The sequence below is a fragment of the Diceros bicornis genome, chromosome X (assembly GCF_020826845.1).
Source record: "Diceros bicornis minor isolate mBicDic1 chromosome X, mDicBic1.mat.cur, whole genome shotgun sequence".
NCBI lineage: Eukaryota > Metazoa > Chordata > Mammalia > Perissodactyla > Rhinocerotidae > Diceros > Diceros bicornis.
The window spans coordinates 13,387,934-13,460,022 of record NC_080781.1 but is presented as its reverse complement, the minus strand read 5'-3'; the positions used below and the strand labels follow the sequence as shown (position 1 = coordinate 13,460,022).

General features: G+C 39.2%; 1 long non-coding RNA gene across 1 annotated transcript; it reads right to left on the bottom strand.

Annotated features, from left to right (window-relative positions):
* Nucleotides 1-35,110: 35,110 nt before the first annotated feature.
* Nucleotides 35,111-47,255, bottom strand: LOC131400437 (uncharacterized). Its single transcript, XR_009217359.1, has 2 exons — nucleotides 47,191-47,255; nucleotides 35,111-35,699 (listed from the first exon to the last, which is right to left on the bottom strand). It is a non-coding gene; the product is annotated as an uncharacterized LOC131400437 (long non-coding RNA).
* Nucleotides 47,256-72,089: the final 24,834 nt, after the last annotated feature.

The window sequence follows — 72,089 nt, the reverse complement described above, 5'->3', positions numbered from 1 at the left end:
TAGCTCACAACCTAGTGTCCAGGAATAGAGGCCTGTTTTATCGGAACACAGCCATGCCCAATCATTTCCACATCATCTAAGGCTGGTTTTTTCCTACAAGGGTGGAGTTGAGTGGTTGTGACAGAGACTATGTGGCCCGCAAAACCCAAAGTAGCTACTATTTGGCCCTTTAAAAAATTTTACTGACCCCAGCTCTAAGTGATTCAATTTAACAAATGCTTATATATGCTTGTATAGTACATGCAAATACAAACACAAAATAGTTAAAAAGAAAACCCAAACCGTAAGCTTCACTCTTGAGAATGCACAGGAGGGATGGTGTTCTCTTTTAGTTTGAGAATCCTTCCCCTCAAGAGAGAAAAGATGGAAGGCAAGGTTGCTTCGTTATTAATTTATTTATTCTCTGGGGAAGGTACTCCTGGGACTGCAGGATGCAAAGACGAATAAAGCGTGATCCTTCTTTTTGGGGGCTCACAGTCTAGCAAGGGAGTCAGGTATGTTAAAAATTACGATACCAAATGATGAGAAGGAATGTAAGAAATGTAAGAAAGAGGTGGAAAAAGTAAATGTAAGATGAAATGTAAGAAAGAGAAGGAAAAAGTGCCATGGGAGCAACAGCAGCAGCAGTGTGAATCTGCCCAAGTCCTTTTTTTTTTTAAAATCATGCACTACAACTGAGAGAGTGTATTTACAAAAGGGAGTCATGTTGAAATGAAAATTGCCGAGACAGGTTTTATTCTTTCTGAGCAAACGAGGATGGTGAAAGAACATTTGTTTAATTCAAAACCTAAACAAAATGCTTAGGCCCAAGACTATCACTGTATCCTGTCTTTTTGTTTCCCAGGACTCTAACTTTATGCAGCTAGATTTTTTTTGAGTTTTGACCTATTCAAACTTTTACAGTGGATCATTTGACACTTCACGAAAATAAAATCTGCATTTTATTGTTGTAGGCGTTTTTCACAGAAGCAAAATTTACTTTCCTCTTTTGGTTTACCATAGGTTTAGCACATAATAGAAGCATATATGTCTGTAAGTGTGTTTGAAAATAAAGAAAGTTTTCCTCCACGTGAATGGAGGGAGATGAAAACCCACCAGCTTCACTTCCAGCATGCTGAGTTTTCATTTTCATTTTAGATTAGTTTACACTACTTGTTTTGGACACTGTTATAACTGAGGTTTCTTTAGTATTGCTCAGGTATGGAACAAAACGTGAAGATGTATGACAGAATGGTTGATATATAAGGTAGAAAGTTCAGGTTCACATTGCGTTTCCTTGATGGCTTCCTTTTGCTCCTGCAGACCAACTCTCCACTCTTCCTATTGTTGTTTATGGACCAAAAGGCTGACCTGCATGGATTCCATGAATGTTCTTCCTACCCTCTGGCTTCCGGTTGGGTTCAGCCAAAGGGAAGCCCTGGCAGATTGCAGAAAGGGGAGAAAGTGAAGTCCAGGGTATTTCTTTCCCCAGCTTCTTCCTGTAGGGTCCTCACAAGCTGCATCCCTCCACTGAAGGAAGGTTACGCAGCCCATTTCACTCAACTCGCTGTGTCTGCTGATTCCAGTAACTGCCTTCCCCTTGGCTCTTCTCTGCCCTGTTGTTACTAGCCTTGGGATACTTTGCCATTCCTGGTGATTTCCCTATTGCCTTTCACTATATTCATATAAGGTTGTTTTGCACATCAAAAATCTTAAATGCACAGAGAAACACTATTAAAAGAACACTATGGTGGATCTTTTTATAGAGGAAAGAATTCTTCTGTAAATCTAAATGGGTATCCTTTAATTAATTTAAAAAATCTAGATGTTTATACATTAGGTTTATCTGGAATGTTGTGCTTTTTTTCATGCAGTTTCAAGTTCAGGATTTTCAGATACCATTCAGAATACATCTCATTCCTCTTCCTCATGACAATCCGCAAATATTTGAAGATATTTACTATTTTTGTCCCCCTAAAGTTCCTCTTAATGGTGGTGAGCCCCTCCCTTCCCACTCAAGTCCAACAAATAGTCCGTATAGGACATAATTTTAAATTTGTTCACTGTTCTGATTTATCTCCTCTGAATATGCTTTGCCGGAGGTATTCAGATTGCCTGACTTGGATGCAGTCTACCGGAGAATTATAGGCAAAAAAAAAATTTAACTAAATTCTCTAGCACCCGTGGAACACTAAGGTATAATCAAATTCCTGTAAGGTACTTGAGGGGTCCTGTTGAAGAAGCATGAGTCTGCACTGTGAACTAAAGGCTGCGGGCCATGGCCTGACTAGGGCAGAAAGACTTCAGTCCGACCATCACTGCCCTCATTCTACATGGCACATTTGTAGAACTGCATTCATTTCCCCACCGTCACATTCCCCGCCCCAAAGTTATAGCACACTGCTGAATTATATTTATCTTCCAGGCAACCAAAAACCTTCATCTTTTTCAAACATGGGGCTGTTAAGCTAGATTTCCCCTATTTTGTATTTGTGTAGCCATTAGGCTTTTCTTTTGACAAAGGGCACTGTGTGACATTTACTCCTGCTTCACTGCTTATTGGCTGGGCAATTGCACCTTGAACCTTATGTTAGGATGAAGACTAAGAAACCATAACAAAGAAACCCTTCATATAGTGCCTTGTATATCATGTAACAGCTGTGATGTGAGCAATCCAGGTCATCAGAGGAGCTTTGCTCCATATGGTCATCCAGGGACTCAGGCCCATTCCATCTTGTAGCTCAGCTCTTCTAGAGCATTGTCTTCATCTGCATCCTTGATGCTGGGCCACTGTCAAGTCTATTCCTGTTCCAGCCAGTAGGAAAAGGAAGGAGAGTATATAAGAGGCATCTCAACATTTTAAGACAGACCTGAAAGTAGCACTCCTCATGTATGCCAAGATTTAATGAGTGAAAAACTCAGTCACATGATCACACCTAACTGCAAGGGAGGCTGGGAAATATAGTCTAGTTAAGCATTTGTGTGCCCAGCCATAACTCCATTTCTATGTAAGAAGGAGAGGACGGATTTTGGTGACCAACTATCAGTTTCTGCTACTAACCTCATTTTCTTAGACGCTTTCTAGCATTCATTCATTTGTCCATTCATAAAACTTTCCCTGAGAACTTAGTGTCGGGCACTAAGATACATGCTGGAGGAAAGCAAAAGTTAAAGAGACAGGGACCATACAACGAAACAAGTGAAAATCTAGTCTGTTGAAGCTTCTTTAGATCTGGATTATGCCACCTAATGTATTACTTAACATACCCAGCTTCCTGTCATTCTCGTGTTTGGTCAGTATACCATCACCATATTCTCTTCCAAATCCATGATCAATATGTTAAATGGTCAGAGGTGAGAATAGAGCCTTTTGGCAGCTACTGGGAACTTCCCTCTGGGTTGACTTGACACAGTAATGAGATTCTACGAGGTAAGGATATTCAACCACTAAAAATCCATCCAACTCTTATTCAGCCTATCCCCAAGGATATCTTGATAGCCTTTGTAAATGACTTTGCTAGTCTTCATATCCTCTCTGGCTACCACATTCCCTGATCTACCATTCAGACGTCCCCATCAGAAATGAGCTTCAAATGGCAAGACGTTACCGGTCCTGAGAGAATCTTTCCCCCTAGTGAACACCACATCCATCTTTCAGCCTTCATAAATTGTCCTTTCAATAAACTGCTCTAGAATCTTGTTCTACAAATTTCTCATTAGTCTATAGATATGGAATTCTTTACCCTTTTAAAAATTAAGAACACATGGTCTGTTCCTGCTTTTAGTATCTCTCATATATTTCATGATTCTTCAAAGTTATTAGATATAATCTCATGTTCAAGTTTTTCCAGAATCCTGGAATGTAACTGGTTCAAGCCAAAAACTTAAAATAAAAGGAAAGACTTGTTACCCTCTTATAGTCTTCTCACTCATCTTTGTCTCCAATTCACTCTTAACACTGTTTGATTTATATTCTTCAGTCCAAAGGTCATTCTTCTTAATAGAGAAGAATAAGAAAATGGCTTTGGGCTGAGTAGGGTTGCTTTCTCTAACATCTATTAACATTACATTATCTGCCCCAAGTAACATCTTTTTTCCTTCTTAATTTGTCTTTTTCTACTAGCCATTTAAAAAATGGGAGCTCCTGTCTTCTCTGTCTTGTTCACTATATTTGACACTGCCTCCCTTAAGCCGTGGTATCTGCTGATCCTCTCCAGTTTAGCTACTTTTCCAAATCAAAGATACTCAAACAATCTCTTACTCTTTGTTCCTCATATCCCCACTTAATAACTTATCCTCTTTTTCTCCCATCTTGGAGTGATTCAATCTCCTGAGTTCATATTTTTTGCCAGTGTCCCCTGTCACCTTGCTCTCTTCCCTGACCAGATTTCTGAAAATCAGAGTTAAACTATGCATGGTGTGTGCGTGCGTGTGTGTGTGGGTGTGGGTGTGATAGAATCTGTATGACGAACCCCTTGCCCATACTAGTTTAGTTATTTCCCCTTTGAACTGGAATATCCATGAGGGCAAGATGTTGTCTTGTTCACCACTGTATCCCCAGCCTCTAGCACAGTGCTTGATTTTAACATGTTCCATAAATGGTTACGGAATAAATGACCTCTTCCTCATGCAAACGCCTTGTGAGCAGCATTTCCTTGATGCAAGCCCTCAGATGACTCGTGGTCAAACTAAGTAACAAATAAGCAACGTGTTTCTGTGACTTAATAAAAAGATAGTGCCCACAGAAGATAGACTCTTTTTCTCTAATAGAAAGAATAGCAAAATAGTAGACAAAAAAGTAAGACAAGGTATGTTAGTCTTCAGTAACCCCCCAGCATTTCAGCCAATAGCACCCCTTTTCACCTAGTGATCTCGTGGATTTTTCCTTCTCTTAAATAAAACAGACATTGCGGTAAAATATTCATCAGTTGCTTGATATTTGTTAGTCCCAGTGCTAAGACTCTCACTTGCATCTCTTGGTGTATTCATGACAACATCTCCATGAAGTAGGTATGATTATTCCTATTTTCCAGATGAGAAAGTGAGGCACAGGAGGTTAGTGTCAGCTTCTGATTCATAGCAGGTGCTCAATAAGTAACAGCTACTCTTATTGTTGGTTTTTGTTTTTTTTTCTTGTGGAAGTGCCCCAAGGGAGGTATGGAGGTATGGAGAAAGTTCTTTTGTAGTTCAGAGAATATGGTGATGAACTGCCATGTGCAGTCATTGTGCTGGAGATTGCTGGGGGGGGGGGTATGAAAAAATGAGCAAGACAGTCTTCATTCTCAGAGAATTAGTCATTGTGCGTGTGTCTGTCTGTTTGCAGAAGTAAGGCAAAATGCGCTAAAAATTATCATAGGGGCACAAAGGAAGCACAGAGGAGGGAAGATTACCACCAACAGCATGGAGGTAGCATTTGAAATGAACTTGCAAAGAGAAACTCCCTAACTCTCCTAACTCTCCTTGACAAATGACAAACTGGGAAAAGCTTTTGTAACTTATGTCACAAAATAAAGGTTAATATTCTTCCTAAAATCTATATGCAGGCAAAAGCAGAGAGGTGGGAGGGTGCAGGGCACTACCGGGCAATGGTGGACTGTCTGGTGGCTGTGCTTTCTTGTTCCTTCCTTGATTTAGACCTAGTTTTAAGCTCTGGCCCCTACCAGCTTTTGGCCTGTTAAGATATTCCCCTTCCTGCCTCAAAACATATCATCTAGGGCCTTTGTCATTTATTCTCAAGTGGCTCTCATTTTGACCCATTTACCCTAATCCAAACTCTCAGTTCTGTAATTTTCTGTTAAATCCTGCCTGTGGGCATTTGGACTTTCTGTTTGTTCTTGGCAATTCTTTTTTTTTTTTCACATTATAAAAAATTATTTATTTATTTATTTATTTATTTATTTATTTATTTATTTTCAGTTTTCGCTACTTCCTTTTTTTATTGCGGTAACATTGGTTTATAACATTGTATAAATTTCAGGTGTATCGTTATACTTCTATTTCTGCATAGATTACATCATGTTCACCACCCCAATGTTAATTACAATCCAACACCACACATGTGCCTAATCATTCCTTTTGCCCTCCTCCCTCCCCCCTTCCCCACTGGTAACCACCAATCCAATCTCTGTCTTTATGTGTTTGTTTGTTGTTGTTTTTATCTTCTACTTGTGAGTGAGATCATACGATATTTGACCTTCTCCCTCTGAGTTATTTCACTTAGCATAATACCCTCAATGTCCATCCATGTTGTCACAAATGGCTGGATTTCATTGTTTCTTATGGTTGAGTAGTATTCCATTGTGTATATATACCACATCTTCTTTATCCATTCGTCCCTTGATGGGCACTTAGGTTGCTTCCAAGTCTTGGTTATTGTGAATAACACTGCAATGAACACAGGGGTGCTTGTATCTTTATGCATTGGTGTTTTCATGTTCTTAGGATAAATACCCAGCCGTGGAATAGCTGGATTGTGTGGTAGTTCTATCCTTAATTTTTTGAGGAATCTCCATACTGTTTTCTCCAGTGACTGCACCAATTTGCACTCCCACCAGCAGTGTATGTGAGTTCCCTTCTCTCCACATGCTCTCCAACACTTGTTGTTTCCTGTCTTGTTAATTATAACCATTCTGATGGGCGTGAGGTGATACCTCATTGTAGTTTTGATTTGCATTTCCCTGATAGTTAATGATGTTGAACATCTTTTCATGTGCTTGTTGACTGTCTGCATATCTTTTTTGGAGAAATGTCTGTTCGGGTCTTTTGCCCATTTTTTAATTGGTTTGTTAGTTTTTTTGTTGTTGAGATGTATGAGTTCTTTATATATTTTGGAAATTAACCCCTTATCGGATACATGGTTTGCAAATATCTTCTCCCAATTGTTAGGTTGTCTTTCAGCTTTGTTGATGGTTTCCTTTGCTGTGCAGAAGATTTTTAGTTTGATGTAGTCCCATTTGTTTATTTTTTCTATTGTTTCTCTTGCCCAGTCAGACATGATACTTGAAAATATGTTGCTAAGACCAATGTTGAAGAGCGTACTGCCTATGTTTTCATGGTTTCATGGTTTCAGGTCTTGCATTCAAGTCTTCAATCCATTTGGAGTTAATTTTTGTGTATGGTAGAAGATAATGATCTACTTTCATTTTTTTGCATGTGGCTGTCCGGTTTTCCCAACACCATTTGTTGAAGAGACTTTCCTTTCTCCATTGTATGTTCTTGGCTCCTTTGTTGAAAATTAGCTGTCCATAGATGTGTGGGTTTATTTCTGGGCTTTCAATTCCATTCCATTGATCTGTGTGTCTGTTCTTGTGCCAGTACCATGCTGTTTTGGTTACTATAGCTTTATAGTATATTTTGAAATCAGGGAGTGTGATACCTCCAGCTTTGTTCTTTTTTCTCAGTATTCTTTTGGCTATTCGGGGTCTTTTGTTGTTCCATATAACTTTTAGGATTCTTTGTTCTACTTCTGTGAAAACTGTTGTTGGAACTTTGGTAGGTATTGCGTTGAATCTACAGATTACTTTAGGAAGTATGGACATTTTAACTATGTTAATTCTTCCAATCCAAGAGCACAGAATATCTTTCCATTTCTTTGTGTCTTCTTCGATTTCTTTCAGCAATATTTTACAGTTTTCAGTGTACAGATCTTTCACCTCTTTGATTAAGTTTATTCCTAGGTATTTTATTCTTTTTGTTGCAATTGTAAATGGGATTGCATTCTTAATTTCTCCTTCTGCTGCTTCGTTCTTAGTGTATAGAAACGCAACTGATTTTTGTATGTTGATTTTGTATCCTGCAACTTTACTGTATTCATTTACTAACAACATGGTGTCTGCTGGTTCCCTGGATCTTGGCTCATCCCTCTGGCCTCCATCACCAACTCCTGCCTTGAGTCAGCAGAAACCTCTACTCTAATTCCTGTTCTTGGTTACCTAACCACTTCTCTCCTCCCTTGTCCCCCTTCTCATGGGAGAGAGGAGACACATACAGTCTATTTTGATGGACACAGGGGAGCAAAATAGAATAGATCAATTTAACCTCTCTTTCAGATTTGACATGTTTTGAAGACAGTTCTTCCACTGCCCCTTATTTTCCAAGACAAAAATCTTCAGTCATTAGTTTCCCCATGACATGATTTGCAGCTACATTATCATCAGCTTCATTGTCTTCTGGATGACTCTAGTTTTTTTCCACCTCCCACTCCCACTTGAAGCTTACAAATGAGATGGAGAGTTAAAATCCCCAAGTATGAGACACTTAAGAAACTCTACAAGAAAACCCCCACAAATTAATGAAGTTTTGAGAAGGCCAAAATCAATGTTTCAAATAGGGCAGAGAATATACCCTATCTATCTTTGGATGCCTATTTATTGTCATGGTGACTTGAAATTTTGGGGATCATATTAAAGAAGTTGTATTTCTTAGTTAGGAAACCCCTGAGTCATTACAAAAGGATTATGAGAGGTGTCATCAATATTTAATGAGCTCAACATATCGGTTTAATGAAACTCTTTGGTTACTTCTTTTGGATTTCAGATCTCTCTGTCTCTCTCTTTCCTGCTTTAGTCATTGCAAATTGTTTTTTGAAGAAACTAATTTCTAGACTCCCAATAGTATTTCAAAAGAGTATGGAATTTTTTGTCCTGCACTCTCCACCATTTTTACTTAGGAGGAAATGTTGCTGCTCCTTCCATATCCCCTTGACATTTAGAATAAAGCTTATCCTTGGTCCAGTTGTGGAGCAAGCAGGAAGAGCCACAGAGTTAATGTTCCTAGAGCAGCCTTCAACCAACCACACACTTCCTTACATTTTAGTTGGGGCAACTCTGAGGCATAGTCTGCACTATTTTACAGAATTCAAGGGGATTAGCTCTAGTTGCCCACAGTGGTACTGGCTTATACCACACTTTATTGGTGTCGTTCCTTTCTCTTTCTCTTTTATCCATTCCAGTACTGGTATTTCCTGGGATCATCTCCCAAATAAACTCTTTACACTTGAATCCTTGACTAGGGATCTACTGCTGGGGGACAACCCAAACCAAGACAATATTTTATATAGATTTCCCCTATCTCACAAAGATAGGATGTTATGTGTGGGTTTAGCTCATGTTTTACATATACCTAAAATGGTAGTGGCAAGGTTATCTACATTAAACTTCCTTTGTTTTATTAATTTTTAAAAAATAGAAATGAAAAATATTATCCCAAAGTTATAATTATCAAAATATTTAGTTGATATAACAGTAAATTTCCCCATACTATGGCTTTAGGGCACACTCAAAATTAAACATGTTGCTTTCCCTTCAAGGGACTTTCAGGCCAACAAGGTTAGGCCATCTCACAGGAATAAAAGCATTGCCCTTGGCATTTGGTGTGATAACACAGCAATTTTATGACCAATACAAATATCTGGGGAATGTTTTCCCACTCTAATTCATGCTGCACCATTTTGAGAGCTTCCCCTCTGGCAGCACAATAGAGATGTCCCATCCCCTTTAACTATAATCTCAATTTAAAAATCAATGCATTTTTTATTGAAGTAAAGATCAGTTGAATAAATTGAAATAAAGATCAGTGTAAGAGAACAACTAGTCCATTTTATGATGATTTTCCACGTTTAAAGGTGAAGGTTAGATTAAGCAATCAGAATAGTCAAAATTCTAGAAGATGGTAATGGAAATTTGGCTTTAGACCATTTAAACTGAGCACATAGCGCATTTTGCTTTGAGCAGAAAGCACACAAACAAGGCTTATGACTTGTAAATGAACAAACAACTTTCATTGTAGGCGTGGGCCAGGAAGTAACTGTTTGGCAGTAAGTTTTTGAGAAACCAACTCAGGGACTGACAGCTGTATTATTCAGTATGAAAAGAATCTTCACAGAGAGCAAACACTCATCTATTTTCCTGCATTTGAAAATTTTCTTTCGTTAGAGAAAGAGCTCATTTACATTTCCCTAGAGAAAAGCCTGCTATGCAAACTTCAAGAGTCAGGATTGCATTTCAAAATTCTTAAAAACATGCCCAAATGATGAAGAAGATTAATCATCCTCATTCAATGAACATCAAGACAAAGGCGAGGCCAAGAAGAAACCAGAGGGGGCGTCACAGGAAAATCGAAGGCAAATTGAGGCTCACCATCACATGCCCTCCCCATCTAAGTGTTGCCTTTCCCTACCACCTCTTGCCCCCTAGACATCCCCTAAAACTTTCCAGCCCAAATACAGATCCATATGGAGTAGGAATAACACCAAAAACCCAAAACCTCACTCTTGGAAATCCAGGACTTTCGGTGCCCTGTGTATATCATGAAAAAGGTAGTTATCAAGCCTCCTATATAAGGGTTGTGCCTGAGAGAACTGAGTCTCCTGGGGTCTCTAGGGGGAAAGAGTGGAGCTAATGTATATGGCAAACAAATACTCATGAGGAGTATCTTGGACAGGTTGACGAGCAAAGCTAATTGCAGGTAACTAATGGGAGTGGGAAGACGCTCAGGACTGCCAAGTCCCTGAACACATGGATTAACACTAAAACAGAAAACCTAAGAAAAGTATGGGCGTCCATGGTCAAAAACTCTCAAGACTGATGCCAACGCCACACACCAAAAATTCCTCCAAATGGATCAAAGATCTAAATTAAAAAAAAAGAGAAACAATAGAAGAAAACATGGATGAATTCCTTTATAACCTGGGAGTGGTGAAAGCTTTTTAAATGAGTTCCAGAAGCCCCAAAAGAAGAGAGTAGTTTACATATTAGACTACATTAAAAAAACACTTTTGCCTGGCTAAAAATATAATAAGGAAAGGCATAAGACAAATGACAAACTGGGAAAAGTTTTGTACCTTATGTCACAAAATAAAAGTTAATATCCTTCCTAAAATCTATATGAAAGAGACAAAGAGCAAAATAGAAAAATGGGCAATATAGTAAAAGAAAGATCAATAGGGCTTTAAATATCTAAAAAGATGACCAAGCTCACCAATAATAGCAGAAATGCAAATTAAAATACATCGAGTGACCATTTCTCACCTATACATTTCAAATGGGCAAATATTTCAAAATTTGACAGCATACTCTATTGGCAAGGCTGAGAGAAAACCAGTACTCATAAAACATTGCTGGTGGGAAGGCAAACTATAACATGTATGGAAGGGAGTTTTGTAATGTCTAATGAAATTAGAGACGCATTTATTCTTTGACTTAGGAATTCCTAGGCATCTATCTAAAAGATGTTCCTGCACTTTTATGAAATGACAGATGCACAAGGTTATTGATTACAGTATTACTTGGAATAGCAGAAGATTGGAAACAACCCAAACATGCATGGTATAGGACTAGTTAAAATAAAGTATCAGATGTTCATACCGTGGAGTTATATGCAGCCATAAAAATAGACTGAGAAAGACACTGATATAGTGTGGTCTCTGGGCTATTTTGTTCAGTGACAAAGTGCAAGAAGCAGAACCATGTATACAGAAAGTTGTATTTTGTGCAGTGAAGGGGCAGGGGAGGAGAATACATCTACATATTTGCTTCTATTTGCAGGAAGAAACGCTGGAAGGACAAATAAACATCTTATTAAAATGGTTGCCTCTAGGGAGTGGGAGGTGGAAGGGAAGAGATAAGTTAACTTATCTGAGTTAACCTTTTCACATCTTTTATACTTTGAAACATGTCAATGTTTTACATATTCAAAAAATAAAATTAATTCAGAATGTCAACAAATGCCTAACTTGAAAATAAAAGGAAATAAATGCTCTAACTCAATACCAAATTGATAACATAGCTATGGAGAGAGAAAATATATGTCAAGAGACTTTAGAACACAGAACTTGGACTGTGCATCCTTAGTGTATGTTCCCTGTAATGTTGGAGAAGGCAAGGAGAGCACCGAGAAAGCGAACTGTCATTGTCAGGATAAGAATATTTTAAGAGAGACAGGGTCCTGCTAACATGTGTGAGGCCTGAAGCAAGAGTACAATGGATGCCTACATACCACAAGTCTAAAATGTTTAAAAGTTGCAAGTCAAGCTAACAAACCGTTAAATAAAACATGTTCTCTCCCACTACCTTGTCAGACATGCCTTCTTTGTGACTGGAAGGCCAGTTTGAATGGAAGATTTTTGGACTCCTTGGGCCCCACACCACATCACGGAGGCATAGAGGCTCGCCCCTTTTCCCTTCCTACTTTAGGATCCTTCCCACACCAGGAGAGGACTCCCATGCACACATGTGGATGTGCTAGTCCACATATTAAAGCTCCACCTACCCTTTCCCAACACAGAGCAATTCTTTGGCCACCCCTGGAGTCTAGCATAGTGTACACTGGCTGGGGAGTCTTAGGGAAAATGTTTGCTCTGGCCCTGGGAGCAGGCTTGAGGCCTTTTTGGTAGAAAATTCCCAGATCAGGGGTCTCCAAAATGTGGTCTAGAAGGAGGAGTCACAGGCCCTGAGTGAACACAACCCCTTGACCTCTCTGAGTCCCTTTCCCCAGATCTAAGTCAGTATTGAGGAAGAATACAGCAAGATGATTTACTATAGCATGAATTTTTACTCATTTTCCTCACATTACCATTTGCTTTATTTCGAATAAGCCCTAGTATTTCCTTGCCTCAGGGATTTTTTTGCAGGCCAGAAAATTTCAATTTGCTCATGTAAGGTAAGGTTATGGGGCAGGGGAGAAGCAAGTGTTTTTGAGGACAGCAAGAGGGAGAGAGGGAGAGATTTGTTGTGCACTGGAGAACAGTCGGAAGTATTGCATCCTGGAGGACAGGGGTCTCTTAGGAAAAAGAGGCGATAGATGTGTGCTGAGATCACCATCTTAAACCCTCTGGTCATCATTCTCAAGGCTGCTTGGAAGGCTGATGGAATATGGTTTTGGATTTGGACCATTTGATAATGGAACCCATACTAATAGGCAGCAGCTTGGAGACTTGGTTCTAAGGAGGAAAAATGTACAACTGTCTGTGATAAGAAGGTTTATGCTTTCAATGTGCCAAATTTTTGGTTATTTTAATTAGTACTACTTATCTAATCAGATCATCAGCTTACCTTATCGGCATTGTGTGAAATGCCATACATACATGCAGGTAAATACAAGAGAAGATTCTCTTTTTTTCACGGAAAGTCTCCTTGATGTAGATGGTCTTACCTACTAAACAAATGACTCTTATTTTCCTTGGTGTTATCCAGTTCTTCCCAGGTTTTACTTGATGGGTAATGTCTAGTAAAGTATGCGTATAAGCGTATGTCTGGTTACATAATAACTAAGAGTGGTGCTATTTGAAGTGTGGTCTCAAAGCAATCCATGGGCTGATGCTGGTCCACAAACTTAACACTTTCAGCAAGTAAGTAGAGAAATTGGGAGCAAGAGCCTTAGAAGCACTAAAAAAGCTACAACATGGATGAACCTTGAAAACACACTAAATGAAATAAACCAGACACAAAAGGATAAATATTGTATAATTTCACTTATATGAGGTACCTAGAAGAGGCAAATTCATAGAGACAGAAAGTAGAATGGTGGTTACCATGGACTGAGGAGAGGGAGGAGTGAGGAGTTAGTGTTCAGCGAGTACAGAGTTTCTGTTTGGGAAGATGAAAAAGTTCTGGAAATGGATAGTGATGATGGTTGCACAATATTGTGAATGTATTTAATGACAATGAATTGTATACTTAAAAATTGTTAAATTTACCAATTGTTAAAATTTGTAAATTTTATGTTATATATATTTTACCACAATAAAAACATTTCAAAAAGGCAATTGACAGAATAATTTTATGTTTATTGAATCTAATAAAAAAATCAAGTCTTTTATCTTGCGTGTCTTTAGGTTTTTTCCCTATTTCATTATTCTAGTGATTCATTTCTATCGGATTTGTATACAAGTACTGGTCCACAACAGCTTAAACTTAAAAATAAAACCAAATAAACGAAAGGAATCTGGCCCTTCAGCACAGATACTTTGAGATGCACTGTGCTATGGACTGAATTGTGTCCCTGCTCCCCCCAAGTCATATGTTGAAGCCCTAACCCCGAGTGTGGCTATGTTTGGTTAAGGAAGTCATTAAGGTTAAACGAGGTCAGAAGAGTGGTCCCCTAATCCAATACGATCAGTGTCCTTATTAGAGGAAACACCAGAGACCTGGCTCTCTCTCTCTGCCATGTGAAGACACAGTGAGAAAGGTAGCTATCTACAGGCCAGGAAGGGAGCTCTTACCAGGAACCAAATTGACTGGCACCTTGATCTTGCTCTTCCCAGCCTCTAGAACTGTGAAAAAAGAAATTTCTGTTGTTTAAGCCACCCAGTTTGTGGTATTTTGTTATGTCAGTGCAAACTGACTAATACATACTGGCTTAGACGATTAATGTGAAGTCACTGCTGCTGGCCTGTGTTCTGCCTTCAGCTCAAGGAAGCCATGTTGGAGACTGTGTGGGGGAGAATAAAAGAGTAGCTCAGATTGGTAAGATTGAAAAAAAGAAGTGCCTCTGAATTGTTTTGATGACATCCTGAGTCTTAACTTTAGCTTTCAAGGGGAAAAATATACTAGGATAAATTGAGAATATTCACAATGTTTTAAATAGGGAGAAGTGTGCTGTTGAATAATAATGTCAATGCTAACTAGAAGATGTTAACAAATCCTAGTCTTTTAGAATGCTTGTGACCCTCATTTGAACCAGTGTTCATAGAGGTTGAAACAGTGAGCTTTTATTTAGGCTGAATGGAAAGCAAAATTATTATTGAAAAATTGGCTGCAATTCTAGGATAAGACATATGCTATTATCTATCACAATGAGAGAAGAGAAGAACCACTTCTATTTTGATCGAAAGACTCAGGGCACTAAGAAGCAATTTAATCTAACTCCATACTTTGTGCATTTGATATAAAATTGGATGTAAAACTTCCTTCTTTTGGCGTCATTTTATAGTGACACACTCAAACTCTAGAGAAGTGAGACTCTGATGGCCCAGGGAAATAAAAATGTGTAGTCCTTTGTCTGTGAGGGTGCCATCAGGGTATGCTTCCTGAATTGGTCCAAGGTTTGGGGTTCTGTTGATCAGTTTCTCCTTCTAGCCCGATCCTCTCTGTGGCCTGTTACAAGCATTCACAAGATACTCTCTAGGATCAAAGGTGCAGACAGGAGATAGAGCATTCATTTCACTATTGAATAGCATTCCATTGTATGTGTTTATATATTATGATTTATGTAGCCAATCTACTATTGATGGATATCTGGATTGATTCCTTTATTTATTGTTAATACAAACGTGATTATATTTATATGATCTCAAATGTTTCCTAGTACACGTGTAGAAGAGTTTTCCAGGATATATTTCCAGAAATAAAATTAATTGGTAGTGGTACGTTATCTGCACGTATCTTTTTAGTAGATAATGCCAAAATATCTTCTGAAGTGAGTGGCTGAGTGACCATTAATTCTTATTATTGATCTATAAATTATTTTAGATTTTCTTGTGAATAACAACAGTTTTTCTCAATCCCTAGATCTTTTAATTGTTTGCCTTACCTTCCTGCACTGGCTAAGGATCTCTAGTACAGTGTTGAAAACGTGGTAATGACAGAGTCTCTTGTGTTGTTCCTGATATAAAGGAAATACTTGCAACATTTTGCCATAACTGTGCTGTTTGTTGTAGGTTTATTTTTAATAGAGATCTATTATCAGGACAAAGAAGTTTCTTTCCATTCTTAGTTTGCTAAAAATTGATTTTATTTTTTATAAACCATAGCATTATTATTTTTGTATATATGATACATATTTAATGTCAACAATTTAAACCATATAGAGTAATATAAACAATAATTTAGAAAATCACTTCATTTCCCATCAACAAGATAACTCTGCTAACTTTTTTTCATATTTTACTTTTCACTATGAAAAATCTTAAGCATACAGGGAGAATAGTGTATTCTTATATACCAATCATTTGCTTTGATTGGCATTTTGACACATTAGTTTCATCCGTTTTTAATTCTGAAGTATTTTAAAATAAATTTAAGATATTATGGCATTTCACACTTTTTAAATATTTATTTTGTTATCCAGCTCTTAAAAATAATGATATTTCTTATAAGACCACAATATCATGATCACTTTTAGCAAAACTAACAAAATTTCCTTAATATAATCCGAGAATTCTCAACAGGTGAACATTTTTTCTTGGAGGCGTATGTGAAAAAATCTTACTCTTCTTATATTTGAAGTACAGATGTACATACAGTACATAAACAGATACAGGATATCTGTGGTATTAAAATTTCTTTGGGGGGCACTTAGGAAAACAATGTCTAAAAAAGTTCCTTGGGGGGGGGTGATAATGAAAAAATGGTTGAGAAACACTGATAATATCTAATACATAGTCCCTATCCAAAATTTCCCAATTTCCCCCAAAAGATTCTTTTAGCTGATATTTATGTATGCTGGATACAAGTCCTTAGTAAAACATGTATTGCAAATCGATTTGACAACCCCCCATTGTTGGAGTCCCAGAAGGAGAAGAGAGAGAGAAAGGGGCAGAAAGTTTACTTAAATAGATAATGGCTGAAAACTTCCCAAATCTGGGAAGAGATATAGACATCCAGGTACATGAAGCTCATAGGTCCCCAATCAGATTCAATCTAAGGACAACTTCACTGAGACACATTACAATGAAACTGTCAAAAATCAAAGACAGACCTTCTCCCTCTGACTTTCCTTCATTAAGTAGTAGATAATAACAACAATAAACAAACACATAGAGACAGAGATTGGATTGGTGGTTACCAGAGGGGAAGGGGGGAGGGGGGAGGGCGAAAGGGATAATTCGGCACATGTGTGTGGTGATGGGTTGTAATTAGTATTTGGGTGGTGAACATGATGTAATCTATGCAGAAATAGAAGTATAATGATGTACACCTGAAAACTATACAATGTTATAAACCAATGTTACTGCAATAAACAAAAAATTAAAAAAAAAAATCAAAGACAGAGAGAATTTTGAAAGCAGCAAGAGAAAAGAAGCTCATTAAATACAAGGGAACTCCCATAAGAGCATCAGTGGATTTCTCAGTAGAAGCCTTGCAGGCCAGGAGAGAGTAGGATGATATATTCAAGATGTTGAAAGAAAAAAACTGCCAACAAAGAATACTTTACCTGGCAAAGCTGTCTTTCAGAAGTGAATGAGAGATAAAGACTTTCCCAGAAAAACAAAAGCTGAGGGAGTTCATCACTGGAAATCTGCCTTACAGTCTGCTAAAGGGAGTCCTTCAAGTTGAAATGATCAAAGCTAAGTTGTTATCAGCTTAAAACAGACTATTATAACTATAAGATGTTTCAAGTAAGCCTCATGGTAACCACAAAACAAAAACATATAGTACATATGCAAAAGATAAAGAGAAAGGAATCAAAGCATACCACTATGGAAAATCATCAATTCCCAAAGAAGATAGCAAGATAGAAAGAAAGGAACAAAGGAACTACAAAATAGTCAGAAAACAATTAACAAGATGGCAATAATAAGTCCTTATCTACCAATAATTATTTTAAATGTAAATGGATTAAATTCTCTAATCAAAAGACAGAGTGGCTGAATGGATAAAAAAAGCAAGACCCAACTATACACTGCCTACAAAAAACTCACTTCAGCTATAAGGATACACATAGGCTGAAAGTGAAGGAGTAGAACAAGATATTCCATAGAAATGGTAATCAAAAGAGAGCAGGGGTAGCTATACTTATATCAGACAAAATAGACTTTAAGTCAAAAAAATTGTAACAAGAGACAAAGAAGGTCATATGTAATGACAAAGCGGTCAATTAATCAAGATGATATAACAATTATAAATATATATGCACCCAACATTGTAGCACCTAAATATATAAAGCAAATACTAACAGACCTGAAGGGAGAAATAGACAGTAATACAATAATAGTAGGGGGCATCAATACTTCACTTTCAACAAAGGATAGACAATCCAGACAGAAAATCAATAAGGAAACACTGGACTTGAACTATACTTTAGAATTATGTGAGGTGATAGATATGTTACTTAGCTTGACTGTGATAATCATTTCACAATTTTTATTTGTCAATATTACTTCAATAAAACTGGAAGAAAAAAAAGAAAAGAAATTGTTCAAGTAGAAAAGATTCAACCCATCCTTTATAATATGATGAGTTTCAATCTGGAGTTATTTTCTCATAAATAAGAACAAGGCTTTTGTTTAACAGAGATGAAAGGTGATATGTGATCTATTGCACTAAAAGTTGTGAAATTATAGGGAAAGACTAAAATGAGTAAGGGATAAGATATATTTGAGACTGTCTATGTGCCTGCAATTGTGCTAGGTGTTGGGAATACAATGGTGAACAAGCAGACATGGCCTTCTATCCTCACAGAGCTTACAGCTCACAGGGAAGATGGACAATGAACAAGTGTGAGGAATGCTAAAAGGGAAAGCAAGGGTGCTTTGTGGAATAACTGACAGGAAGTCATAGGTTCCATAGTCTCCTCTAGCTTTGGGCAGGCCAATTGACACCTAGAGCTCTCGCATTAGTAAATGCCTAGGTTTGAATCATAGTAACCAACTCACTGGGCTATCTGAGGCAAGTCACTTAAGTTCTCCCAGCCTCAGCTTTCTCTTCTATAATATAATATAAGGGAAAGTGCTTTCTGATCTATAAAGCATGCATGCTAATGTAAGACCACATTATTTCTTCTGTCAGAGTTATAACATTGAGTAGGTTGTGGACCACCAAGTTGAAAACCAAGGGATGTATAATTCTCCCAATCTGAAGCTACTACATGAGAGCTATCTGTTATGGAGTAGGAAGAAATTCTGAGCCTTTGGGTGTATGGATGTAGCCTGAAGTTTCTTTTTTTTTTTTTTTTTGATGAGGTAGATCAGCCCTGAGCTAACATCTGTTGCCAATCCTCCTCTTTTTGCTGAGGAAGATTGGCCCTGAGCTAACACCCGTGCCCATCTTCCTCTACTTTATATGTGGGATGCCTGCCACAGCATGGCTTGACAAGTGGTGCATAGGTCTGCGCCGGGGATCCAAACCTGCTAACTCTGGGCCGCCGAAGCAGAGCTTGCAAACTTAACCACTACGTCACCAGGCTGGCCCCTAGCCTGAAGTTTCTTAACCTTGGCTTTGCAATAGGATCACCAGGGGAGGCTTTTAAAAAAGTTCTGATGCCCAAGTACATCTCATTCTAATTAAATCAGAATCTATGAGCCTGGGCCCCAAGCAATATTTTTCAAAATTTCTCTAAGTAAATCTAATGTGCAGCCAGAGTTGAAAAATCTGTGCCATGATTAATAAACTCCTTCATCTGTGACCCAGGGGTCTCACGTCTTCTGCCACCGTCCATGAAACTGTGACTGGCTAACTTGTCAGTTTGCAGGCAGGGTGAAATCTCAGATCCTTCACAGCTCTTGACAAGATGCTAAGGGGCAAGGGGCTTTCATTTATTCCTAATGTTTCCTTGCAGTACCTAGAACTCCATTAGAATTATAGGCCTGCCTCAGAGATATTGCGGGTTCAGTTCCGGACCAGAGCAGTAAAGTGAATAATGCAATAAAGTGAATGACACGAATTTTTGGTTTCCCAATGCATATAAAAGTTATGTTTACACTATACTGCAGTCTACGAAGTGTGCAATAGCATTATATCTAAAAAGCAACGTACATACTTTAATTAAAAAATACTTTATTGCTAAAAAATGCTAACTATCTTCTGAGCCTTCAGTGAATCGTAATCTTTTTGCTGATGGAGGGTCTTATAAAAAAACGCAGTATCTGGGGGCCGGCCCGGTGGTGCAGCAGTTAAGTGTGCACGCTCTGCTGCAGTGGCCCGGGGTTCGCAGGTTCAGATCCCGGGTGCACACCAATGCACCACTTGTCAAGCCATGCTGTGGTGGCGTCCCATATAAAGTAGAGGAAGATGGGCACGCATGTTAGCCCAGGGCCCATCTTCCTCGGCAAAAAAAAAAAAAGAAGAGGATTGGCGTCGGATGTTAGCTCAGGGCTAGTCTTCCTCACAAAAAAACAAAAAACAAAAAACAAAACCACACAGTATCTGCAAAGCCCAACAAAATGAGATATGCCTGTATAGTCAGGCCTCTCTCTCTCTTTATTGGATACACCCCAAGGGAGATGGAGAAGATTATCTGACTGGCCTGCTCATGGTCCAGCTCCATCCCTGTTTCTCTCTTGGTCGCTTGTTTTGCACAAAGGGTGGAAGTTTTCCTCTCTTTCACAGTGTCTTGTTTTCCCCATCATGCCTTCATTTTGGAGTCTGCTTCCCAGGAAACTCAACCTTTGACAGTTATCAAGTGTCTTGGGCTTGAGGCTGCCAGACATCAAGATGACCCAATGTACATGAAATTTCATTTCTTTTAAAAGCTACCATAATGGTCATAGACTTACCTCACAGGGTTAGATCTAAATCAGAATGAATCTAACCATCCACGGATGTGTTGGGAGATAATTCTCCATGGGTCTCTCACATTTGCACATGTCTTGTGGGCAGAGACACTGACAGGCTTTACTCCAGACTACCTTTTCAAGGATAGTTTTATAGTTGACAGCCTTGGAAGACAGAAATAGTATCCCCCTCCAGAGAAGATGGCAAGTTTGTTTCCCATCTAGTATAATAAAGATAATGTCTCTCTCTGGGGCAAAGGTCAGGCAAGTCTGCTTGCAGCCCATTATAAAAAATGGAAGTTCCCAGACTTGGAATTTCTCAGCTGTAACATGGTATCCACTTAGGCTGTTCCATGTTCCCCCCGTGGGACTTGGGTGGCAAGGGGAACCAGCATAAACATGAAGCCCTTTCTTCTTGCTGTGCTGTGAGTAATAAAAAAAGAACAATTAGAAGCCAAAAATATTACATTTATTGCTGATAGAGGCCAGCTTGGAACAGATAGTTTGATGTAAGAGCCAAATGGTCCTGCTCAAAGAACTCGAGAAGTAGACAGATTTCTCCACCTATTGAAGGCATGATTAATAATGTCCTTCATCTGAATGCACGGCAGATGACAGGGCACAGGGTATTGTTCTGCTCAGAGGCCCCTGCCTTGCCGTTTAGAGCCTGGGTGGGTGGTAGGACTGTGCCTAACATCAGAGGGGCTCATTTACCTCATAGATTTTAGATTCTGTGCCTAATTTAATCTAGAACAGGAACCGAACCACTGGCTAAAACCAAAGGCAACCATTGCTCAGGCTAGAATTGGGTCACTCAGCTTTTCTTCTGATATTTTCTGCCTCTTAAAGTGAAAAAATATCTGGGGATAGTGGTTGTGGGGGTTGATCTCTGGCAATCCACACAATTAACATTTTTATCTCGTTTAGCCTCACCATTCTTCCCATGGATTTCTTGTGCTGTTTTTTGCGTGTCTGGGTGGTTGATGTGCAATAAATATATATTAGGTGTATGAATTATAATGAGTCTCTCATTTTATCTTCATGCAGGAAATCTTTGCTCTCGCTCTACTGTCAGCATCTTGTATGTCTATGTAGTAAGTAGACAGCAGTTCAGCAAAGAGAGTTTCCAGTGATGCTAAATAATGCCTGGGGATTATTTTCTGGATTAATATTATTAGGCATTTAACAAATAGCTGTGCATCAGCTGCTTTCATGTTGTATCTCAAGTCTTTACAACAGCTCTGCACAGTAAATAATACTGCTGCCGTTTTCCAAATGAAGTTGTTACCTGTTATGGTGCTTGAGTAGGGATAGCATATTCTAGTTGAAAACTGAGGTGTATATAAAATACAACTTTATTTTTTTACTGACAGCTTTACTTCTATTATGAGCTTCATATCTATTTGGTGGTGGAAAATGTAATCTCAGTTGCTTTGGAGGTCCTCTCTTTTCTCAACAAGGTTGTGTCTTATTTTAGTGGGCAGGGGGACTACATGGTGGTCAAGACACTGATGGGGAAGACAATATGATCCTTCATGTTACCGTCTATTCCTGCTGGCACCCGCCAAGATATTCTTGTGTCTCCTTGGTCTTCAGTCATTGGTCTATGTAGGCTGCTGTGTGCAGGATGCCCCATCCCTACTTCATAGACTTTTCAGGGGCCTTAGCTCTCAATATCATGCTTCAACTGCTCTCGGTTGCAAAGAAAATGTTCTATTGTTCTTGTAGCTTCTGCCCAGATAGTCTTTTTTTTTTTGCTGAGGAAGATTCGCCCTGAGCTAACATCTGTTGCCAATCTTCCTCTTTTTGCTTGAGGAATATTCACCCTGAGCTAATATCTCTTAATCTTCCTATATTTTGTATGTGGGTCACTACCACAGCATGGCCGCCGGCGAGTGGGGTAGGTCAGCGCCTGAGAACCGAACAGGCCATGGGGCTGGCTCCTCAGATAGCCTTTTTTACTCCGGAGTCTTGCCGCTTTACAAGGTTCTGACTGGGAGAGTAGGCCAAGGTCACCTTTGCTCTCAGATTCCCTAGATCTATCTTGCGGTTTCTGTCCTCCCCTTTGCTGCAATCGCCCCTCCAGGAGGGGCAGACACAGGACTTACAGACTCTCCTCTTTCAGAGGACACATCCATCCCCAATACACATGCTGTATTTGCCTCCCTACTGATTCTTTCTTTATTCAAGTCCCAAGGAATCTTTTATTAAAAAAAATTTTTTTTATGGAGGTGTAACTTACATACATTAAAATGCACAGATCATAAGTATACAGTTCAATAAGATTTGGCCAACACTTACAGTTGTGTAGCTCACACTCATATTAAGATAAAGAACCTCTCCATCTCCTCCAGAAAGTTCTTTCATGCCCCTTTTCACTCAACTCCCATCCCCAACCACTTTTCTGATTTTTATCAGTATACATTAGTTTTAGCCTGATTTGGAACTTCACACTAATGGAATCATGTAGTATATACTCTTGTGTCTGGTCTTTTTTCACTCAACATCAGATCTTTGAGATTCCAGGAGTATTTTTAATTTCACTCTTAAATCATCATGCTATATCTATTCCTTGAGCTCTTCAAAGCCTAGGACTCTGTAGCCACAAAGCTGGAACTTTTGAAATTCAAAAGTTTTTTCTAGGGACCCCTCATACACTGCTGGTGGGAACATAAACTGGTGCAACCATGATGGAAAGCAGTATGGAGATTTATAAAAAAAATAACAATAGAAATACAATATGATCCAGCTATTCCACTTCTGGGTATTTATCCAAAGAACATGAGAACACTAATTCAAAAAGATACATGCACCCCTATGTTCATTGCAGCATTATTCACAATAGCCAAGACTTGGAAGCAGCCCAAGTACCCATCAAAAGATGAATGGATAAAGAAGATGTGGCACATATATACAATGGAATACTACTCAGCCATAAAAAAGGCAAAATCATGCCATTTGTGACAACATGGATGGACCTTGAGGGTATTATGCTAAGCGAAATAAGTTAGACAGAGAAAGGCAAATACTGTACGATTTCACTCATATGTGGAAGATACACAAACACATATATAAGGAGAACAGATCTGTGATTAACAGAGGGGAAGGGAGTGGGGTGGGCGAAAGGGGTAAAGGGGCACATATGTATGGTGATGGATGGAAACTAGACTTTTGGTGGTGAACATGATGCAGTCTACACAGAAGCTGAAATATGATAATGTACACCTGAAATTACACAATGTTATAAACCAATATGACCGCAATAAAATAACTTTTTAAAAAAGTTTTTTCTATGTTCTTTTATACCATCTCTTCCCTTTAACCAAAACTCATCTATTTAAGTAGGGAAAGGTCAAGAGATACCAGGAAATGTGGAGGGAATTTGCCAATAGCTCTAAGAACTATCCTGTCGCAGAGTCAAGAGCAGAGTCAGAATTTTAATCCAGGCCTCTCTGACCCTGGGACATCTACTCTTAATAACCACCTCCCAAGTTTTCCTGGAAGATTTAAAGAGTTTGCTGATGAGAAGAAGGAGGAAAATGGAGAGTTATTTTGAAATACGAGTTGTTGTTCACTAGAGACAAGTGACAAAAAGCATTCCAGAGGAAAGCCTTAGGTAGATAAGCTAGCATTGGTGCAACTCGATGAGCATTAAACAACAAAAAATTTAAGAATCAGTAGTGAAGGTTCTCACTGGTGAGATTAAGCCTTCTGAAATGTAACCTTGATTAAAAATAAACAGCTGAGGGGCCGGCCCCGTGGATTAGCGGTTGAGTGCCCGCGCTCTGCTACTGGCGGCCCAGGTTCGAATCCCGGGCTCGCACCGACGCACCGCTTCTCCGGCCATGCTGAGGCCACGTCCCACATACAGCAACTAGAAGGATGTGCAACTGTTATAGTACACACAACTATCTACTGGGGCTTTGGGGAGAAAAAGGGAAAAAAAAGGAAGTGGATTGGCAATAGATGTTAGCTCAGGGCCGGTCTTCCTCAGCAAAAAGAGGAGGATTGGCATGGATGTTAGCTCAGGGCTGATCTCCCTGAGCTAACAACAACAACAACAACAACAACAAAAAAAAAAAAACAAAAAAAGCCAGCTGAATTTAGAAGAAGCATGGCAGAACAAAATAAGTGCCTTTCCCTGTTAAGTGCATTTTCCCTCATGGTTTGCAGGATTAGCTGAGTTGGGCTCTACCACTAACTAGCTGTGTAGCTCTGGGCAAATCTCATCACTTTTCTGAGCCTAAGTTCCTGCAGTGCTAAAAGGAGAGGATTACAGTAAATGGTCAGTACGCTTCCTTCTAACTCAAAATCACAATAAGTTAATGTTTGCAGTGCCTTGTAAATGAGCAAATCAGTGTTCATATAACCCAAAGATCCTTGCCAAAGATGCAGGATGTGCTAGCTGGGTGAACCACATGGAGGGTTACAGTTGTGTTTTCTGTTCCCACAAGGAATGGCATATTCATTCTTTGGATCCACCATATAAGCATGAAATGAAAAGAGATGAAAATAGCTTCAACATGTATTTGCAACCACAGGCCCTCTAGGACCAGTTCAACTGACCCCATCTTATCAAAAGAGTAATTAAGAGTGGTTTTTCAGGAACTGAGAAACAGCTCCTTGTCCAGTTCAGGCTGGTTGAGACCACCAACCCATCAACTGGACCTGCGCAAATGCCCGATAAATGACCCTTTTGACGTCAAAGGGCTGAAAACTCCACCCTCAGATCATGTTAACACCACCATTTTGTGAACGTGTGTCCTATGAAAAGCCATGAGGCTTGACTACGCTTGGGTAGATCATCAATTACCTCACTTCTCTATACCTCCAATCATCTGTCTCCACACTTCAGACTGTCCTGCCCTTTATCCCGTAAATCTTGCTGCAAGCCTTGGACTGGGGAGACAGATCTGAGAGCATATCTCTCCTGCCTCCTTGCAGATCCATCTTGCAAATAAAGCTACTTTTGTTTTCCCAAAGGCTGATGCCATAGTAGTTGTCTCTTTACGCTCATCAGGTGGCAAACCCTTGCTCGGTAACATTTTTATGTTTTTATTAAGTAGTACTAGCTATAGAGTGAAAGAAGTGGAGCTATGGTCCTCTTGTCTGGAAGGACAATCACGTGATTTTTAAAATAAATTCAATTTTGGTGACAGCAAAAAAAAAAATGGTGGTTTGCAATGCCATGGAATGGTCCAATTCTTCCAATGGACATGGGTACACTTGAGCTTAATTTTGAGTTTGCATAAGCGAGAATATCATGGCTTTCAGAGCTGTAATAATAATAACAAATCAATATGTACCCAGAATGTCTATATTGCGTTTTAGAACATTTCACAGATACTGTATTACAATAAATCTTAAAGGTAAGTTTGAGTAATTATTGTCCCCAGTGAAGATAAGTAACTCACCCAAGGTCAGAAAACTAATTAGTGGAAAGTTTCAACTATTATATGTGGGAGTTTACTTGTCATTTCAGGATTCATTTCTGTATGCCTTACTGCTTCTGAATTGAGCTTATAATTTTTGTCTGTTTTATTTGTTCAATCATAAGATTTTGTTTGACAGACGTGTTTGTTCTATTGTTAATTTTTTTGAAAACTATCAAAGTTTAAAAATCTTCCATAAAAGAATTATGGTGAGGGAACAGAAATGGTTTTGCTTTATGGAGTCTCAAGAAAAAAAAATGGCTGGATCAGTTTATGCTGATATCCTCCCTCTGGCGTGCTGAAGAAAGACATGAATAATAGATGGCAATGGTTAAAATTTAATGATTCCCTGAGATTCTATAGGGATGAGAGAAGGGAGCATACTGAGATAGTCTTCAAAGTTTCTGAATTTTCATTCAGGCCATTACGCTGCCATCTGATCTACGCATTCTCATCACGCTCTCCATTTGTGAGGTGTTTTTCTCCAGAGAAGGGTCTTCAAAGAACAGTGAAAACAGTGAGGCTCAAGGCATGCAGGACTCTCCATAAGAAAGAACTCTCTACCTGTGTCCTTTGTTCTGACACTCAGGGCAGCTCTGAGCAGACAGAGCTTCACTCCAGGAGGTCTCTTCTCAGCAACTGTCAATAGGAAGAATTTCCATCTTTCAATATAAAGACCAATTCAGGGGCGCCTGACACAACCCCTTCCTCCCCTTGTGATATGCCAGCAGGTGAGCCTTCTCTGGAGTAACATAAAAACCTGAGCAGAGCAACTCATCTAAAATGGTTTGCAATAATAGAATAGCACCCTGAGAGCCTTATGGAAACATTTGAACTTCCAAGACAGACATTACCCTAGGCCTGTGGATAACTTTGGAGAACACTGGGCTAGTTATTCAAATAAAGCAGGACCAGCTCTTTCCCATTTGGGAGTGCAGGCTTCCTAAAAAGACAGAAGAGCAGAATAACTTGGAATAGTAGTCCAGAAACTGTAAGATTTTCAGACTTCATGATTGTTCTTATTACACTTTCCCAAGGTGGGGACCAAAGTGTAACTACTTCTCAGCGTCAAACAAATGCATTGACAAGTCTACAGAGCAGAGAGAAAACTATGGATTGATATGGCCAGGGGAGAATTCCTTACAGTTTATTTCAAAACCAATATCTAAAGGATTTTATGAGACAAAAAGTGGTCTATAAAATATTGTTTTGGGACCCTTCTGTGTTATAATTTTGATATAATACAAAATAAATGCCTTCAGCTATGGTCTGTGTGGGGAAATGGTGAATGGAAGTGAGCGGGAACATCGATACTTGTTAGCCATTTGGTATCATGGAAAAAGCACTGAACTTAGAAATTAGAAGAGCTAGATTTGGGGGCCGGCCCGGTGGTGCAAGCAGTTAAGTGCGCGCGCTCTGCTGCAGCGGCCCAGGGTTCGCAGGTTCAGATCCCGGGTGCACACCGACATACTGCTTGTCGAGTCATGCTGTGGCAGTGTCCCATATAAAGGAAGATGGGCACGAATGTTAGCTCAGGGCCAATCCTCCTCAGTGAAAAGAGGAGGATTGGTATCGGATGTTAGCTCAGGGCTGATCTTCCTCAGAAAAAAAAAAAAAGAAGAGCTAGACCTGTTACAAGTTAATTCTGTGATCTGGGATAAGTCACTTAGCCCAGTCGATCTCAAACTTTAGTGATTCTTAAAGAATCACATGGAGAGCTTGTTAAAACACAGATTCCTGGATCACACCCCTGGAGATTCTGTTCACTAGGCCTGGGAAAGGGCCTGAGACTCTGCATTTCTAACAAGCTCCCAGGTGATGCTGCTGCTGCTGATCTGGGGGCCACATTTTGAGGAGCAAGGATATCTTAGACTAGACTCTCCTTATTTTCAAAAGGTGTCTACTATGTTAGATGATTACTCAGGTCTCTTCTGGCCCCATAAAATTCTCTGAGGTTCCATTTTGTTCTACTTGCCCTGCTGAAAGTGTCTGTACTTTTTCTTTCTAATGGAGATGGCTAACAGTAGGGCATAAACTAAATCAAGGAGCAGCTGTCTTAGGGAAAATTTGTTGCTGTAAAGGTATTAGCCATTAACAACAGGTGCTTACTTAAATATGTTACATTCAATTTTATGTTTGAGTTTCCTAAGTGAAATGAAAAAATTTCTCTGGAAGGCTTGAGTTTGAGTCTTAACTCTACCACTTACTAGCCCCATGACCTTAACCTTTCTTAGTTTTCTCATCTGTAAAATGGGGAAACCAATTCCAAGTCCTTTCTATATTGGTGGTTCCTGGAATATACTCGAAAGCAACTTGTAGGTTGTAATGAGCCATGCAAGTGTAAGGAATGACTGGGTGCGAGGCGTAGTAAACAGGACAGAGGCACTGAGCCAGTTTCAGGATGATTCATTAGAGGCCATGTGGCTTCCTAACACCACCCTACAAGCAGCAGGGATCATTGTTCTAGCTCTGTGCATTAGTTTGTCCACAGGAATGCCTGTTACACGCGTTGCAAGGCCTGGCACTGAAAAGAGAAATTGGAAGCTGATAACTATATCAGTCAGGGAAGCAGAACCACTATGAGTATTATGGAAGAAGAAATTTATTATAAGAACTAGATCTTGGCGGTGGAGGAGGATCTGGGGAAGCAAGCATTGGACAATGGGAGCTGGGAGCTGAAGGGTCAGGGGAAGGTCATTAGCCAGCCCTGGCATTGTGAACGAGTCAGAGCTTCTGAGGAAACCCTGGGGATCAGCACGTCCAGTGGCTGTAGTAGGACCAAGAAGGGGAGTTGGTAGAGTTGACACGGAAAGCTGTTGGCTCTTTGTGGCCACTGCCTCTGTAATCTTGCAGAGAAGCATAAGGTAGTGGGCCTGGGATTGCTGTTGGTCAACAGGGGCTGGAGAGCTGGAGGTGGAGGTGAGGAGAGTGAGGACCAGCCTGAACCTGCTGACATCTCTGCATCTGTGTCTCACCACCTCTAAACAACTATGATCTCAGAGCGTAAGGGGTGTTGCTTCCTTCTACCTCCCAAATCTTGTACAAAGCTCACCTTTGGCCTACTCTAACTCAGAACCATACAGGAAAGGAGATTCTGGAAAACTTAATTCCCAAGTTGACGATAGAACAATCCAGCATGATATTTGACAACATTTCTGAAGTACCTACTGACTGAATAAGGAGTTATCTTCTTATCCAAGGGGGCCAAGTCATCCATCTCTAAAAGAGAGAGAAAGCAGCAGTATATTTAAAGAATAAGACATATTCAATCCCCGGAATAATAAATTGTAGTCATTTAAACATCTTGAGAATGCACATACATATGTAAAAAGTATGGATAAGGCCTTATTTGTGTAGGTGTACACACATAAACAGTCACAAAATACAAGCAATCTCCAGATGTAACTAATAGAAGGTCACAGGACTCTCATTTATACAAGATGTGCTAGCAGGATTTGGAATGCAGGGAGCATCACTCCATGGTAATAGAAGTGGGAGCAGCTCTGCATGTGGGTCCTGGAGAGTGTTTACTCAGTGTGTAAACAGTGGGTAAGGCAGAAAGGGTAAAAAATATGCTGTGCATATACACTCGAGCCTCAGTATTTGTGGATTCATATTTTTGAATTCACCTACTTGCTAAAACTTATTTACAAACTCCAAATCAATACTCATGGCACTTTCGCGGTCATTCTCGGACATGCATAGAGAAGCAAAAAATTTTAGTCACCCCACGCACATGCTCCCAGCTGAGGTCGAAAAAGGTGACGCTTTGCCTTCTTGTTTCAGTTCTCGAGCTATAAACAAGTGTCCTTTCCGTGGTCTGTTTGGTACCACAATTTTGTGCCCTGTGTTGGCAATTTCGTGGTTTAAAATGGCCCCCCAAGCATAATGCAGAAGTGCTGTTTAATGTTTCTAAGTGCAAGAAGGCTGCAATGCGTCATAAGGAGAAAATTAGTGTGTTGGATAAGCTTTCTTCAGGCATGAGTTACAGTGCTGTTGGCCATGAGTTTGATGTTAATGAATCAACAGCATATACTAAATAAGGTGTCTTTAAACAGAAACACACATAAAACAAGGTTATGTATTGATCGGTTGATGAAAATGTTGTGACTAGAGGCTCTCAGGAACCTAACTCTGTATTTCCTCCAGGGGCAATGCTTCAGTATTCCCTAATCAGTATTCAAGTATTCATGGTGACTTTACAGATTATAACTACTGCGAATAACAAGAAGCAACTGTACATCCTAAAAGGAAGGATGGATAACTTTCTGTCTCTTAGAAAAGGCTAGATATAATGAGGAAAGGCAGATCTCAATCTGTTGCCATTTGGTTGATGTCTGAAATTACATTCTTAGTGGAGTGCTTTGCCAGCCCGTTGCAATGTACATATACCTGGAGTGATTGCCCTTTAAACCTTATCAGCCAATTATACTTTAGTATGAGTGAACCTCAGTAATTTTCCTGAGATCAAGTTATTATTGGGATTGAGGAATAAGAAGAGAGTTTGAATTTGGCCAGTTAAAGCAGGTGGAGAGAAGATTCCACATAAATGGGGAGCAGTTGAATCAAAAGGAACTGGGGGTCCACAGACAAGGTCGCTTTTGAATTTCGTATCTTAGCTTTATTGGTGAAGATCAACTTCTCCCCTATCCACCAACAGATTGTAAACTCCTTAAGAAGCAGATATTAAAAGGTCTTGAATATTTGAAACTTTCCTACATATTGTTGTTTTTAAAAAAATTATCTTTGAGCCAATATTTGCATACATGATCTGCATAGTATCCAAATATTTGGCACTCTCTTGCTCTAGGTCAACCCTCTCCGATGTCTGAAAAGAACCTATTTGAGATTGTATATACAGGAATAGCTGTTAAAATGAACGTGCTTCAGATACCAAATGTATCATGTTCTGCTCTTCACAGAAGAACATTGAGGAAAAGAGAGAAGAAATATCAGATTCGGGACTGTTTTCTCTCTTTCTTCCTTCCCCATTTCCCTCCCCCCATTCTTTCCTTCAGACAATAGTATTTCGAATCTCCCAATATGCCATATGCTCATTTATCTCTGGGTCTTGCAAAGCTGGCCCCTCATCACTGACACCTGCTTTCCTACACCCTGGTCAACCTCTTAGCTGCTCTTCATCCTTCAGGTCTTAGACGTCCTTTCATTCAGACTTCCTAGATTCCTAGTCTTCATTAGGTGTGGCACTTCTCATATAATATCTTCACATGGCACGGTGAGTTTCTTGTGTAATAGCACTTCTCACATGGGATTAAAATGTTCTGCCTGCTCTCCAAATTCCTTACTGGGCTAAAGTCTTAATGAAGATGTGGGAAAGATTTGTCTTGCCTACCACTGTAGACAGTAGTCACATGGCAGGCATGGCGTACATTATGGTTGAAGAGATAAATAGCTAGCATGTCTCTTCAAATTTTGAGTCAGAACTAAAAGAAAGATTTCATATGAGCTTTTCTAGCCCCCTGAGGAGACCCTCTGAATATTATTAACTGTTCCCATACCTTGAGTCTGTGCATGTTCATTTAAACATTATAGCTGTATTTAGTAGTCAGCTATAGCTTTGTAACAAATGATCGCAAAATCTTAGTGGCACACTAACTGGAATTTATTTTGCTCATGGGTCAACTGGGGAAGCTCTGTTTTATGCTTTCGTTCTGAGAGTTGGCTGGGGTGGATTTCTCTTTGTAGTTTATTTTGGGACCCAAGTTAAATGTTTAGCAGTTATGCAGGAGAACTCAGCTCATGGCAATGGCAAAGGCATGCTCAACCATGTAAGCAAATTTCAAGCCTCTGCTTGTGTCATGTGTGCTAACATCCTATTGGTTAAAACAAAGTTGGGGGAGGCTGTAGAATGGGAACTATTCTGTCCCTCTGGGCAAATGTTGACAAGTTCCTCTCTTCAGGAGGAAGGGCATAGACAAGGTTTTCAGGCTAATAATTTTGCTTTAGGTCTCGGGAGAGCACCTAAGAAGACATCAGATGTTAGGAATTGGGGGTCCTTATCCTATCTGGAAATGTTCAGGACATCTCCTCTCTGAGTAAGTAAAATCTCCCTAAACAAGGCAGCTTCCAAAGAGATAGAGTCATTAAAACACAAAAACAATGAGGGACTGCTTTAGATTGAGAGCATCCTCTGCAAATATCTCATCAAACCATTTAATTCTAGTGATGACTGGCAATTTACAAAGATAAACGGAAGGTCTTCCCATAGCCATGGTGAGGCCAACAGTAGGGCTTTGCAAAGGTTTGTGAGATTGCTGGGGAGACAAATGGCATTAATGTCCACTAGTAAGATTTTCTTCTATGGATTTTATTGTTTAATTGTTACATTTAAATCTTTAATCCATTTGGAATTTAGTTTTGGATGTGGTGTGAACTAGAGATTCAACATTTTTCTTCAACATGTATAGACAGATGTGACAGTACCATTTACCAAATAAACTATTCTTTTCTTATTGAATTTTAATACTGCCTTTGTCCTATCTTATATTTTCGTATGTTTACTGGAATCTATTTCTAGGATTGCTATTCCACTCCTCTCCTTTATTTGCACATTTCTATGCCAATACTATATTATTTTGACTATAGTGGTGTTATACTATGTTTAATATCTAAGATAAACCCTCCCACATATACTCTAATCTTTTTAATAATTTTCTTGGGTGTTTAGACTTAGACAGACTTTAATATATATGTACTTAAAAATTCCCATTCGGATTATAATTAATATTTCACTGAATTATACATTGATTTTAGGAGAATGACTTCTTGTGATAGCAAGTCTTTCCACTAAATAATATGTATGTCTTTCTATTTGTTCAGATATTGTTTTATACCCTCAATAAGTGTTGGAAAAGACCAAGGTATGATTTAGGACAGAGAAGGCCAGTATGGCTGGAATAGAGAACCAGGGTGGAAAGGAGAAGATTACCAATCATAACGTGGCAGTCATTCTCCCTCTTCAACATGACTTTATTGAAGATTTATTATGTGTTGATATTAACCTTAATTTCTCAGAGGATTTTTTTATTTTTTATTTTTCTTGTTCTCAGGTTCTTGAGGAAGCCATTTTGTGTATTTCTCACTGCAAAAGAACTCTTATTTTCATAACTTGTTAAAGCACTTGTTAAAAATTATCACTGGATAGAGACTGAAAGCGGAATGGTGGCTGCCAGGTGCTGAGGGGAGGGGGGAATGGGGAGTTAGTGTTTAATGGATACGGAGTTTCAGTTTGGAAGAAGAAAAAGGTTCGCTCAGAGAGGACGTGGAAGATCTGTGCCCTTTCCCCATACCTTGCCCTCTGCATCTCTTCCATCTGGCTGTTCCTGAGTTATATCCTTTTATAATAAACCAGTAATCGAGTAAGGAAAATGTTTCTCTGAGTCTTGTGAGTTGCTGTAGCAAATTAGCTGAACCCAAGGAGGGGGTCATGGGAAGCTCTGACCAGTTGGTCAGAAGTACAGGTGACAACTTGGACTTGTGATTGCCATCCTGAGTTGGAGGGGGTCGTTGGAACCTCCAATCTATAACCAGTTGGTCAGAAGCACAGGTGATAACCTGGGTTTGTGACTGGTGCCTGATGTTGGGGGGACAGTCTTGCAGCACTGAACCCTTAACCTGTGGGATATGATGCCATCTCTGGGGAGATAGTGTCAGAATTGAGTTGAATTGTAGGACACCCAGCTGGTGTCTAGACAATTGCTTGTTGGTGTGGGGGAAATCCACCCCCCAACATTGAAATTGTGTGTCAGAACTCCTTTAGTGTCATATCTAAAAAATCATTCCCAAGGCCAATGTCAAGAAGCTTTTTCCCTATGTTTTTTTCCAGGAGTTTTATGGTTTCAGGTCTTATGTTTAAGTCTTTAATCCATTTTAAGTTGATTTTTGTATATGGTGTAAGATAAGGGTACCATTTCATTCTTTTGCATGTGGATATCCAGTTTTTCCAATACCATTTATTGAAGACACTATTCTTTCTCCTATGTGTTCTTAGTATCCTTGTCTAAAATTAGTTGACCATATATGCATGCATTTATTTCTGGGCTCTCTATTCTATTCCACTGGTCAATGTGTTTGTTTTTATGCCTGTACCATACTGTTCTGATTACTATAGCTTTGCAATATATTTTGAAATGAGAAAGTGTGATGCCTCCAGCTTCGTTCTTCTTTCTTAAGATTGCTTTGGCTATTAGGGGTCTTTTGTGGTTCCATATGAATCTTAGGATTGTTTTTTCATTTCTATGAAAAATGCCACTGGGATTTGGATAGAGATTGCATTGAATCTGTAGATTGCTTTGGATAATATGGACATTTTAACAATATTAATTTTTCCCATCCATGAACACAAGATATCTTTCCATTTATTTGTGTCTACTTTAATTCCTTTCATCATCATTTTATAGTTTTCAGTGTACAAGTCTTTCATCTCCTTGGTTAAGTTTATTCCAAAGTATTTTATTCTTTTTGGTGCTATTGTAAATGGGATTGATTTCTCAATTTCTTTTTTGGATAATTAATTGCTAGTATATAGAAATGCAACTGATTTTGTATCCTGCAGTTTTACTGAGTTCATTCATTAGTTCTCACAGTTTTTTTGTGGAGTTTTGACCATTTTTGTTTGAGATACTGCTAGCATTGAGGAAAGAACATGTGCTATGAGTTAGAAAGTACTGAGTTTGAATCCTACTTTCAATTTACATGTGATTCTGGGACATTGAGTCAGTCAATTAACCTCTCTAAGTCTTGGTGTCATCATTCATGATATGGGGTTGCTCTTCCCACCTACCTTTCTATGACATAGTGTTGCACTGATGATTACATCAAATAGTGAAATTGAAAGCATCAAACGAGTGCCTGCCATTTCTAAAGTATGCAATGTGATCAGTAAATGATATTCCCTTGTCCCTTCCTGTTCAACCTCACCTAGACCTGACTTCCCCTAAAGACTTGGACCATTAATTTCTCTCTCCTCCTTCTCCTCGTTTCCAATTCAGCTCCCACCAAAAATGCATTTTCTTTAGTGCAACTGATCTTAATCACTTATTTGTTAAAAGTAATCTGGACTAAACCAATGTACAGTAAGGGGAAAATGACACCTCATTTGCTAAAGTGCTTGTTATGGTTGTTGCATATTAAAATTAGATGCTTGTTAGCCTGACTATATCTGTAATTAAGTAATTTCAGGTGTAATTCAGAGGAGATATTTTGGGGACATTATGGCAATGGAAAAATCAATTATCGCTCATTTTGGGAGTTTTATCTTCTGCTTAAATTTTTTAATTAAAGATTTTAGGGTATAATTCCTTTGATAGTTGGTTTACATACCATAGATCATGCTGTTAAAACTGCAGAGTGGGTGGTTACTGCAGGGTTAGTAAATAATAATGGATGGATATAAAAACATACCTAAAAACATTGGGTAGCTGGATATTTGATGGGAAGAGGAAGCCAGAAGCAAGTTCACGGAAAGAGGGAAACAGGTCTTGTATGAGAAGTTTCAGAAGAATATGAGAAGAGTGAGGAGGACAGAGGAGGCCCATGGCTGTCTCCATTGATTAGGAAAAGTAAAAATGTTCTGTGAGGATTAGGAGGGAACAAATAATGCAGTTGGGAAGAAAGGACTCATAAACCCTGACATGGCCTTCACGTCTCCTGTTTATCTTTCTGAGAACAAAAGCACGTGCCTCCTTCAACTTGTTCTTGGTGTCCAGAGTGTCCAGAGATCAACTTCTTGGAGGCGGCCCGGTGGTGCAGCAGTTAAGTGCGTGCGCTCCGCTTCAGCAGCCCGGGCTTCGCAGGTTCAGATCCCAGGCACGCACTGACGCACTGCTTCTCAGGCCATGCTGTGGCGGCGTCCCATATAAAGTAGAGGAAAATGGACAAGAATGTTAGCCCAGGCCCAGTCTTCCTCAGCAAAAAGAGGAGGACTGGCATCAGATGTTAGCTTTTTTTTCACCAGAAAAAAAAAGAAGTCTTTTCTCATGATACTGTCAGCTCAAGGGGTAACGGGTCTATATTTTGGAGAGGAGATTTTCCAATTTTCACAGTACTGGGAATCTCTTTTATCTGTACCCAGAAAACCAGATAAAAGGTGAAGATGGATAAAATTAAACATTTAGCAGGTTCTTTTCAGTTGCTGAGCAATGAGAGAAGTGCTTTTCTTAGAATCAACCATAATTCAAAATGGAACAATTATATAAAGTGTTTCCAGGAAAATGATGCTATAAAGGTGGTCTTGTCGTTGCCAGACTTTATCATTCTCATTATATAAACATGCAAAATAGCAGTAAGCAAAGGGGCAAATGTGAATTAGAAGAAAGTGTTTTTGCTTGCACAGTGGGCCCTTTCCTCTTGATGGAATTTACTGCAAGCAGATCTCTCTGATTGAAAACAATGCAAATCTACTGCTCCTTGGTTGTCAATTCAGTGATGACTCAAAGTCACCCTTGACAACTTGATCTCTCAAAATAGTTGGTGACCACAGAGCTCCTATCCGTGGGCCTCTCCATATATACTTTCATTTTCTAGGTTTTAATAATAAGAAGAATCTAGAGCCAGTGATTTTTACGGTTTCAAGGACAATCATATCTTTAGCTTTGTGCTTTATAATCCTGCTCTGAATAATTTTTTCTTCAATGATATGGCATTTTACTATTATTATTATTATTTTTAGTATTTACTTCCAGTAATAGTTACAAAACTTATAGAAACTTCTTTTCACTTCCTTCCATAGAGAAGGTGAAAGTAAAGACACTAGGGAGCCAGATATATTTTTTTTTTCTCTTTTTTCTTGGAACTGTATCATCAGTGGTCGACTGTACTGAACTCAAATCATTAAATATTAAATTTCAGCCAACTGTGTGCAGGATACAGTTGTGGAATTTGGGGAAGTTTCACGGAAATATAGATAACATGTCCTCTGGTCTAATCTATTTATAATTGCTGTTAGATCAGAAGTCCATAAAAGAGGATACTAAAACAATGTTTTCTTTTGAAAAAATATGCTTTACTTATTTAATCTTATAATAACTTTATGAGGTAGGGTCATTACCATCTCCATTTTAGAGACGAGAAGCTGAAGCCCAGAGAGGGTAAGCTAGGTAGTGGCAGAGCTGGGATTCAAACCCAGACAGTGATCCCTGTTGTCTAAGCTTTTAACCACTCTGCAACACGGACTCGCTAAAAGAGGCAAAATCTAAAGCAACAACAATGATGACAACAGCAAACAAAGAAGACAATGAGTGAAGTGTAATCCGTGTCTCGTCCTGGGTTGGCTGGGAATCATCACACTTTCAACTGAATCTCATGTCCTTTAGAATGTTAATACAAAGAGAAACCCTGCATTCTCCCACTGCTGGGTGAGAAGCTCAACCTGAAAGCAAATTTGGAGTATTGACTTCTACATGTAAATTGATGTTTCTAGTATTAGACTGAGACTGCTTGGATTTCCTGAGAGCAACTTGAAAACTCATGGAATTGTTTTCATACAGGGGCAGAGGAAGAACTAGCCCTGCTGAGCATATTTAAAGGGCGAATAAAGGGTTTCTTAACTTCGGCACTACTGACATTCCGACCAGATCATTCTTTGTGGTGGGGGCTGTCCTGTGCACTGTAGGATGTTTAGCAGCATCCTTGGTCTCTACTCCCTAGATTTCAGTAGAACTTCCCTTGTGACAACCAAAAATGTCTTCAGACGTTGCCAAGCATCCCCAGGGTGTGTGTGTGTGTGTGTGTGCGCGCAAAACTGACTGTTGAGAACCACTGAGCTAATGAGTGACAAAAATAAAATTGCCATTTGTGACAACATGGATAGATGTAGAGGGTATTATGCTGAGTGAAATAAGTCAAAGACAAATATCATACGATTTCACTTATATGTGGAATCTAAAAAACTAAAACAAATGAACAAATAAAACAGAAACAAACTCACAGGTGCAAAGAAAAAACTGGTGGTCACCAGCGGGGAAGAGGGTGGGGGGATGAGCTGAATAGGTGAAGGGGATCAAGAGGTACAAACTTCCATTTATAAAATAAATAAGTCATGAGGATGTCATGTACAACATAGGGAATATATTCAACAACATTGTAATGACTTTGTATGGTGACAGATGGTAACCAGACTTCACATGGTGATCATTCTGTAATGTAAATAAATGTCGAATCACTATGCTGTACACCTGAAACTAATATAATATTGTATGTTAACTATACTTCAATAAAAATAATTGCCTCAGGACTATATATGTTGTTGTTACACCCATTAAAATGGCCTATAAAAGCCGTCTCTTCTCCTCTGCCTCCTCAGCTCCTGCTAAGATGCTCAGCTCCTTTCTTTTAAGACTCTTTTTATCTCGTCTCTTCTCTGTTCTTCCCTATCCCAGGCCCCCTACCACCTCCTTCTTGTTGAGGGGGGGTGCCCAGAAACTCAGATTTTTCTTACTTTATTATACAGAGCAATTCCGCTTTCTGTCTCTTAGGAGTCCAGGAAGTTGGGGCAGTGTGTGTGTGTATGCACGCAGGCGTGTGTGTGTGTGACATGTGGGGATGTGGGGACAAAGAGTCATATCTATTGGAAAGCAATCTGCCAATCCTCAAGTAGAAGCCGCTGCAAATGTTAGAAGTTTTAAGTAGGAACTCCTCCTCTAGCACCCTTCCCCTCCCCCTGACATATGGGGATTCTGGAAAATGAGAGGGTAAATTCCAGAACCGGGGCCCAGTGCTCTGCTTTTAGAGGAGTTGTCTACAAATACGATGTACAATCCATTAAAACTTTCACCTCTTATTGGTAAAATGTGTATATCAATCGGAAGCGAAGGGATGTAAACTTTCTAAAGTAGAAATAAATGGATTAAAAGTAGTCAAATAAAATCATATTAAACATATTATTTTATGCTGATGTACAGTATATACTTTTTACAATCCCACCTTATTTTGATTTTTGTCAATGAGAAGAAAAAGGAAAAGATTTTACAAGTATGTGGCATTAAAAATGACAGGCATTTTTGAGGATGGTGTTTTTTTTACCACTTTTTGAGAAATTATTGAGAAATGCTGATTTTAGCTACCCTCTTTGTTTCATTAGAAATTTCTCTATAGGTAGCATGAATATTGTAGAAAAAATATCTTTGGTCACACTGCAGTCTAAAAAACAGGAAAACATTCTGTTTTCTAAGCTTCCATGTAAATAATATTAGTAATTTCATCTTACATTCTGATGAGTCATACTTGCCTTTAAAATGTACAAACTAACCTCTCTATTTTTCATCCTCTGATTCTTCTTTTCATCCTTTGAGGTAAAAAAACCTCAAAGAAATGGCTTTCAAACTCCAGGCTAGTACACTATGCTGAACTTTACTTTGAATATCTTTAATAAAAAATCTTTCCGTTTCAATCACACACCTGTTCCTTTCCTTTTAACAGTGAATTTCAACCATTATTAGAATGTTATTTGTTTGTTTACTGCCTACTCATTTTAAAGGATTTTTTTAGTGGCTGAATTGAATGGTTAGCCATAAGGCAAAAACACATTGGTGTGTGTATATGTATGTGTGTGTGCGTGTTTGTGTGTGTGTGTGGGTTGTTATTTGTAACTTGTCAGCTTCCTTTTGATTTCCCCAGTCTGAGGTGCAAACAATTTCAGAGTCTTGTCACTGTCGGCGGAAGAGGGAGAATCTCCCTCTGCCCTTTTCCTTAAGGTTCTTATGGCTGGCCAAATAATTAACAAAACAGGTTAGCAGGAGAAAATAATACCAAGTTTAATAATATGTATACGTGGAAGAAACTCAGAAATGAGCAACTCGTCCCTCTGTCTAAGCTGCTTGCTTAAGTATTGCAGCTAAAGGCAAGGTGCGTGTTGGGGGTGGGTAGTGGCCTGGGACTGCAGAGGGCAGGAAGACAATTCTTTTCAGGGTCATCTATAGATAATGTGGTCAGGGAGAGAGAGTTTTTGATAAAAAAGGCTTGGTGCCTTTCCTATTGTAACCTCTATCCTGCATTATCTTTACAGCCATCATGATAGAAGATCTGTTCCAGGAAGGAACCACCATGCCAAATTCTTTAGGCAGTTAGTGAGGGAGGTCAAATGTCACTCAGAGAAAACAATCAAGGTAAAGAGATAGATTTCAGGGTGGCCAAATCTTGATCTCCCACATCCCAAAATATAACATTTGGGCTTATACCTTCAAGGAAATCTAATCTGTCCCCAACCCCCACTCCCAAATTCTGTGGGGACAAAATTAAAAATGTCTATTCATCGAAAGACGCCTTAAATAAAGTGTAGATGACAAAATTAAAATTGGTTAGATAATTGCCACACATAAAACGGATAAAGGATCGGTATGCAATATATGTGAAGAACTTCTACAAATCAATAAGAAAAAGAGAAATAACCCAGTGGGAAAGTTGGTAAATAATACAAATGGGTATTTTACAGAAAAAGAAACACATGTGGTCAATAAACGTATAAAGAGATGTTCAACCTCATTAACAATCAGACAGATGAAAATCAAGGCTAGTTTTCATTATTTTGAACTTCATATATCACAAATATGCATGATAAAACTACATAACTACACACACACTTATGACAATGGAAAGATAAACACAATATTCCAAATTATGTTTATTTGGAAAGGAGGCAGAATTATAGAATTGGGGAGAAGTGCGTAGTTAGATGTAAGTTATTTGTAATGTTTTTGGTTTGTTGGTGGCTTCATTGTGCTCATTGCATTATTTAAGATAATAGATGATAGCCAGCTGCTAGATAGACAGCAAGCTATATTTGGACTAAAGATGTTGGTTAATTACAAGCCAAGGATAATAATGATTCCAATTCTGTGCAGCTGAAGTCCTTAAAAAAGTAACTTGGGTGGTTATTAAAACATTTCTTAAAGAAATTTCAAAAGCTTGAAGTGGTAGAGGGCTTGCAGCTAAAGGAATTTATATTAGTCAGGATGGGGAAGGTTACGTCACAATAACAAATAACCCCCAAATCCCAGTTATCTACTACAGGAAAAGATTATTCCTCATGTACACCATATGCCCTGATAAATAAATGAACAGCAATAGGATATACTGGACAATATGAGGAAGCCATTTGGTTTAAAACTAATTTGGCCTGATCTTGTTTTTCCAAAAGGGCCCGATGTGGCCTGTTGAGCACGCATTGTACACCTGCTTTAAATATTTACTATGTCCCAAAGGCAAGAATGATGCCCCTAAAGATAGGGATGTAACATCCCTCATATGGTCATTTCCTTTAGGACAAGCAACTCTCTCTAAACTAAGGATTAATTACTGACCTGCTGTGGTCACCTTGTCACCACTTATCTTGTGACCACCGACCTGCTGTGCCAGCTAAGCATCTTGTGACAATTGTCAACGGGACATTCCTATCATATGTGATGTATGCTCTTTGTTCCAAGATGGTATATAACTACTCTGTACACCCCACTTCTTTGGTATCCTTCCTTCCTTGGGGAAGGAAGGCCATGGGCTAGTCCTCAGATCTGGCTCATAATAAACTCACCTCAATTTTGATTTATAAATTGACTTTGTATTATTTGCATCAACATTTCTTGGCATAGTCACAGCAGGATTTCAGAGAAACCCACCAGAGACCACCTGGAATCTACACTGAACTGGCATTTGGTACCAATAGGGAACCACTGAGCCCCCTGGATCACTGCATTCTTCAGGTGACCCCCGTGAGTTCTCCTGAAACCCAGACCTCCTTATTTTAAGTCGATGGTCCAGAGTTTATATGAGCTGTTTTAAACCTTAAGACTAGGTGTCTTAAGGGGGTACTGGTACATACCCTAGGCCAGAGGAACCTAGGGGGGGAATTCCCAGGAAAGAGAAACCTAGGGGGAATTTCCTAGGCCTAGGGGGAACTTTGGAGTGAATGGGGCAGGCTGATCTTTTTAATTTGGCTCTAAAGTGGAAAGAATTGTGTTTATAAAGTCTGAACAAACTGCTTGATAGAGAAATGAGAGTCTGAACTTGTTTAGCTCTGAAAAGAAGGGACACCAGCTCCTCACATTGTCCCTAGAAATTGTTCAGACTTTATAGTAAAACTAAACTAAAAGAAAAATGGGAAATTTAGCTTCTAAAAGCCCACCAGTTCCCAAATGGGTAAGCTCCCCTCGGAACTCTGGCTGGCTTCATGCTGAAACTTGCAAGTTCTTAACAAAACGGGGATAGCTGTAAATGGCTGGCAAGATAACCCAGAATAATTTAAAATTACAGTGGCCACTGTGGGGATCCTTCTTAAGAGCCAGATAATAGAAAAAAATTTTAAAGAGTTGAACTTGCCACCTTCCGGCATAATTGCTCAAAACTAAAGGTTCCAGAAGCTGTAAATATTTACAAAGAACAGAAAAAAAAAAAAAAAAAAGATCTTACCAAGCTTGTTACGTGTCCTGAGGGTTTGGCTTAATAATCGTTAGGTTGGAGGTCCCAAAATATGGTCAGACAAAATGCGGTTGCACCCCATTTTGCAGTCAGAGATAGTCAGACAGAAATGTGGGTTGCACTCCATTCGAAGCTAAGGGTCAACCTCAACTGCTGCCAGCCTCAGGGGAATTACATTGGCCATTAGAAGGAATGTTCCGTTTAGATAAGATCATTTAAGAAGTGCACTTAAAAAGCAAAGACTTTAAAATTCCAAAATAACCTTATTGAAAGTTTTGTTGCAAAAAGCTAATAGAAAATTAAGTTATAAAAGGTATCTAAAGGGAAATATATTAGGCCATGACTTTACAGACACCCTCATAATCTACTCCCAAAGTTAATGAGACTTTGAGAGATTTTCTGGGAAACTGCTACATTAAAGACTACTGGAACTGTTCAATACCACCAGATAGTTACTGTTTGTCCCTGCTGAAACGTGACAAGGTATTTGAAAGGATTTAGCAACTTATGATCAGAAATTCAGCCAAACTGGGCCAGCCCCAGTGGCCTAGTGGTTAAGTTTAGCGCTCCCACTTTGGTGGCCCAGGTTCAGTCCCCAGGTGCAGACCTACACCACTCATCTGTTAGCAGCCATGCTGTGGCAGCAGCTCACATAAAAAGAAGACAAAGAAGAGGAAGATTGGCAATTGATGTTAGCTCAGGGAGACTCTTCCTCAGCAAAGTAAGTAAATAAATAAATAAAAAATTCAGCCAAACTGGAAGCTGATACTCAGAACTTGATAAGAATTTTTTAGGCCTTTTCCCCTAAGTTAAAATAAAACTAAGCACCCAGAAGGAAAGAAACAAATTAGGGTGATGTATTTGGACAGGTAGAGCAACTGTTCTAAACTTACAAACCCTTGCAAAACTAAAAAGCAGCTCTAGAGGCAGTTCAGATTCTACCCTGTTCCTTTATCTCAAAAAGGATTATCACTTTGCCTCTCTGGGAACTGTTATCTAGCCAAACACCAATTCCTAAGACTGAAGGGAAAAATAAAGGAAAAAAGGCAAGAAAAATGGCCATAAGGGCACCCTTGCCCCAAATCTAGCATCTTGAGTGTCTTCTCTGCAAATATTAGTGGAAAAAGCTTAAAACAAAATTTGGATTCATAACTAGGGAGCCTTGTATTACTGTACCCGATTCATGGCAGTAATTTTAAAACAATAGCTGTGGAGTCTCTGTGTATGTGTGTCTATATGTATATTATATATGTGTGATATTTTACGTCCAGAAGGTATGGCCAAAATTAAGAGCTCTATTTAACTGGCTTAAAGTAAGTGCTTGTATAAACTATTTATAAATGTAATGGAAACTAACCCAAATATCTTTCAAATTAACATGATAAAATTAATCTTTGGTAAATGAAAGCTTATTTAAGATTGTTGCTTTGATTAAAGCAGACATGTCCTCAGAGTTATCAGCATTGGATATGATGCAGACATGCAGCCTTTATTTCATGTTTATTGGTCAAATAAGCTGACATTATCTCTATTACAAAACTGGTTAGCAAAAATAATACCTTAAAACAATGGATAACTTTGCCTAATGTCTCAGGAAGTTTTGTAGGCAATCTAAATAATCATTGAGAACAAGTAACAAAATAGACGTGAAAAAGATGAGTGTTGGGTGAACTTTTTTTTAACAATAATTATGTATTATGATGTATGTACTTAAAATAATTTCAAAACCTTTTGGTAACTTGAAACCTTAGAGTCTTGCTAATTGAACTAAATAATAAAATTTATTGACTATCTAGGTCATTTCCATGTAAGATAAAATATTAGATGTTAATTACTAAAATACCAAAGTTTACTTTTGGCTTATTATAGAGAAACTAAAAGATGTTTGGGTCTATCAGTAAACATGTCTTGTATTTTATTGAAATTGTACTATGAAGTGGCATGTTTCTAGAAATTATAAGAAGTACTTATAAATTTGCCAAGCCACAGAATGCTAATGTAAAAGACAATTCAGAATTGCTTACTTTTTAGTTTTCACTAAGGTCTGTAAGGGTTAAAAATTCTAATTAATATATGTAATTGAAGCTACTAAAAATTAATAAGGAAAACATCTTTGCATTCAAGGAAAGTAAGATGTATGTTTTCAGTAAAGAAGGTATAAATAATGGAAATATTTTTGTTTGTTTTTTTAAGAAAGATAAATTTGTCCCAAAGTACTAGAAGGGAAAAAAGGAAGGCATGGGACAAATTCTGAATGTAAAAAGAAAGTTATAGGTTTGTTGAAGAGGAATCCTGAGGAAAGAGTTTCAAACATGGTCAAGTTAGCTAAGGTTAAAATAAATTTAAGTGAATAAGTTTTAATATCAGAAGTAAGCTGGTATAAAAATTAGAATTTGGTTTTCTCTTTCTTTCTTTTTTTTTTTTGTGAGGAGATCAGCCCTGTGCCAACATCTGCCAATCCTCCTCCTTTTTTTGCTGAGGAAGACTGGCCCTGGGCTAACATCCGTGCCCATCCCCCTCCACCCCATATGGTACGCCACCACAGCATGGCCCGCCAAGCAGTGTCAGTGTGTGCTGGGGATCCAAACTGGCAAACCCCGGGCTGCCGCAGCGGAGTGTGCGCACCCAACTGCTTGCGCCACTGGGCTGGCCCGGTTTTCTCTTTCTTAAAAGGATAATTTTCCTGGACTTTTAGTCTGCTCTTGATAAAGAAATTATAAAAGATGTTCTTTACTTTTGAGTGAGTCTCACTTTGGTTAAATGGATAACTAAGCATTGCTTCACAGAGACCATTGTTTCATGGTGACATGATATCAGCAAACACTTGATCTCATTTGACCAAGTGTTTTAAAATCTTTTGATATTTTCTAAAAGCTCCCCAAAATTCATATCCTAAATGAAGTCTTTCTTTGGACTTAAAAAAAAATTCTCTGAGAATTTTCAGAGGGCCCCTGGGACTTCTTACAGAAACTTCTTCTCTCTTCCTATAAAGAGGGAGATACTAAACTAATTAGGCTTGTTTAGTATGCTAAATAGCATGGGAAGCATTGTCAAGTATGATGATAAAAATTCTTAGGTTGTATTGCATAGATAAATATTATTCTCTATCTTAACCCTGCTACCTTGCTTCCAGCACCACAGGAGAAAAAGACCATGACTGCATTATATTACCTAATTTGGTTTACAGATGGGTCTTACTTAAATGATAAGCAAGGACATTATAAGCTGGGTATGCTGTCCAGCCTCGAGAATGCCTGCTACTTTCTGTTAACTCTGTTAGCCCAGTAAAAGATTTCCTTCTGTAGGCTCAAGAAATTGCCACAGAGGAAGAGAGACAAAGGTGGCAATAAAAGGGGGAAAATAATACTTTTGGGTACTTTCTCCCACAGTGGCTCATAAAGCCTATACTGGTTGTGCTATATGCCCAAAATACAATCTAGGGAAACTATTTCATGAGTCACAAGGCCACTTTCACCTTCCTAAGAGACTCTTTGAGGTATGGCAACTGGACTTTGCTCAAATGCCACCATCTCAAGGGTAAATATATCTTGTAATGATCTGTATGTTCTCACATTGGGTTGAGGCCTTTTCTTGCAGAAGAGCGACGGCTTTAGGTAAATTATTATTGGGAAGGATAATTTCTGTTTGAGGAATTCTTACCGAGTTATACAGTGACTGGGGAACTCATTTCACTGGACAAATAATTAAATCTATTTGTGACATTTGGCCAATAATGTGACATTTTAACTAATGGCACAATCAAAACTCAACTGGCAAAACTTTCAGAAGCGTTTACTCTATCATGGCCAAAAGGTCTTCCACTAGCTCCTCAGTCTTAGATCTATACTCTTTGGTAAACATCGGCTGTCCCCTTTCAAGGTAATAGCATGATGGCCTATGCAATTAGATGAAGGAATGTATGAACTAACTTTGCTTAAAGGAGATATCTTAATTATTGTCAAGATCTCATTGAGACACACACACAAAAAAAGAGAGAGGTTGGTAGCTGATTCTTTTCACAGTGAGCTCCCAGGAGACGAAGACCTTTAAGATCATGAGCTACAACCTGGAGATTTTGTTGGAAAAAACATTAGATAAAAAAGCTCTTTGCAGCCCTGTTGGAAACGACCATACCAGGTACTTTTAATCAGTTCATGCACTGTAGAATCAAAAGGCATAGACTCATGGATTCACATTTCTCATTTTTTAAAAAAAGGCTTCTCCAACTGAGTGGGTTTCAGTTCCTATTTCTAATACCCAACTTCAATTGACCAATGCAAATATCTCCAAGCCAGGATGAGTTTCCCCCATGTTTACATGTTATTAAACTTTGTTTTATTTTCTCCTGCTAACCTGACTGCTTAATTATTTGACCAGCCATAAGAACTTTAAGGGAAAGGGCGGAGGGGGATTCTTCCTCTTCCCTTACTGTTTATAGATTGGTTATGGATTATTTGCTTTGACAGCCCATTGTGCATCTATACTTAGGAATCCAGCTTGGTGGAGGCTCCATCATCTTGTAGCTGTACTATCTAAAGGAATCTGACTCTTTGATTGTCACAGTAGGTGGAGAAAGTGCTGGAAAGTCTCAAACATGCAATTAAATGCTTCAGTTTGAAAGTGACTCGTGTGATTTATGCTCCCAGCCCATGATTACAACTACTCTTACGACTTTGACTAACTGTGCCCAGAAGGAGAGAACTAGATTTATGTAAGCACCAGAACTGTTTACTACAGTGTTGCTTTCAATAGAGACACAATGGCAACGGTTTCATGTCTAGATGACAAAGCATGACAGGCTGAGGTAGGGAGCATATTCTCCACTTCTGCATATAATGGCTTCCATGCATTGAGGGCCCCAGAAAACCCAGCTTAGCTATGCATTCTGGAGAGTTTTAAACTTTGGATGTCCATGCAACATACCTCTAGGAATTCCCAGGAATACTTGAGCTAGGCATTGAAAAGTAGAGGATGAAGGTCTTATCTTGACCGCTAGAAGCAAGAATCAGAGAGAATTGAGAATTATTATTACTGATGTGAGCACATTTGCATCACAAGCAAGTAAAACTCAGGCAAACACCTGTTACGTTCAGATCATTGCAAGTCATCTGAGTGCCAGTGTTTCCTTTGGCTCACATTTCTCTCATCTTGTCCTAGGAACAAATTTATATCAGAGCTACCTTTGAAGTCACCAGGGTGTGTGTGCAATCCTTGAAAGTTTTAAGGGGCTAATTTAAAGGGACGCTGGGAATTCATTGTGAAATCAGGACTCCTTTATCTGGTTCATTTTCTTTTTTTCAAGAATCCTCTGACATTCTAGCAATTGTGATACTCCTTCCTTTAGACATTCTTAGAGTTGGACATAAGTTATAAAGTGTATTCTAGCACCAGGCTCCTGCCATCAAAATCTCCTGTGGGAAATATTTATTTGGCTTTTCTCTGGGTGTACTGCTGTAAAAGTCTCATTCATCAGTTCTCTCCCTGCCTCTGTTCTCTCCCTGCCTGTTTGGCAGCTAGCTCCTGGGCAAGAGTATAAGCTATGCTCACGTGTGAGCCAACTCAGAACATAGACAGTAATATGGATTCCTCAGTATTGATGACCTCACAGGAGTCTTCTGCAGCTTAACCCCCTAGAGTCATCCCAATACAGGCCAGCTCCTCCTTCTCTTTCCCTTCCTACAGACTCTGGGATTCTTTTTTATTGCTGCCACAGCATAGTTTACATTGAGAAGAGGTCTGCTGGGTGGCATGCTGTCTCTCAGATCTCTTCCAGGAAAACACAATAATGTAACTGCCACCTAAATGATATATAGGAAATCACTTTGGGAAAAGAGACCAGGGATAAAGAAAATAGTAAATATTGGGAAGTTTCAAGAATTGATGTTATATCAGTCAGTTTTTATTCAGAGAAACAAAACTTTTAGGAGATTATATATATATAAAATACATAAATGTATATATACATGTACGCAAAATCTCCTACTATATATATATGTATAACATATATATATTTAACATAATATATATTTAACATAAACATATATATGTATAACATATATATATTTAAGAGATTTATTATAGATTTGACTTGGCACAGTCATGGGAGCTGGTTAAGCAATCTCTGTAAGGCTCCTGTTTTTACCTCTGATGCTGAAGCTTGCAGTCTGCAGGGCAAGCATTCAGGAAGGGAGAATGGAGGTAAGTTTGGGGAGACCACAAGCAGGTTGGAACCCAGAAGCTTGAGCTGGAACCTCATGAGGAGAGATGGAAACCCACGTCAGTTCTTGCAGTTCTTGCTTGGTGGTGTGAGTATCCTGCAGAGGCCAGAGCCCTTCATCATGGAGCTACACACACACACTTGGCCCAGAATTCAGAGAGGCTGAAAGAGGATCTAGGGGAAGGTGTAGCACTTGCAGCCAATGAAGTGAGTTAGCTGGTCAGAGACAACGTGTGTGAGCTACAAAATGGTTATTGCTTCTCTTCTGCCCTCCAACTCTCCCAAGAGTTTGTCTCATAGCCTACCTTAACCAGAAACATGCAGGAAAGGGAAGTCTGGAAATATAGTTTAGCCTAGCCAGGTTGACACATTACAATGCCACCACAAATGAATTCCCTGATATGAAATCTCTGGCTTTATTGATGAAAGGCACCAGAAGCAACCATGCCCTCAGGCTTTCTTTTATTCCCCCTGGAAGACCTCAGAAAACATCCTTGATCTTCTGGATCACCTAGGCTTTTTCCTTTATAGGACTGTACTCGCAAGCCTGAAAGGATGGTTAGAACTGCACAATAGGGCTTCCTATACCTAGAACTGATGACTCCCTTCTAGTTGACCCTCTGTGGCACATAAGGAAGACCATCTTTAGTTCAGATTAGTTCAACTAACATCTATTGAGCTCAATTGTGTGCCAGGCACTGTGCTGGGTGCCGCAGGAGACAATGATGAACCAGGCCCTTGAGGAACTTATTGTCTAGTGGGAAAGATAGACACATAAATAGAAACAGTCATGCAATATGGTCAATGCCAAGATAAAGGAATGCAGGGTGGGCTATGGGAATGTGGAGAAGGAGCACTCCAGGCCTTGAGTTGTGGATCTTAAAGGATGAGTAGGAGTTAGCTAAGCAAAAAAGAGAGCAAAGTGCACAGCATGCAGAGAGATGTCATAAGCAAAGGCTCTGTGGTTTGAAGCAATAGGTATATGATGAAAATTCTTAGAAATTAAAATATTATAAGAGTATAAAGTGGGTAACAGGGAGTGACAGAAGACAAAGCCAGGTCATAGGAAGTACATCTGCTATACTAAGGAACTTGAACTTTATTCTTTGGGGACACTAAAAGGTTATACCTACATCAGTTAGTGATATGTTCAATAGAAAATCCTACTATAGTAGTGTCAACAGAAAAGGAGTTTATTGGTTTTCTGCAACAAAAAGCCTGGAGGTGGGAAACCTGGGTTTGGTATGGCAGCAAAACCATGTGATCCATGATTTGGGCTCTTTCTATTTCCCTGCTCTGAAATCCTTAGTGTCATCCTCATTGTCCTAGGATGGTTATTGCTACACCTCTAGGGTTTATATCCATGTTCATATTCATATCCCGATGGCTTCTGGCTATACCTCATTGGCCAGGACTTTGTCACATTTCCTCACCTAGCTGCTGGGGCGCTTGCACATGGGATATCTCTGACTCCTAATGCTTACCTATGCTTTTTCTCTTGCTGTGCCATAGCCTTTACCTTGAAGTAAAAGCCTTATGTGACTCTTCTGTGGTGTTTGGTGAGTCCTTTCAAGTATCTGAAGCTGGGGAATATTTGCAAAATCTGAAGTCCTTACCATAGCTCAGAAAGCCTTCATGATCTGGCCACCTGTTACCTCTCTGACTCCATCTCCTTCTACTTCATACCCCTTTCTCATTCTGTTCCAGTAATCTCAGCCACTCTTATTGTACTGAAACATATCCAGCACGCTCCAGACTCATGACGTGGCGTTTCCTGTTTCCTCTGTCCAGAACTCTCTCCTTTAGATATCTATAGGGCTCCATTCCACCCTTCTGGAAAGCCAAAAAGACTTCCAGACTGCACCTTCTAAAATGTAACCTTGTCTCTGTTTTGTTTATTTCTTTGCCTTTTTTCTCCTGTCTCCCTAGACTAGAATATAAATTGCACAAGAGAAGAGATTTTGCCTACATCTAGAGCAGTGCCTGGCACATAAGAGATGCACAATAAGTGATTGTGAAGGGGTAGCCAAACAAATGAAGAGGGAGGTGCAGGTTCAGCTTAGGAAGCAGGAGCAAACAGCCCTTTTGTTACCTGGGAAAGACTTCAAGAGAAAATCAGGATATCAGGAGCTACCAGAGTTGGGTAAAAAGGAAATGTGGCCAGCCAGGAAGGGGATGGTTGAAAAGTAGGAGGTATTGAATGTCCTCCCGTGAGAAAGCTCAGATCAGTAAACAAAGCTTTATGTTGAACATAAGCTGAGAGGTTGAATTGGCTCCTGATTGGGGTTTTCTTGGGTTTACGAAACATCTCAGTGTACTTTTAATTAGTCTGAAATGTTGCTAATGATGTGTGCATGTACCTGCGTGTGTGTGTGTGTGTGTGTGTGTGTATTCCGTTGGCTTTTCTTAGATCGAACATTAGATTTAATTATGAACTTGGTCTTGCCTTTAAAATAACGCCTATCCATGTAGTTTGAAAATTGATTTTGTAATAGAAGTCTGTGCTGAAAATATGGATGGAGAAACTTGGATCAAAACAGATCACTGTGTTGTTCACAAAGGGACTCTTTCTCACCTTATGCTAGGAGGGGAGTGTGTGTGTATTAAGCTCATGGTGAGAAAAAACAGAGAAGAAGAATATATAGAGAATGAAGAGAGTAAAATATGTAAAAGCATATAAAAGAAGCACACTTTTACAGATAAGAGTTACAACTATATAGAAAGGAAATTTTTTTTCCACTTTAAAATATCAGATACATTTCAATGGGGCAGAATCCATGCACAATTTTAAAGTAGTTTACCTCCAGGTTCCCAGAGCTCTTAAGGTGAACTGATAAGGTCAGACAGGGAATCAAAGAAGTTAATAAAATAATTTCCACCAAATATTAGGCATCTCTTGGGACGTTTTGTTCTGTTTTGCTTGGGAAGAAATATTTTTGTTTTGCTTCTTGTTCATTTACACTTACTTATTTGTCTTTGAATCGACAATATATGCACATAATAGAAAATTCAAAATGTACAGAATAGTAGAATGAAAAAGCAGACTCCTTCTTACCACAGTTCCTCCATACACACGCATGCGCACATACACACACACACACAGTTCCCCTCCCTGGAGGCAGCTCTCATTACCCAGTATGTACATGTTGCTGAATTTTGTTTTTTTCACTTAATAATTTCTTTTGGAGATAATTCCATACCAGAAAATATAGAATTGTGTCTTTCTTTTAAGGATTGCATAGTGGGATTACAAATTTTCATAGGAAGGTTTTTTTCTTTCCTCATCTCAGGAAGAGATCAATGCTTAGCTTAGTGAAGATGGAACCACCGATAGGAGGAGTTAAGATCTCACATGGAGAGATTTTTAAATGAATGAACTTCTCGAGAGCTTTCCAAATGCCTTCTAGAAGTAGGGTTGCCAGATAAAATACACGACATCCAGTTAAAATTGAATTTCAGATAAACAAAGAATATTTTTTAGTATAAGTATGTACCATGCAATATTTGGGAAATACACAAAAATTATTTGTTGTTTATCTGAAATTCAGTGGGATGTATTTATACTAAGCAATGATTTATTTTTATCAGAAGTTCAAATTTATGTTTCTCTGAAATTCAACTTTAACTGGATGTCATATATTTTAATTTGCTAAATATAGCAACCCTATCTAGAAATCACTCATCCATATTTGTGAATGGAAGTGATCTTAACTTCAAACTCCACAATGATGTTTTGGTGTCCGTTAGAGCAGAGAAATATTTCTTCTTAAATATTATAGTTATAAAAACAACCTCAAACTTCAGGCTTCAGTATTTTTATTAATTGCTTCTCATACTCCACAAGAAAAGTAATGCTTCCTCAAGTGTTTTAGATCACACTTTGAACTAAGACTGTTTAACATATTGTCTTCAGCATTGAAAAACCATAAGGTATTTAAGATGTATCTCAAATGTTATAGTCATACACTTGAACCTTGAGATGAATTAAATTTCAGGGGAATTTTACTTGTATTGTTTACATGACATTTTCCAAATGAAGTATTGCTGTCAAAAAAAATTAAATCGGATTTTAATTAAGACAAGTTAAATGTCTTACTGGAAAATGAAATATCGACCTTGTAAAATTTATATTTTGTTTTCTTAGGAAGCCCTTTGGGGAACCAAAACTCAGCACAGTGTGATTCAGAATGGACCACATTTAGCTGTTTTCCCCAGACTCAGACAGATACACACTCTGCTCGGACTGCTCACTTGATTGTTGCTCATGGGTGTCCTCCTGCGTCATCCCCTACACCAGTCTGCTGTTCCTTCTCATCTAAATCCAATAACACCCCAGTGATTACAGCCAACTCACAAGCAGTGACTGTTCTGCAGCTCAGAAATGCCTTCTGAAATGAATTTGGAGCTTACGGGTGTATGCTTGCCCTTGGTTTGTGTGTCTACTGATGGGAATTTATTTCTCCTCATCTTAATACAAACAAGATCCCAAGGATCTTGAAAGCTATTGTCTAACTTTGGAAGGCACCTTCCTTTAAAGGAAGAAAAGTAACCTTTAAAAAATTTTATTTACTGTTTTAAAAAGAAGGTGTGTGCACCCCTTGGCCAATCCTAGTCCACAGAGAGAGGAACGTGCTTGTTCTCTCCACATTAATGTTTCCTTTTAGCATTAAAATTCAAGGAGTGAGTTAATGATATGCATGCTTAAGTATTGGGTGGAAATGTAGTGGTGTCTCCAGTTTCTTCTGAAATGAATCAAAAAGAAAAGAGGATGGATCGATGGATGGGTAGATATGTACTAAAGCAAATAGAACACAATATTAGTGGTAGAATCTAGGTGGTGGGTATTCAGCTGTTCACTATAATAGTCTTTCAACTTTTTTGTATGTTTGAAATTTTTCATAATAAAATGTTGAGAAAAACAATTCGAGGAGTGTGCACTAAAGCACTAGAGAGACAGGTACACTTGGAGGTGTAGTTATACTGTTGGGGTGGAAAAATCATTTTCCCTCTACCATTCTAGGTTCTTGGCTGAGACCCTCTGTAATAAGCGAGATTAACAGAAGAAAAGCAAACAGAAGTTCAGTAACATGTATACCTCCTGTATACATGGGAGAGACCCAGGAAAACTGAGGAACTCCCTGAAATGGCCCAAGTCACCACCTTAAATACCATCTCCAGCTAAAGACAAAAGAAGAAATTGGGGGGGCATCGGGGGGTCAGTTATGGGAGGTGACCGGAAACCTTACCCGTAAACAAGGGTAAGGTTGTTATGCAGATTTAAGTCCTGCCTTCTCCATTGATAAGTGTGTCTAGAGATTTAGAGTCATCTTTCTTGTTATGCAGATTTAAGTCCTGCCTTCTCCATTGATAAGAATTTCTAGAGATTTAGAGTCATCCTTCTCTTCCTGGTACAGAGAGGGAGACATCCTTACAAATGGAGATTTCCCTTATAAGTGTAAATGTCTCTTACAAAAGGGTAACTTTTTTTTTTTCCCTCCCCAAAGCCCCAGTACCTAGTTGTGTATTCTAGTCGTAGGTCCTTCTAGTTCTTCTATGTGAGCTGCTACCACAGCATGGCTACTGGCAGATGAGTGGTGTGGTTCCACTCCTGGGAACCAAATCCCGGCCACCAGAGTGGAGTGCGCTGAACATTTAACCAATAGGCCATCAAGGCTGGCTCCAAAAGGGTAATTTTTGCTTGGTTTTAAGAGCTTCTCCTGTGTCTGTTGTTTCTTTAAAAATTAGCCTAAAATAATCCTTATGCCAAAGAGGCATATTTTGGGGTGGCAAATTCTGCTCCCCTTCAATACAGAGCCATTTGGGCCAACTACTTCACCTCTCTGTGCCTTGGTTTCTTCAGCTGTAAAAGCATACTGTATAGGGTCATGGATTCCATGAGATAATCTCCTTAAAATACTTACCACAATGCCTAGTTCATGATCTTCAATAAATGTTAGCTGCTATTATTATTATTATTATTATTATTATTATTATTGAAAGGCTGACCTGCAAGATGCATCATGGTGTAACTGTAGGCCCTCCAGGACCAGTTCAATGTCCCCATTTTATCAACAGAGTAATTAAGAAATTTTCTTTCAGAAAATTTGCAAGGTCATGTAGCCAGAGCATGGGCAGAAGAAGAAATCTTGACCTGAAATGACCATGGAATCAAAGATTCTCCTCCCCATGGAACCAAAGGACCAGGACATGACTGCAACTTAAAAGTTGGACTCTTATTAGCAGTGAGGGGTCCGTCATTCAGGAAGATCTGGTGTTAAAATTCCTTCCCCACTTCATCATAAATGTTTAGAACCCTGTCATAAATATTTAAAACCTTACCATAAATGCTTGAAGCCCACCAATCAAAAACCTGTCCCACCAGCATTTCCACATGTCAGCCTATTCTCCTCAACCTCTTAAATTTTGCCCCAAATCCTGAATCAGGGAGACAGATTTGAGGGCACACACCCCCTGTCTCCCTGCAGATCGATCCTGCAGAGTAAAGCTGATTTCTCTCCCAAAAGTTGATGCCATAATTAATTGGCTTGTTTATGGGTGTCGGGTAGGAGAACCCCATTTTTGTGCAGTAACAATGGCCCAAAAGAAAGATGAAAACGCATCAGGGAAAGCTTTCTAAATAAGGTGGTTTGACTTTACTCTCAAAGGATGCGATGGACATACATCAATGGAGAGAGGTTCAGCATAAACAGTAAGTGAAGAAAAAAGGAAATAAAAGTAAAAGAATGAGAGAACAGAACACAGAAGCAAGATGTGCATGGAGTCATGGAGGAGGCTGGCCTGGCTGATATTTTGGAGAGTAAGACTATAGACTCTATTAATTCATCTGGAACTAAAATAGTTCTGCAATATTCCTTGTAATATTAGACTCCAAGGCTCAAACTAGGTAAGAAAAAGTTACTTGGTACCAGAACAAGGCTTCCTTTTTTTTTGGTTTGCTTTGTTTTGGTGGGGAAGATTCACTCCGAACTAACATCTGTTGCCAGTCTTCCTCTTTTTTTGCTTGAGGAAGATGAGCCCTGAGCTAACGCCTGTGCCAGTCTTCCTCTATTTTGTACGTGGGTCACCGCCACAGCATGGCTGATGAGTGGTATAGGTCTGTGCCTGGGATCTGAACCTGCGATCCCAGGCCAGTGAAGTGGAGCATGCCAGACTTAACCACTACACCACAGGGCCAGCACCAAGGCTTCCTTTTTTATCTAGGGCAGAATGCCTTTTCTTTCTGCAGAGAGGAGCAATTTTTAAAAAAAATCTCTGTGACGTCTTGAAATCATTGGAGATGGGAAAGGTTGATAAGATGCTCTTGAGTGCATGATGTATGGGCAGAGAAGCCTAGCAATGCCTTAAAGCCCTGTCCTCCCTCCTCCCCAGAATAGCTCCAGGCTGGGAGTGGCAGAAGATTGCAATGGCGGTAGTGTTGCACTAGCACTTGGTTGCCCAAGCCAGACTCCATTCACCATTTAAACTACAATAAACAATTTGGAAATTTAATTTCCATTTGAGGCTAATCCTCTGGAATCCAAATATTATAATAGATTCTGAGAATAAGATGCCTTTGTTATTAAAAAATATACAAGTTGAGTTTCTTGAAACCTTTTGCAGCTCAGCATACCTGACTAGATTTCTGTATTTGCTAGCCTGTTATTACAATGGGAGACTCACCAACATTGCCTCTGTGGCACTCCAGCAAGGTGTTTATTTACTGTGTGAGTATGGAGAGCATGACTCTCCTGGGTCTTTGAATACTCAGTTTTATAAAGAAGTGCAAAGCTTTATCCTTTGTTTTTTTTTTCTCAAAGATTGGTAAACATAGCCTTGGGTTTCTTACACAATAGGCCTAAACAAACAAACAAAAAGAGTATAAAGAAAGAAATACTGTCTTCTAGCATATTGAGAGGGCCATTTTGTGTATACATACATATTATTTTTGGCCTGGGTTAACAGTAAGATCTGAATGCATTCAGAGAAGGAAGAAAGACTATCATTGTTCCAGAGAATTGAAAAAGAGCTGGTGCTGTAGTCAAAATCCTTTTTAGCAATTGTATCTTTCAAAAGGTCTACATTGCATTCTTAAATAGAGGATAAATGGCAGGAATTTGCTATGTTTTCCCATGAAGCGTTCCTTAACATATTTAGACTGAATGACCCATAGGGATTTGACTCACTAAAGGGCAGTCTTAGGTCCTGAAGGGGAGCAAAATTATACCACTCCAAAATATGCCTCTTTGGCATAAGGATTATCTTGAGCCGGTTATTTTTAAGAAACTGCAGACACAAGAGAAGCTCTGAAAACTGAGTAGAAGTTACCCTTTTGTAAAAGACATTTACATTTGTAAGGGAAATCTCCATTTGCAAGGGAGTCTCCCTCTCTGTACCAGGAAGAGGAGGATGACCAAATCACCAGAAACCCTTCTGTTTCAGTGGAGAAGGTAGGACTTAAATCTGCATAACCACCTTACATTGTTTACTCTGCTTTGCCTGGTCTCTCCCATAACTCGCCCCCACAACATCTTCTTTTGTCTTGAGCTGGAGATGGTATTTAAGGTGGTGACTTGGTCCATTTCGGGGAGTTACTCTGTTTTCCTGAGTCTCTCCCATGTGTACAAGTGGTATACATGTTATTAAACTTCTGTTTTTTTTTTTTTCTTTCTCATGTTAATCTGTCTTTTATTACAGGGAGATATCAGCCAAGAACCTAGAATGGTAGAGGGAAAATTACTCTTCCTCCACTACAGTTCTTATATAGGAGAAATCCCATTTTCCTGCTTCCAGCAAGTTCTGTTGGGACAAATAGAGTAGAAAGCGTCAAAGTGAAGTAAAGCAGGTAGAGCCTAAAGACAGTACTCTCAAGTCCCAGTATCCAAAATGTGACTGTGGAGAAGTATTCACTCTATATAAGGTCTAGCATTGGGTTGAGACCCCCAGTTGTACAGGGAATCTATGTGAATGCCCACAACATCCAGCAGGAGGGAGCAAGTAAGTCCTTGCTCTGTTGTCCTGCTCCATTCCAAAATAATAATGATTGGGTGGTGCAGAGCTAGAGATCTTTGGAGCCAGGCTGCACTACATCCCCCTTCCCTCTGTCGGAGAAGGGGAAAATCCCCCTTTTACCCTTCTTGTGCTCTTATGGCTGGACTAATAATAAAACTGACACAAGACCAAATTAACAGGAGAAAAACCCAATTTAATTACGTACACAAGGGAGAATCATGAAAATGATGCTCAGAGAGTGAACGAAGCAGGCAGTATACATGTCTTTCTACATAAAGAAACAATGAATTTGTGAGGAATAGACAGCACAAAGAAACTTAGGTTTGGGGTACATAATTAGTGAGGAATTCAAGCAGAGTTTAGGTTTGAGACAATAACTGGTGGGACATTAGTGGCATGCCCACTGTTAAGCCTAGAGTGTAAAAGACTCCATTTAGTTCTAGGTCTGCTGAGAACTTTGTAAAGTTTAGCTGTAGTTATTAGGCTTGGAACACTGCAAAAGTAGGCGTTTAGTATACAGGTTGGTTATCAGACATCTCTTATATGCCATTTCAGATCCTTTCTGTCTCAACCGTCTCCAGTGCTTCTGGCCATTTGTTCCTTCCCAACCACTGCTGCACTGACCAACTTCTCGCAGACAAAACCTAACCAAGTCTTACTTCACGCCCACTGTGCTTCTCTTGACTCCTACCTGGGCTTCCTTATTGACACGGGAGGGATAAACACTATGAGATATGGAACCACCACGGCATGGTGTCCACATATGTGCAGCCTGAAAGTCTGGGGAAGTTAACCCTTCATGGTCAAGTTTGACCAATGGAAAACAGAAGCAGGTGAATAAATTCTTTTCCCTTCCTCTCCCCGTATGGTGTCTCTAAAGATGGCCCTGAGAGATAGAGCATTCATTAGTGCTTGATATAGGGGGGTGGTCTGCTCAGTAAAGCACCCTCATGTGGGTTCTTCCTCATCTCTGACCTCTGTTACTCCCTATTACCTCATTCCTGCTTCTCTTGGATAAGATTTCTATTAAATAACTGCACATAAACCTTTTCTGTAGGCTCTGCTTTATGTGCAACCCAGGTCAAGACACTTGGCAGGGACCCCTAATCACCTCAACTTTGGGGCTTCTCATTTGGGCATTTCTTTCCAAAGCATTACATGTCCTTACTGGCTTGTCTTGCTTTGCCCATTTTGGAGTTAACTGGGGTTATCTAATTCAATATATTTTTATATATTGAAAACGAAGAGAGCTAGTTTAGGCATAAGACGATCACCAAAAGACAAACTTAGGGGAGGAAAACTTTTCCTTTCTTCCCTTCTAGGTTCTTTGGCTGACCTAATGATTAAATTGACACAAGACAGATTAATAGGAGAAAACAAATTTAATTTAATTTCGTAGGTATGGGGGCCCCAAAGATATGAGACCCGGAGAAGTGACCAAGGCAGGCAGCTTTTATACCTTTTAGACAAAGAAACAATAAATTTGTGAAGAATTGACAAGACAAAGAAGTTTGGGCTTGGAGTAGTAAATTAGTAAAGAAGTAACAAGATTTGTTCGTACAGACTTCTTAGCCCTGAATTCCCTATCTCTGATGATCAGGATGTCTCTGTACCTCCTGGTACAGGGAGGGTACCTTTCACATGGGAAATGTATTTCTTGCTTTAAGGGGGACAGAGGAGGTTCAGAGTGTCCTTCCTGTACCAGCTGTTTCTTAAATAACTGTAATTCAAAATAATCAATATGCCAAAGTGGCATATTTTGGGGCAGCCCGCCCTGAACCCCATCAACATTTTTCAGTAAACTATAGCTGAGCTGGAAAAAATGAACTAATTGTGAGCATAAAGTCCCTAATTTGCATACACACATGAGTATGTAATTACACACATATATACATGGCTCTGAATTCAAAGGGGAACGTAGCAGGATGTTAGAATATAGTCACTGCAGACAGTCAAGGGATAATAAGGTGGTATGAAGAACCAGGGACCAGAGAGACAGGTAAATAAAAGTGCATTCATATTCATTTAAAGAGGCTACTTGTGTGAATGGGGATAATATACTGAAAGTAGTTTAATTAACTAAGGCTTTGAAGTAGCAGAGATATTTAATGAATGTTTGGCATACTCAGAATTGATTGAGGAAGTCTTCTCTCATGAAAATTTCTTGGGAAATCATAGTGTATCCTTAACAAATAAACAAAATACCAGTGAAAGGAATCATGTAAAGATTGAGATTCTGAGTGCAATCTATTGAGTAACACCCACGTGGGGGCTCTAGGAGAAACGTTCTCTCTCTCTGACAACAAATATATCTTGTCATTTCCCAAGAACTCTGGAAATGGGATTCTTGTCCTCAGACTACTTCAACCTTAATGGAAGAAGAGGCGAGATGGGTGATGGTGCTCAGGGCAAGCTGCCCAAGGAAGCACCACTCTGGTATGCGGATTATTTCGAGCTGAAGACAATAAGGATATTTGACCTCCCCCACTAACTGCCTAGAGAATCTGGCATGATGGCTCATTCCTGGAACAGATCTTCTATCATGATGTCTATAAAGATAATGTAAAATAGATGTTGCAATGGGAGGGGCACCAAGCCCCTTTTATCAAAAAACTCTATCTCTCCCTGACCAAATTATCAATAGATGACCCTGAAAAGAATTGTCCTTCTGCCCTCTGAAGTCCCAGGCCACTACCCACCCCCAACACGCTCCTCGCCTTTAGCTGCAATACTTAAGAAAGCAGCTTAGACAGAGGGACGAGTTGCTCATTTCTGAGTTTCTCCCATGTATACATGTTATTAAACTTGGTATTATTTTCTCCTGCTAACCTGTCTTGTTGATTATTTGGCCAGCCAGAAGAACCTTAAGGGAAAGGGCAGAGGGAGATTCTCCCTCTTCCCCCGACAGTTTTGGCGTAGTCACCAGGAGCCACACTGGCTGGCAAGTTGCCTTCTCTGGCTGGAAGACCTGCCTTCTCCCTGGACTACTGCAGATGGTGAGATACGGGAACGCCTGACGAAAGCTGCCAAAAGGTAAGACTTCTTACCACGTCAGCCTCCTGGAATCTCTATCTGCGGAGTCCGGTAGAAGGAAGTGGTGAGAATTTTTTCTCTTTCTAAATTTAGATTGGCAGGAGAAAATATTTGGGAAACTAGTTTCTTGGGCTTTTAGTGACTCTTGGTTTAAATTTGGTAGAGTACTCTTGGTTTTTGATCTTGATCCCTTTTCCTCCCAGAGGTAGTCTCTGTTTTTCTCTTTTGTCTGTGTCTTTTGTCATAAGAAGGAAATACCATAGGGTAGGACGCAGGCATAGGCCCTATAAGCCTGCTGTCCGGGCCGGCCCCACAGACTGGTGAGTTTGCGGGTCTCGCCAGACCGGCGTCTACCAACTTTGCTGTGGGTTATTATGCACATGAAGTGAAGGCCATTGCCAAGGGCATCTTGGAAGCCAAAAAGGCCGCAAATTTAAGTGGGCGCGGGTCGAGCAGTTAAGAGCCATTAGGGCGCTCGCCACTTTCAGAAGACTCCCGTGACAGGATAAGTTGGGTCACGGAACGGGGTAGATGACACAGGTCCCCCGCCAACTGCAAGAAAATGTCCGTGCAACGACGAGGTACTCTGTAAAGCACACAGTCCCCAACCCTGCGGCACCTCCCCCCCAGGTATTATTCTGGCTCCAAGAGACCTAAGGCGTGACTAAAGCTGTCATTGTGCACATTTAAAAAAAAAAAAAAAAACCGGATGAGGTTTTTCCTTCTGTCTTGTTCTGTGTCCTGAGAAAACTTGGCTTTGTGACCAGTGAGAATATTCTCCTTGGTCTCCACCATACGGAAGGTGCATTTACCGGGGTGCACCTTGGTGGCCAGTCGAGTAGACTGGGGTTCCGAACTGTCTCTTTGTCCGGCTGTGCCAAGCTCTCAGGGGAGTTTGTCATAAAAGGCCCAGTCCATAAGGGCTTTTGTCGTCTTTACCTTCGTTGCTTGTTAGTGCTGGAAAAATCCCATTCCAGTATCGCCTGCCCGGTGTCACAGATTAGCGGGTCTGTGACTGGAGGCGTCCCACACTATTGTGGGAGACCGGAGACACCATCCTTACCGCCTGTGCAACGAAGGTCTTTACTTTCTCTGAATATCTTTGGGAGTGAATTCTGTGGATCATGGGGGCTACATCATCTGCGCCCTCACCAGGGACGCCTCTTGCATCCATGGTGAAGATTTATTCTAAGCGTGGAAAGTTACCTCCGGGTCTTTCCTTAAAAAGGCTTATTGGTTCGAGTCACTATTGGAATAAATATACAAGTGAAGATCCTACTCGTCAATGGCCAGACGATGGATCCTTTGAATTGGAAAAACTTCTAAATTGGGGAAAAAAAAATGTTTTGAGAGCTCTCACATAATTGCTTAATTGGTACCTAAGAATTAAGGCTAGAAAAAGGAAGGGAAAAATTTGACTAGTCTTAAGACCTTGACTCAGGTTACAATTGAATTGAGAACATGTAAAAGTGTAAGTGTTGATAAGATTATAAAGGTTGGAATGTTTGAGCTAATTTTATGCAAAGAGGTTACATCAACTTTGCCTGAGTATGTTTTAAAATGCCTGACTGGGAATGCTTCTCTTGTCCAAAATTAGAAGACCAAGACCTATTGATAAAAATCTTAATGATAATTATGTTTAAAGGTATAAGAGGTGACAAAATTTACATGAAATTTTGTAAGAAAAAAACTGATGTTATTTCTATTACAGAACTGGTTAACAAAAATAGTAATTTAAATGATGGCTAATTTTATCTGAAGTCTTATGAAGTCTTGTAGGCAATCTAAATAATTATTGGGAATAAGTAACTAAATAGTTGTGAAAAAGATGAATGTTGGATGAACTTTAAACAATAATTATGTGTTATGGTGGTTACAGCTTCCAAACTCTTTTTGGTGACTTAAAACTTGAGAGTTTTGCTAAGTTTTATGATAAAAATTCTCTGAGTATCATCATTTCCAAATAAGATAAGATATTAGACATTGATTGCTAAATGTACATTTGTCTACTTTTGGCTTTTCATTACAGGAAAACTAAAAGGTGTTTTGAGTCTATTGGTAAACATGTGTTTTATTAAAAGATTGTACTATAAAGTAACATATTTCTAGAAGTTATGAAGTGTTTATAAATTTTCCAAGCCACAAGATACTAATGTAAAAGAAAGTTTACAATTGTTTACTTAGTTTTTACTTACAAATTAAGGTTTCTAAGGGGTAAAATTCCTAATTAGTATATGTGATTGAAGCTACTAAAAATTAAGAAAAATATGTCTGTGTACAAGGAAAGTAAGATGTATAAAGGTACAAAGAATGGAAATATTTTGTTTGGTTAAGAAAGATAAATTTGTCCTCAAGTACTAGGAGGGAAAAGAAAGACATGGGACAAATTCTGAATGTAAAAGGAAAGTTATAGAAGGTTTGTGGAAGAGGAATTCTGGAAAAGGAGTTTTATGCATGGTCAAGTTGGCTAAGATTGAAATGAATTTAATTAAGTAAATGAGTTTTAATAGCAGAAATAAGCTGGTGCAAAATTAAAATTTGGTCTTCTGTCTCTTAAAAGGATAATTTGCTTAAACTTGATAAAGAGGTTACAAAAGATTTTTCTTTACCTTTGAGTAAGTCTACCTAAAAGACAGAAGAAAAAAAAAAACTGTTAAAATAATTTCCTACGTTCAAAAGACTGAGGTCTCTCTATTAAGACTTTTGGACTGTTAATGCTCTGTTTGCTTTGATTGTTTATATTTTTGACACGCTCCCCCAAAATTCATATCTTAAAGTCTTTTTTTTAACTTTTATTTCTTTGGGAATTTTCAAAGGGCCCTGGAACTTCTCAAAGACATTTGCTCTCTTCCTATAAGGGGAAAGATACTAAACTTATTAGGCTTATTCAATATGTTCAATTACATGGAAAGCATTGTCAGAACAGTGATGATAAGCTTGCTTAGGTGCTATTATGTGGGCAAATGTTATTGACATAGGTGTTTTAAAATTGTATAACATTACTGAAATTCTGATCTGTCCTGGTTATCAGTCATAATTCTGGTTATTATTATTTTAAAGTGTTGTATGTCACAAAATTAACCAAATTTCCTTGTCAATTGCCATTTTGAGGTCTTGTTGTTTACAGACTTATTTCTTTGCTCTAATGCTTTTGCAAAATGTTTCAACTTCAGAAAAATTCATGGAAAGGACTCTGACATTTACACTGGAGTACAGGTTTCTGACAAACTTTCTGATCATAAAACTGAACTGGGTAAAAAGTTATAGAAATCTGATGGAGAGACTGATAACATCATGAAGCTGCTAACAAAAAGATTGGGATCAAGAATGGATTACACAGGACTGAATGAACTGATAAGGATGATTATAATTTTTATGATTTTTCGTTTGAAGTATTGCTGAATTTTTAATGTTTTGTTTTTTTCAGATTTAAGGAAAACTTTTTGTCTTTTCTCCTGAGCTAGCTATGACTTATAGCAATTTGGTAAATGATACTTTTGTAAGTAAAATTGAAATATTTATCTTTTTCTCTCTACCTGATCCCTCGAATTTAGAAACTCTTAGTAAGTGAGTATTGTTGTTTTCATGGCAATATAGTTATTTGCATAAGTTCAATAAGAATCTGTTCTCCTTAAAACAGGACACAATTGGAAACACTGGTTCTATTACCAAGGTTGTGACTGGAACATAATATTTGCAATATAACCATACAGCTTTTGAGGAATGAAGATTGGACTTTATGGAATAAAGCCACGTGGAAATATTGGCCTGATACCTTATGTTCCAAGCAGCACTTACCAGGATAAGTAAAGAATGTCACTTATCTGGCAGGTACAAGGAACCTTGAAATATTTTGGGGAAACCTCGGAATAGAGGAATTCACCCAAATCTATAGGTATTGCAGGCAAAGTCTGATGACAAAATCCTTGGCTTGGCTTTCCTGGCCTCGAGAGACCTTTAAAGTTCAATGTGAGATTCCTTATAAAAAGTTCCAGCAAAGCAGATTTAAAAGAGCCTATGTGATCAACTGCTATTCTTGCTGTACTTATGTAAATAATTGAGCCAACTCTATTGGAACTAGACTTATTTTGCAAACTAGTTTTAATTTTGCTATCTTAATAAAAATGAGGGTGATTTTAGAGAGAAAAATTATATTTCAGTAAAAACTATTTCAGTATATGTTTGCGGATATTAGATCCTAGTTTTGTTGTCTTTTGAGGTTTTTGTTTTATATCTGTTGACTGGACTGGATCCTGATTTCTTCTAGTCTCCTGAAATATCTGGCTACAGATGTCCAAACTAACGTTTTTGATTTTTTCCATCATTTTCATTTGAAATCACTGAGAACTGAACCTGCCCTTTTTCCTGAAGCAAACTGAAGCTGATGAACTTGATATAAACTTAAGAGATGACCTGACGACACCATCATGGGTAAATAGTCAACCAACAGAATGCAGCAATGATTACATTTAAATTGAAATCATTTACATTAATTACAAAAGTGGGTTAGGGTGTTGGTAAATTCCTATATGCTAAGTTTGAATGAAATTAGGGGAAAGTTTCCTGGAAAATAATCAGATGTGATCTACTTTTGAATTTTATGTCTTATAAGATTGGTAAATAAAAACAAGACTGTTTTCTTTTTTTGAGGAAGATCAGACCTGAGCTAACATCCGATGCCAATCCTCCTCTTTTTGCTGAGGAAGGTTGGCCCTGGGCTAACATCTGTGCCCATCTGCCTCTACTTTATATGGGATGTTGCCACAGCATGGCTTGACAAGTGGTGCGTTGGTGTGCTCCCGGGATCCGAACCTGCGAACCCCGGTCCGCCGGAGCAGAGCGCACGCATTTAACCGCTGTGCCACCGGGCCAGCTCCCCAAAATAAGACTTTTTGTTTTCTTAATAACTAGAGGAAAAAAACCCAGAACTACATACTAACTAAAAATCCTTTCACAAGGGCCAAATACTCATCGTTTAAATGTTTCTCCCAGTTTGAAATCCTATAGTGGTCCTGCATTACATTCAGGATGAAATGTGAATATATGGCATGGCATATAATGCCCTGGATGATGGGGCCCCGCTTATCCTTCCTCATTTCCTCCTTATACTGAAGGTTCTAGCCACGTTGAACATTTAGCATTCCCCAGTGGCGCCATGTTCTCTCACTAGTGTTGCTTTGACATGAGTTTTTCCTCCTGCCTGGAATCTTTTGTACCCCTTCTCTCTGTGAACTCTTTCATCTTTCAAGACTCATTTTACCCTGTAGATTTTGATGATTTGGGTTTTGAATTTTCTACTGAACTGTTTGTTTTTCTTTTGATCCATTTTTTAAATGAATTATTTTTAATTTCCAAGTGGTTGGATGTTTTGTTTGAACTTACACTATTGCTTTCTAGTTGTCAAACTTATATTCAAATAAAGATGACATTCTTGTGATTAGTCTCATTATTTCTTCTTAATTTTGAACATGCCTACATAATAAGAATACTTTAAAAAGTATTATTATAACTTATGCATTTATTAAAGTTATAATTTATAGCAATCTTCTCAAAAAACCTTAGAGTCATTCTTGACTCTTTTTTTCTCTTATACCTTGCATGTCTGATACCCCTGGAATGGGTCTTAACTTTCAAAATATATCCAGAATCTGAATGTACTTCTGTTACCTCTACCTGGGTCTAAGCCAACATCAGGCCTTACCTGGATCCTTGTGGTAGCTTTCCAACTAAGCTTTCTGCTTTTGGTTTTGCACCCTGCGTAGAGTCAGTCTCTTCTTCACGTAGTGTCTGTGAATTAGTTAGACGGTAAGTCATCCCTGGACTCCACACCTTCAGTAGTCTCCCATCTCACTCACCATCAAAGCCCAAGCCCTTAAAACTCCTCCCAGGCCATAAGCAATCTTCCTACTGCCCTGCCCCGACTCAGTCAGCTCTTGTGGTTCCTGGAACACAGAAGATGGGTTCCTGCCTAGTTCTTTTGGTCTGGAATGATTTCCCCAATATCCATAAGAACAGCTCCTTACCTTCCTTCAGGTCTTTGCTCAAATGTTACCTTCTCACTGAAGACTTTTCTGACCACTCTTTTTAAAATTTGTAGTAGTCGAACTTATATTCAAATAAAGTTTTTTCTGCAAACGCAGACCCCCAAACACACACATACCTGCTTCTCGCCCCTTTTCTGTTTTATTTTTCTCTCTGTTGCTTATCATTATCTTACATGCAAAATGTAGTGCTTATTTATTTGCTCATTGCTGGTTGTCCCACTTTGGAATATATGCCTCATCAGGGCAGGGGATTTTGTCTCTTCTGTTTGCTGCTGTATCTCCTGTGATGAGAACGGTGCCCGATAGGTCATAGGTACTCAGAAATATTTGTTGAATAACGAAGTAAAAAATAAACATATGAAAGTTCAAGTGAATTCAATGACATGAAGATAGTCTCATAATACAAAGTTAAGTCAAAAATTGAGATTTAAAATTTTATTTCTAAAAAAAATTTATTTCTAAATGTCTAGTATAAGCCCAATTTTTTTTACTGCATATACGTAGAACAAGGCTAGAAGGAATAAAGTCAATAGTCATTACTCAAAATGGGGCATTCTTTTGTGTATTTTCATAATTTTCTACAATCAGCATTGTAACTTTATAATTAAGAAAAAAACCATCAGGGGCAGGCCCCGTGGCATAGTGGTTAAGTTCGTGCACTCCGTTTCAGCGGCCTGGGGTTCGCAGGTTCAGATCTTGGGCGCAGACCTACGCACTGCTTATCAAGCCGTGCTGTGGTGGCATCCCATATATAAAGTGGAGGAAGATGGGCACGGATGTTAGCCCAGGGCCAATCTTCCTCGGCAAAGAGGAGGATTGGCAACAGATGCTAGCTCAGGGCTCATCTTCCTCACACACACACACACACACACACAGAAAACCACTAAATTTTATTTTTTAAAAAGAAAATGATAATAGTAAAAAATAATTCCAAAACAGTTTCTTCTTATCTTTGTAAGGGAGCAAAATTTGCCACCCCAAAATGTGTCTCTTTGGCATCAAGCAATTTCTCTTTTACCTTCCCCTTAACTGCCTGAAAGAACTTAGAGAAAGAGCCTCTGTTTCAGGAAGAAGAGCCATATATGACCAGAGATATCTACAAAGAATATGAACTGGTTGTGGTAGCAGGGAGCAGCCTAGCAAGGCCTGTTGATCAAAGTCCTCTCTGTGTCCCATTGTTTCTGGATGGCCCAGCAAACATTTGTTTACCAATTACTTACTCTTTTCATTTTTCCTGTGAATTGCCTTCCTTCCCTTTGAAATCCCAGACTCCTGACCCCTTCTCCTTAGCTCAGGATGGCATGTAAACCTCAATTGCCTGACTGGGAACCTCATATCTTTGGGGTTCTTGTATGTACTAAATTAAATTTAATTTTCTCCTGTTAATCTGTTTCATGCCAATTTAATTCTTAGACCAGCCAGAAGAACTTAGAAGGGTAGAGAAGAAATTTCTTCCACCCCGACATCTTCATGATACCAAATGATGGACTGGGCTGTCTTAACAGCCCTGTGTTTCTTCCACTCCTCCCTCCTTCCTTCTTATCCTGTAATTTGGCCAAAAAACTCCAATCATTTGTCATTTTGATGCTACAGAGTCCATGCACTAAGGGAGTCATTTGTCAGGTTTTGAAAGAATTGGACATCTCGTGGAAAAAACAGTTTGAATGATTTTTTTTTTGAAGATCAGTTTCATTTCCATTGTATATTATGAATTTATTTTGGTTACTTAGGCTCTAAAATAGTGTTAGAAGCCTGCTTGGCTCATTCTTGAGAATTTACTGCAAATTTGGATGTTGGTTCTTAGAATTATATGATTTTGTAGGAGAGGAAAAATAATTTTTCCCTCTACCCTTCTAGGTTCTTTGCTGACCACCCCTGCCCGCCACCCGCTGCCCACCCCCCAGGTAATAAAAAAACAGACTAACAGGAGAAAAAACAAACAGAAGTTTAATAACATGTACACCTCTTGTACACATGGGGGAGACCCAGGAAAACTGAATAATTCCCTGAAATGGCCCAAGCCACCACCTTAAATACCATCTCCAGCTAAAGACAAAAGGAGGTGTTGGTGGGGGCCAGTTATGGGAGGTGACCAGGCAAAGCACTGTCAACAAGGGTAAGGCTGTTATGCAGATTTAAGTCCTGCCTTCTCCATTGATGAGAGTTTCTGGAGATTTGGTCATCCTCCTCTTCCTGGTACAGAGAGGGAGACACCCTTACAAATGAAGATTTCCCTTATACATGTAAATGTCTCATACAAAAGAGTAACTTTACTTGGTTTTCAGAGCTTCTCCTGTGTCTGCTGTTTCTCAAAAATAATCGACCTAAAATAATCCTTATGCTATAGATGTATATTTTGGGGTGGCAAATTCTGCTCCCCTTCAATTTCAACAAGTCTTTTCTTCAGCATTTGTATTCTTCTAACGTGGACTAAATGTACACATGTAAGACACATGGATATGTTAGGCACTAAGCATGGGATATAACCTTTTCCTCTTTCCACCTGATTCTTTTCCTAGAATCACAGGAAAAAAAAAAGAGTAAGCTAGCATTTGGCCTTTTTATACAAAAAATCCCATAAATCATTTTGATTGGCAAGTTTGTTGTTTTTGTTTTTGTGTGTGCTATTGTTGATGTAGCATTGGCTGTCGGCCATGAAGGCATTTAATTTTAGATCATTGATTCTCAACTGTGGGTTATTTAGCCCCCAAGGGACATGAGGCAAAGTCTGGAGATGTTTTTAGTTGTCACAACTAGGGGGCAGGATTGCTACTGGCATCTAGTGGGTAGAGGCCAGGGACATGCACAGGACAGCGTCCACAGCAAGGAATCATCGTCAGGAGTGCTGAGGTTGAGAAACCCTATAATCTAGATGGAGGATGAGTTAAAGCAAGCATGCAATTGGCCACTCAAAGAGTGCCAACAGGACAGGTCCTATTCTTAAGCCATTTTCGGAGCCAGCTATCCCATTCTTGCTTTAGCTTATTTACTTTTTTGCTCAATGGTAGAAGTTTTTAATCACATCCCAGCTAGGTGCTACAGCTTTGGTATAAAGAGGAAACTCTCAGCCTTAACTCCTAGGCTCAGTTCCATCCAGCAAGAGGAGCTGAATAAAAACTTTGTTACCTGAAGTGTTCAGTTTGGCTGGCGGAGTTACTCATCACATTGCAATATCGTCTCACATGTGGATTACACTTGAGCGCCTGAGCTGTACTACAGGCTGAGAAAAGCTGCCCATGACCTGAGCAAATACCTACAGAAGTGAAGATCAATCAGTACAGCTATTTAGGCCAGCTCTGCACGGCTTGTCTCTGAGACAAACGGAGATGGGCGTTGAAGGCATTTTAGGAAGGGGCTCTTGGGGAGGGGTAACCCAACATGTAGAGCAGCCCCAGGAGGCAGAGGCTGGACCTCTCTCTGCCTCGGTTTTCTCATCCATTCAGGGTATCTCCATCTCTTTTTCTGTTTCCACTCCCCTTGTCCCCACCAGCCCCATCCTAGTGTTTTAAAATTTGTGATAATAAGGATGCAATGAGTTTTAACGATCAGTTGCAATAGTTATTAAATGACATTGATTTTCATTCGTTTTTCAGCCACTGTGTTTAATTTCATGGTATGTTAGAAAACAATAGGGTTCTAAGTTTATATGCCTACTTTTCAAATCAAAGTTACCTTTTGAAACCTAAATATCCCAGGCTGCTCCAGCCTGTGAGGAAGTGTGTGGTTACATTAACAGTAATATCTAAAAATTCTTTGCTTCTCCTAGACCTTAGCTCTTTTTCAAAGGGTCTCCAAGTTATGTGGGAGGAGTTCCTGGGGCACTGTTTTACAAAGCTGACCCTGATTGGCTCTGGCCTAATCATAGCTATCTGTGCCCATTGCGCCACTCTGGTCTTTCCATGCCCCTGTGGCTTCTCGGCTAGGTGTAACTGCTACTGCATGGTCTCCATTGTCTGCTGCTGCTGGGTCCCACTGCTGAAGTGAACTGAATGCCTTCTCCGTCTCTCTCTATTGAACTTGGCTCAGGGGTAGCCCAGTCTTATAAACTCTTCATCGACACAACTCTTTTGGCTTATGTGCCCAATTCCCCTCTCTAGTGAGTCTCAAAAGTAGCCCATCTGGCCAGGTGTATGTTTGGGTAGAAGAGTATGGGGAGAAAGAGATTGGGAAAGATATCCCCTTATCTCTCCACTGACTTTTCCCCTCCTCTTCCAGGGATCACTGTATCATAGATTACCACTTGAGCAAAAAAAGAAAAAATAAGTACTATCCTCAAAGCATATTAACTCATGGAAAGAGATACTTTGCAGATGGGTATCAAACATTGAAATAGTCTTGCTAACAGGACGGCCACACTACAAATCTCCTGGGGGTACAGTTTACATCATAGTTTATACGAATGGCATCCTAAGATTGACTTCTAGGAATACACATTCTGATTGAACTTTGTGACCCCTTAATTATAATTTAACTATAATCCTAACAGATGTGTCAAATAGCTGTAGCATATCTCTAGATTTTATGCTTTGTATGTTGAAGAATTATTCTTGCTAGTGTTAATACTCTGAAGCACAGAACATGTGGTTCTGATATGATCATCTTTATGGACAATTGCATAATCTGCTGACAACCCATAGCTTGATTTCCCCTCCTCAAGCCCTCAGCACTAGACTGTCTGGGGCTTGGTAGAGTAATGTTTGCTTTGCCTACATTTGAGTTGGAATTGACAAATAGAAATTGAAATAATGTGCCGGGAGACTGTTGATAGGTGTCATATTTCTGGCAAGGTGTTCAATTTAAAGCCTATATGGTGATAGAAGTGGGAACTCGGGTAGGAAAAGAAGAAATTTGGAATCTCTATAAGAATGTCAATCAACTAGATATCTTGACAGGTTGGCATGTTATCTTGAATAAAAGCATCATTGATGGATGTTCTACTGTTGGACTGAGTTCCCTGACCACAGTCTAATCTCACTTTAGGCCCTAGATGACTTACTAAAATTTGTTGTGTCAAAAAATATTTGTAGTGTGGATCATATTTTATTACTGACTTAAGCATATATACACACAAAAAAATGTATCCCAGAAAAATATAAGAAGAAAAATTCACAGAGTCATCTCAGCATTCCAATGAAGAATATTTTCCTTTGGCTGGTAGAGGGGCATGTCAATCTCTCAAGCAGGTAACCCAACACAAGTATATGTGTTGTCCTTTAAAAATATTTATGTATTCAAAGTTTGCCACACTGTTCACTCCTGTATTACTGGAAGTTATCACTTACTTTAAAGTCTCTAGAGTATGTAAAATATCACACTGACAATGCCAGTAAAGCCTTTTGAGGATTTTATTTCCTATTTCACTTAATAGCAATAGGCTGAACCTTTCAGTTCCCCAATCCCACCCATGCTCTTTCTCATGGGGATCTTCATGCATGCTCTTCTCTCTGTTTGGAACCCTCCTCTAACCCATCCCCACCCATCACTCCACCAGTTGTCGGGCTAACCTTCCCTGAGAAGTC